The sequence below is a fragment of the Pinus tabuliformis genome, chromosome 2_1, assembly GCF_031772625.1.
Source record: "Pinus tabuliformis cultivar Carrire ecotype Pingquan chromosome 2_1, CPIR1, whole genome shotgun sequence".
In the NCBI taxonomy this organism is placed as follows: Eukaryota; Viridiplantae; Streptophyta; class Pinopsida; order Pinales; family Pinaceae; genus Pinus; species Pinus tabuliformis.
The window spans coordinates 163,297,560-163,369,648 of record NC_142299.1 but is presented as its reverse complement, the minus strand read 5'-3'; positions in this window follow the sequence as shown (position 1 = coordinate 163,369,648).

Genomic DNA, 72,089 nt, shown 5'->3' with positions numbered 1-72,089 from the left:
TCAAAGTTAGGAATATCACTAGGCAACTTATTCGGCATTGGCGGACAAAACAGAATATAGTTAATTGGATCGTTCGTAAGGCGCGACAAGTTAGGCAAGTCCAAAGTTGCAATGAATGGTAACTGACGATTAGGGTCCCTGAAACCCTGGGTCATGAGACCAGCCCCAGGAGGAGGATATCCAGGATAACTAGGAATTGGAATTGCATTTGGGATATTATATCCTCCCGAAAAACCAGGATTAACTGGACCGTACTGGGGTTGTTGAGGTTGTTGATATGTATATCCAGGGTACGGTTGATACTGATAGACTGGCTGTTGCACAGCAGGACCGAATTGGTACCGTCCCTGGTACGGTTGATAAGTGAATTGAGGTTGACTTGTGACAACCATACTTGGACCAGGTTGTCCTACAGGAATTTGAACCGAAGTCTGAATTGTGGATCCAGACTGAGGTAAAGATGTCTGAGGAGTTGATACAGGAATCGTAGAAACTGGAGCTATCGATACTCCAGAAGTAGGTGGGGTAGATTGAACATATGTTGCAGTAGTTGCAGCAGTCATTTGGGGTGGAGTACGAGGCGTACTAGGACCAAATTGAGAAACTACAGAAGGTGCAGAAGTTTGAATAGTAGACTGGACAGGTTGCCGAGGTGAACCTGAAACCAAAGGTTGTCCACATTGAGATGAAAACTGTACATTCGATTGCAAGATCTATTGTGTTTGAGATGGATCCCACACTAGGTTCATTCCGGGGTACAGACGCATAGCTGGTTGAGAATATTGAGGACCATAACCGGGTTGAGGGTAGGGTTGATAATTCAAAGGTACATTTCCAGCTCCTTGGACAAATTATTGATCGGAAGGTGGTTGGAAACCTTGGGTTGAGTACTGACCTTGAGGTTGATAACCTTGAGGCACATACTGATACTGGGGTTGACCTTGAGGTACATATTGATATTGAGGTTGACCTTGAGGTACATACTGAGTCTAGGGTTGACCTTGAGGAATGTATTGTCCCGTAGGTATGTACTGTCCTTGAGGTTGCCCCCCAGGCAGAAATTGGATACCTTGAGGTTGCCCCCCAGGCGATAATTGAGGACTTTGGGGCTGCCCCCCAGGCGGTAACTGGCCACCTTGAGGTTGCAGATTAGGAATAGTACCTGACATCATAAGAATATCTTCTACACTCAACATCTTAGTTTTGTTATTACCAGTTAATAACCCTTGTTCAATAGGTTGAGGAGATGCTCCCGAAAAAGTATCGGTAAGTGACTGATACCCAGAGGGAACAGAAGGACCACCGTATAAAAAGGTTTCTGGAGATTGAGAAAACATGGACGATTGTCTTGACATATTTAATGGAGGATAATAACCCCTAGGTGTCGGGTGAGAAGGAATGTGAGGTGGTGAAAAAGCTAGTCCCAGGTTTTCCAAAAAATTGGTCAATGAAAGATACCAAGCATCGCTCCTAGGTGGACTGTAAAAGATCGATTCATGCTCCCTAAGTTCTATAGCTGGTTGATTTTCAGGGATAGGGATACTTTCTTCCGGAGTAACAAGTTCTTCAATACCTATAAGTCCAGAAGGAAGATTTTGGGTAATGACCCTTTCTACCCTGGGTGAACCAGGACCACTAGAAGTTGGAGAGGCAAATCTTGATGTTGGAGTAGCAGCAAATTCAGTTTCAGGTTCAGATATTTCAGGTTCCTCAACTAAATCACTAGTAGATGAAAAACTACCAATAATTTCGGAAAATGAAATAGATTGCGGATTGTAATCTGTTACTAGAGCTTGATAATCAGGATGTACCACTAAAGAAGACTCTCCTTCTTCAGGTGATCCAACTTTACTGTCACTAGGACTTACAAGGACTCGAATCCCTTCAAGCTGGCTCGATGAAAACTCAGGATGTTCGCCCCGAAGTCTACGGGACTTCCTCGGTAATTCAGCCATGATTAAATATTTTAATTACTTCACACACAAACAAAGAAAAATCTCAATGAAAACCACCTAAAGCCTCTAAAGAACCAAACAATTTTGAATCACACACCTAAAGAATCTAGGAGATCAAACCACACACAAACAGTAACTTTTCGTACTGAAAACACTAGTTGGTGATGAAATCCAACGTCGCAGAATTCAATACAGAAATGGCGGTTGGAATAGTTACCCTGGCAACCTGCTTAATGAATAGACTGGCACAAGTTTCTCCACTAAACCGTCTCGAGTGAAGAGAACCCCCCAGAAAATCCAAGTGAGTCTAGTCAACTTCTGCTCCAGGTACAGTGGGATCTTCCCTCCACCGTCACCTTAGGAAAGAATCCTATAGAATATGGTCACTACCATTACCAACGGAAACAAATATACCTGGGGGAACAGTCTACGATCCAATACGCACGCAAGGGCAGAGTAACAAGCTCAATCCCCTTGAAGGCTCCTTGACATAATCCAAGGTTTACCAACAAGTGACCCCAGGCTCCCCGACAATGGTTAATCTGAGGTTTACCATTTTTAATACATGAATATCTTCTATCATTCCCAATGAAGAAGGATTGATTCCCACACTAGTTCAGATATGATCTCATGCTTCTCCTTTAAGAGGAGATTTCCCAGAGCATAGATGTAACAATTGGATTTTATCTCCTACCGCAAGATACAGCTACTTGTTTGTTTTACTATCTTGGAGAGTTAATTACTCCCTACTCCAAGATACTAGCCTAAGCTATGTTGGTGATATAGAGCCCTAGAAATAAAAAGATTACTAGATAGATTTTACTTTAAGCGTTATTTTTTATTGGTTGTTTCTTAAGTCAAAATGTGCGAAGATGAAACTTATGGTGTGAAGACTCGACTACAAATCACTAAAAAAATGCACTTAAGATGATAAGCAATCTTTTCCCTTCAATGAATTTCTAGCTAAGAAAGAGTTTGAGAATGCAAATATTTGTAAAAAAAAATCTTTCCTTAACAATCAAATCAAAAGAAGAGCTTTTTGTCTTTTCCAATACACTAAAAAACGAGACAACTAGTTATGCTCACAAAAATTTCCCTTTTCTTCCAAACACTCAAATACTACAAAAACAAACTTTTTCAAAAGAGATTTTTTTATTTTTATAAAACACTCAAAACTATGGAAAAATCTAATCTTGAGATCTATAAATTCTAAAACTATTTGAAGTAAAAGCTTACAAGATTTCTTTTCAAGGATGTTTTACTTAGCTATAAGCAAACTAAGGAGTAATTTTTCCAGAATCACAAATTAGTCAAAAAACAACCAATTTTTGTTTTCTTTTCTGAAAATGAAATCCAAAACTTTTAACACAAGTTATTTCGAAGTTCCACAAAGAGAAACACAAGATGGATTCCTCAACAAAGGCAGATTTTGCAAACGGTCAGACTCATAAGAAGGCCAGTAAAAACCAAGGTGATCTGAGGCTTCTAAGGCTTCTAAGCTCTGAGCTACTACAAGACCAAAATGAAAACCAAGCCCTACAGCCAAAGCTTCTAGGAATTTCACCTAAATCCCTAATGCTAATGGAATTAACCTAAGAAAAGTTCCTGACAAGTCACGTGCAGATCTGGGCAAAGGATAAAAACACCTAAACAACTCCTAATCTAACTGAAAGAGAAAATCTTAAGTTTTTCAAAATTTTGACAGGGTCCGCAGGCCTGCAGTCCACGCAGGTGCGGTACCGCTCTGTGTGTAAAGCAAAAGTGTGGATAGGTCTGCACTGTGTTACAAGCAGAGGGTGCAGTCCTCTCCCAAAAGTATGAAAAACAAAAAATAATTCAGGATTAACTAAACCTACCTAATCCCACACACATCAAGCCAAAAACAGAAACAAAAACACAGTTTCTCAAGTCAAAGTAAAAGCAAGGAAAAAATCAAAAATTCAATTCCCCAGTGGAGTCTCCATTTTGTCAGACGGATGAGTCGTTCTTGTGGACAAGACCGACCTCCCTAGTATCTAATGATATCTAGCGACAAGCAAACCAATCAACATCTATCTTTCTCTAAATATGCAATTTATAAATAAAGGCAAACAAGTGTTTTAGGCCTACCTTGGGTCCAATGCAAGTTTGTGGAAGCCTCGCTCCGTTGATCCAAATGAGCTCCCTTGTAGAGAATCTACAAACACAAACAAGCACACAAATTAAATAGCACCTGAAAAGCCAATATAATAAAGCATACTTATCATGATGATCAAGGAATTCATGAAACAAATCACATAAGACAATTTGTTGAGAAAAATGAATCTGATTGTATTAACTTAAATCAAAGAAGAACTTTATAACCTGTGCCTTGATGTTGTACAAGCTCCTTCCAGGGTCTAGCAAGAAGTCTCCTCTACTTTGACAAGTTTCACTCTCTTCCCAATGAAGCCAAAAGGTATGTGATCTCTCCTCTCAAGCTTAACTAGGAAGTCTCAATTCCAATAGCATTTACCCTGAAAAATGTTCAGCTCCTAACCTCCCTAGCAACCAGCCCAATGCCTTAATTTATAATGCAATTGAGGGAAGTTACTAGGTCCTCCTTCAAATGGATAAAGCCCTCCTTCAAAGGGATAAGCTCCTCTCATCAAGGGATTAGCTCCTTCACTTTTGGGATGCATGAACCACCTAGGAGCGAACCATCCACGTCAAGATTCCTTCTAGAATCATCTAGAATTAACCCAAAGTGAGCTTTTAAGAATAAACTTGGGCCTTTTTGACTTTCACAAGGGTCCGCACCCACTCCTTTAGAGACAGAGCGGGCAGGTCTGCAGGTAACATGAACAAGGGGTGCGGGACCGCAGGCAACAGTGAGAGAAAGTGCACAACTAGAGCTTTATTTATTTTGAAAGTCTTTCTCTCATTTTCAAAGATTGACATGAAGAGCTGAGGTTTGAGACTTGCTTAGGAGGACAGTATGAATGATGATAGACCCATACTGACTGCAAATAGTCATGGTGACAATATTTTGTGTAAAAATATCCGGTAAAGCAATGTTTGGAACACTAAAGCATACTGCGTGATTTGTGGTACCTCTCAAATACTTAAGAATACACTTCACTTCCATCTAATGTTATTTTCCTGGAATTTTCATGTACATGCTTACAACTCCCACTACATGTGTAATATCAGGCCTTGTGCAGCCCATTGAACACATTAAGCTTCCAACTGTTGATACATATGGAACTTTAGACATATGAGCCATTTCTTCCTGAGTCTTGGGACACGCCTCCTTACTTAATTTGAAATGGTTAGCCAAAGGTATACTAACTAGTTTTGTATTCTGCATATTAAACCTTTTCAACACCTTTTCTATGTACTCACTTTGAGACAATGTTAATTTGCGATTCTTCCTGTCTCTAGTTATTCTCATACCAAGGATTTTTTTTGCAGCACCCAAATCCTTCATTGCAAATGAGTTTGCCAATTTCCTTTTGAGCACATTTATTTCCTACATGTTAGAACCTGCAACAAGCATGTCATCTACATACAATAACAATATAATATAGCTGCCATCATTTTGCCTTTTGAGATAAACACAATGATTAGAGTGACGCCTAGTATAACCTTGTTCAGACATAAACCTGTCAAATTTTAGATACCACTGCCTTGGAACCTGTTTTAAGCCATACCAGCTCTTCTTCAACCTACACACTAGTTTCTCCTTCCCTTTTACCTCATATCCTTGTGGCTGCTACATATATATGTCTTTCTCAAAATCCCCATGGGGAAAGGTTGTCTTTACATCTAACTGCTAAAGATGCAAATCTTCAACTGCTACTAGACTTAAAATAGTTATGATTGAAGTCATTTTAACAATAGGAGAAAATATCTCATCAAAGTCTATACCCTTTTTCTGTGCAAACCCTTTCACCACAAGTCTAGCTTTATACCTTTTTCTACCTCCATCTTCTTCCTTTAGCCTATAAACCCATTTATTGTGCAATTTTGTTTTACTTGCAGGTAACCTGACTAAGTCCCAAGTCTAGTTATGTGCTAAGGAGTCCATCTCTTCTTTCATAGATTGCTCCCACTTCTTCCTAGTTTCTACCTACACTGCTTCTTCATAACATTCCGGTTCACCAGAATCAGTCAACAATACATAATATAATGAAGGAGAGTATCATTCAGGGGGTCTACTTATCCTGGTAGATCTTCTAACACCACTTTCAGGTGTTTGAGGTGCTTTTTGTTGTTGTGGTTGTTGTTCTAGCTGTTGATCATTATGATTTTCAGGCACCATCACTTTTTCTGTGATCTCTTCAAGCACTGTGTATTCTCTATTTTCGTTTTCTTGTTTCTTTTCCTGCAACTGATTCTTATACAAGACCTTTTCATTGAATATTACATCTCTGGTCCTAATGATTTTGTGATTTTCATAATCATATAAGCGATAACCAAAATCATTAACACCATATCCAATAAAGGTACATTTCTTTGATTTTGCCTCAAGCTTTGTCCTATTTTCTTTGTTAATGTGGACAAAAGCTTCACAACCAAAAGTCTTTAAAAATGAGTAGTTTACCTTTTTACCTGTCCATGCCTCCTCTGGAATACCACCATCCAAGGAACTTGAAGGCCCTCTGTTTATTAGATAAACAACAATATCTACAGCATCTGCCCAAAATTCTAAAGGCAATCCTGCATGCAATCTCATGCACCTTGCACACTCCATCATTGTCCTGTTCATCCTTTCTGACATACCATTTTCTTGTGGTGTTCCTGGAACTGTCTTCTCTCTGTGAATTCCATTCTCTGAACAGTACCTATCAAACTCTTTGCTGCAATATTTACCTCCATTATATGATCTGAGACACTTCAACCTTTTCCCTGCCTCATTTTCAACCAAAGCTTTCCACTTCTTGAAAGTATCAAATACATTAGATTTATTTCGAATACAATAAATCCAGGTTTTTCTGGTCGCGTCATAAAAAAAACTAACATAATAACGAGAGCCACCAAGAGATGATACCTGAGAAGGTCCCCATACATCTGTATGCACAAGCTCTAATTTTTCGCTCTTCTTTTCTTTCCCAACTCTAAGGAATCTGACTCTCTTCTGTTTTCCATAAACACAATTTTCACAGAATTTTAAATCAACATGCTTCAAACCTGGCAACAAATTTCTTGAGTGAAAAATCTGCATCCCCTTCTCACTCATGTGCCTGAGCCTATGATGCCACAATACCATATCTTCTCCTGTAGAGGTTAAAGCATTAACATAATTAGAAATACCATTGCATAAATACAATGTGCCAACATTTTCTCCTTTCGCTATTACCAGAGATCCTTTAGTGATCTTCCAAGTTTTATTTGTGAAAGTACTTACGAAACCTTCGCCTCCCAACTGCCCTTTTGAAATCATATTTTTCTTTAGATTTGGAACATGCCTTACATTCTTCAATAGCCACTGATTTCCATTTTGTTGCTTTATGAAAACTGTACCAATTCCAATTATTTTATAGGGTTTATCATCACCCAATCGAACCTGTCCAAAATTTCCTTGAACATAATCATGAAAATTTTTCCTATCAGGTGTGGCATGGAATGAGGCCCCTGAATCTACCACCCAAGCATCAATAATATTTTCTAATGAAAGAATCAAAGCATCTTGCAACACATCACCTGTTACATTCGCTTCATGATTAGCTTCTTGCTGTGCATCTCCTTATTTTCCTTTCCGAGACTTGCAGTCTTTCTTCAGGTGTCCTTTCTTCCCACATTTCCAGCACACTATCCCTAATCTAGACTTGGATCTACCTTTTCTTGACTTACTACAATATCCTGGGATCTTTCCTCTTTCCATTTTTCTTCCCTAGCCTCTGCAGTCAAAGCATTACCTAATGTCTCACCAGAGCTTTTCCGTCGTATTTCCTCGCTAAGGATTGCCCCAACAACATCATCAAACTTTAAATTACTAGATCCAGAGACAGAGTTACTAATGGCCATAACTAAGCCATTCCAACTTTCTGGTAATGAGCACAGAAATAATAGATCCCTAACTTCATCATCAAAATTTACCCCTTAAAAACTTAACTAACTTGTAACTGTATTGAAATCATTTAAATGGTCTGCAACAGATCCACCTTCTGAAATCTTCATATTAAATAAATGCTTCATAAGAAATACCTTATTTGAGGCCGAGGGTTTTTCATATAGTTTGGCCAATGCCGACATTAAACCTTGTGTTGTCGTTTCCTTTGAAATATTAAATGCTACCGACGCTGCTAGGCACAACTATATTGTTCCAAGTGCCTTCCTGTTGAGAATATCCCATTCTGTGTCTGTCACACTCATCGGCTTCTTTGTCTTTCTACTTAATGGTAGATACAGATTTCTCTGATACAGATAATCTTCCATCTACATCTTCCACAGCTGGTAGTTTTTGCCGTTGAATTTTCCGACCCTAAACCTACCATCTTCCGCCATTGCTCCCACTCGAACCAGGAACCCTTCTCTCCTGCGGGTTTATCAACCAAATAGACCTTCGGCTCTGATACCAGTTGTTAGAAAATTATATATTACAGAGCAATGGAACACGTAAAATATTGCAGAAATATAAACACAAAAAATGCATAAAACAAGAGAGACACTGATATACGTGGTTCACCCAGTTTGGGCTACGTCCACGAAGAAACAACCAGTACTTCTTTTATTATATTATCTAGCAAACTGAAGAGATACAACCTACAGTAGATCTGTTGTAACACCCTCTTCTCTCTCAATCTCCTCTCTCTTCCTCACTCAGAATACAGATACACATAAATGCAATATAATTCCCTCATATATAGTGAGGGGGTTGCATTCTAAGGAAAAAAACCCTAAATTAAATATAACTTCCACCATCATATCATCTGCCTAATGAATGGCCCAGATTGACTAGAAATTACTAGACTTTTACAAGGAAATTTTACATCTATTTTTAGCTTCGGGGGCGTTGCCCCGGAACCCGCGCCGGGGGACCGCTGGCCCCGGACCCCCCAGCCGAGGGGGATTTACCCCCCCGCGTGGAGGGGTGTACAGTATTCTTGGGGTATACATCCAGCTGAAACCTTTGAATACAGAATATAATCTGGCTCCACACCCAACATGTTGTCACACAACGTAGCGACAACCGATTTTGTCATCGCTCTACTTCTTCGTCTGAATCTGAAGTGCAGGTGCTTTCCTGCTCCCATGAGATCCTCCCATCTATAGTTAGATTCACCTAATGTTGGTCTTGCACAGTTATCTTGTAAATACAATTAAGATCATCATTGCTATCACCTTCGCGCACTGGTTCAGCATAGCGCACTCCTTCAGCTAGGTCCAGTGGGAGTACTACGCATAATGAGTTTTTCTCAAAGAGCATTTTGTGCTTCTTCAGGTTGACGACTCTATTCATCTTGGTGGCCCAATCTATTCCTAACAATGCGGGATAGGGATTGCTGTCATCGAAAACCTCTATTATTTCAAAATCCACCTGCACGCTCACACCCTCAATATCAACTGTTACCCCTTGCAACCTCCCAACGGGAAAAATCTTTTGTTAGTTCATCATTCATAATTGAATAGGGGACCATTATAATTTGGGCCTGCCCATGTGTTCCCATGTTTGCTTCAGTAATACATTCACGTCAGAACCCAGATCTAGGATTACCTAATCCATTTCCTACTCCCCAATCTGTGCAATCAACCTCATTTCCCTTCTAGTGCACAATGAATGCTTCCCCAATTTCCAGACTACGTGTGGTTCTCCTAACCCTGTGCACCTTGTGATCAGCTCCTGTAGTCCTTTAACTATCTTACTGTCACGCAGAAGTTTCATGCATGTCTCCAGAAAGGTAGTGAGCATTGAAGGATCCATTCTTGGCTCTGGTCGATCCTTACTACCTAAAGTGGAGGCCTCCATGAAGGTCTTCTTAGCTTCCATGAATGTCTCCTTTGCACATTCTAAGTCAAACTCGGGTTCCTTTGTAGGAGCCTTGCGAACCCACGTACTTTCTTCTGGATGCTTCCTCGTATCATCTCTCATGGCCGTACCACTTCTGAGCATCATGTTTACATTTGGGTCCCCTTCGCGTGGCTCAGACCTCATCATTTGTATATTCTAGGTCAGGGAAGGCTAGAATACCCCTTTTTCGCGCATCCTCATGATCAACGTAGGACAGTCTATAGTTTCATGATCAAACTGAGCATAATACGAACAAAATATACTCATCGGGTTGGTATAATCGTGGCCATAGTGCCTTGGTCCTCTGCAATTGTAACAAATTAATTATCTGTGGCCCCTTCCTGGTCCATCCCACCTCATCCTCTACCTCACCCTTGAAACCATCCTCGCATTTGGGTTGAGGGCTCGCATTTCTGTTTGCATCCTATAGGTAGGGGTGTGATCCATCATTAGCTCGTAACTACGGCAAGTGTGCTCATCATGGCCTACCGACCTATAGAAATTACAAAACAATTGCTCGGGTGTCTATGTATATTTCTGCAACAAATGACAATTATCCATCATGTGTTTCCCTCCTGTCTAATAGATCGCACACCATAATGTGGTTGCCACACTTGACCCTGCCTGTATTTCCAGTCTCAACAGCATTGGCCCTCCTCCTACCAAGTATTTCACGAAAACTAGATAGTGATCCTTGTCATGGCCCTGGCCATTGCATTTTATGCACCATACTTCCTTGCATGCCTCTGGCTATGGTGCCCTATCCTACTTCAAGCTCTTCATTTCCAAACAAATATTATATAGTTGCACATGGATTTGTTGAACTTCGAACCCAGGGTCTTGTATTGGGGTCTCATGCAATCTCATCACCATTTCCAATGCTTCAGCCTGGGTGGAAAGTTTCTGGTGTCAGATATGCTACAAACCATGTGCGTTGCTATCCATTTATCAACGTAATATTAGCTTCGTGAATCGTACTCTTTAGCCGTTGATCCAGATCCCAAGGAGTCTCGCCCAAGAGCATCACAATTTCCTTAAACCCGATGATTGATTGTGTTTCTAACTTTGGCCTGCTAAATTCCCCATTCAGCATGTTCTAGATCTCTGCTATCCCTATGTTTGGGTGGTTGTTAGAGTGCTTGATATACCATGTTAAAGCGCAATCCAGTAGCGCACTCACCAATGTAGCCTTCTTAATATTGTCATCTGTGACACCTTATGCTTCCCATACTACTCTTACCATGAACCAGAATTGGTTCGGATCTTCATTCCATACTCCTATAAATATTGGTAGTTTGATCATGCTCACCATACTGAACTGTGGAGGTCGTGGAGGTGGAGTGGGTGGAGATGGAGGTGAGGGAGGTGAAGCAGGTGACAGTGTGGGTGGAGGTGGTAACTGCAGAATGCACTACCTTATCAAATTGACCATGCTTCTTGAAGAGACCTTAGCGAACTCTTCCTCACTATTTTGCAAGGGTGAAATTAAGGGACTATTTTCTAATCCTTTGCTACTCTTGTATATCTTTCCACTCCACGTAGTCCCAAACATTAATGTATTCACATGAACCCTTTTTCACACACTAGCATCTTAATCCAAGTATTCAAAGACTTAATATACATACCTCGTGGTCCCTTGAGAAAGTGTCATTTTACCTCGTTGTAGCTCACAGTTGTGTCCACTACAAACTGAGTGATAAATCCCCCTATTATCCCGTCGAGCCAATGGTCCACAGCTCACGCGATCTTTTCTTCTGATGCCTCTAGTCTATGCACTGATTTCGGAGTCCACACTATTGGTTTGTCAAGCCTACACCTTCCCTGGCTGTCGCCTAACTTTGCGATCCACTCATACAGATCAGAAGGAAAGGATGTAAAGAAAATCTCATGTATTCCCATATACATGTAATGTTCCAACCACTTTTCTTTAGATACTTTCGGAGTTCCTTTCTCCTGTGTCATGAACTCGTGAATCTTCTTATCCAACCACTCTTCAATTTCCTTTTTTGTTGGGTTTTATTGGCACGACATCAGACATCTCTTATGTAGATCCCGGTCCCGGCAACAGAACCATTTTTTGGCTTAGTGGGGCCTGACCCTAGTTTAGAAGTGATTTAGCCAAGAAAATCCTGATACTACTTGCCCTATTGGCAACATTCCATGGAGCGCGGACTGAGGTCTCACCTAAAGTAGTATGGGAGGGTGCTAGAACAAGATTTCCACACCCTGGGGATGTCTGGTAGGAGGTGATTAGTACACGGTCTAACCTTTGCACTAACTTCACTACGTGCACCAACGGGCACCCCGCACCCTATCATACTATCTTCACATAGTTCTAGCCATAGTGCGACCCATGTTATTTACCCAAGTCTTCCTTAATTAGGCTCTATTCGTTGATTACTTAGATTACTTTCATATATAAGCATTCATACAAGTATTTATAAATTGCACGTAGTAAATAAATAGAGTAAAAGTAATGCATAACATCAAAATACGAATTCAAGAATAGATGCACAGAGTAAACTTCTCTTTATTAGATTTCAATCCCAAGTACGAACCCAAATTCGACTTGCGCACTTAGCTATAGGGGTCTGCGCACTCAGCTGCAGAGCCTCTTCCTACTACTATGACCCTATGCTTTAGATCCAACTCTAACCCTAAACCATGCCTTCGCTATTCTATCTCTCATTACCTATCTTTATACTTAGAGCCTCGCTCTATTTATACAATCCCATGGTCCATGGACCACGGGTAGGCTAACACAACTTTACATTAAACTACAATATTTGAGGGTGGAAAACCCTATGACTCATCCTAGACTTCACGCTCCGTGCCCACAGTTTGCAGAGTTTTACAACATATTTGACCAAAACTTGGGCTTTGAGCCTGAAAAACATGTTGCGGGGGATCCCATGCCCAACAATTGGTCCAAGCATATTAATATCTGGTATCATCCTCTTAGAGGTTGTGTATTGAGGTGGATCATGTTGTTAGATTACATTCCCATGGATGAGCAAGATGATGAAATTTTAACAAAGCCATTGTCAAGATGTAAATTCAAGTTTCATAGAGATAGGATCAGGGTAGTTAATAATATTGTTATTGTTGAGAGGGAGTGTTGAGAAATGGCCACAAGAAATTATAGTTTAATTTGTCCTTGAATTAAACAGTGAATTAAATTCGAATTCTATTCTCATAACAACTTAAAATAGTTAAATTAAGTTTATTAAACTTCCTTAACTTAGGAAATTTGAGTTGGAAGTATTTTGGAATTCATGTATATGTTCTCCCTACTTTGTAGGAGTCCAGTATGAGTTAATTGTGAGTTTTAAAATACAAGACTCAATTTCATGAGTCAATTCAGTTAAATTAGTTTTCAAACTGATTGAGAAAACTAATAGTGAGTTAACACTCAGTGGTGATGCTAATGAACTCCACCACTATGATCCAGGTGGATGTTGATGGACACCCTCCTATCCCACTTGGGCCCCCACAACTGTCTCTTTCATTTTTTCAATTTCCTTAATTCTAGCACAATTTACTATTTTTGGAATTTTTTTAGGTCGTGAACTTCCGGAGCTATTTTGAGGCCCTAAACAACGTTTCTTGGGAAATCCGGGAGCATCATGGGTCATTGACTAATATTTCTCACCGAAAATTTGTATTCCTTGAATAGAGCTTTCTAACGAGGTATTGTGCATGTCAAACAAAGATCGTATGCCAAAGTTACGACCCCGGGAAGTTGATATACCAATTTACCCAAATGGGGCCCATAGTTTGGCGCTTCATCTCCTAAGGTTAGGTTTTTGGATGTTTAGGGTTTTCCATTGTTTCAAAAGAATAAATAGGCCTTCAAGCCTCATTGTAAAAAAGTTCATAGGCATGTAGCTGCCACATCTCTTCTCAGAGATAAGCTTCCATCACTCGAGCTAGTTTTATTTCCATTTCTGTTTGTAAGCATATTTTAGTATTTGACATTATTGGAATGACGTATTATTTCTGATACATCTCTATATGTATGGTTATTCCTCTATTGCATTCCTATTTAAATCTGGATCAGTGGTATCAGAGCGGTCTGTTTTTTCTCTATTTTTCTTTGCATGTCCCCAACGAAGTCAGGATATAAGGAGTTAGGGCTTGAACTGGTCAAACCTTTGCAAAACCAACCTCACAAATTGTGACGGCCTCCCATGGAAGATGAAAATAAATATGAGGGGGTAGGAGATCCTATCAAAATCTTGCTCGAATAAGCCCTCGAGCGACAAAGGAACGCGATGATGGAAAACTTTGCCCAGAACCTTCAGCAGCTACCCAGGGGTGATGCATTTGCTTCCAGCAACTACACTAGAAATGCCACACCCTTTAAGGTATAAGTTAACTTTGAAATACCCATATTCGAGGGTTAGATAGATCTAGATGTCATAGATAATTCATTAAATATGCTAGAATAATATTTTTTTTCGTGATTTTTCCAGCCGGGAAAAGATTACTTTCGCTCTTCTCAATGCAGCCCCCCGCATCAAGGATAGGTGGGAAACCTACTATGAGCAGAAGGATGAAAGTACAAACTCACTGTTTTCAGCCTCTCCCATTTCAAATTCATTCTAGGATGCCATAAAGGAGCAGTACTACCTTTTTGGGAGCTACGAGGAGAAATACATAAAGTGGACCACGTTGCGGCGGGGAAACTGGGACCAAGATGTGTCGAAGTTTATGAATGTTTTTCATACCCTGTGCATGAATTTGGGCATCAAGGATTCTGAGAAACATTTGGTACTCAAGTACTGAGGTTGTCTACATAGATACATCCAAGAGAGATGGAGTTCCTGAACATCTCCTCGCTCAGCACGGTGTACTGATATGCTGTCAAGATCAAGCAGAATTTTAAACAAGAGAATCGATACTTAGATCCGCGAATGTGAAGCAAGGGAAAGGCTTCCCCAAACCTCAAAACCAAGGACAAAGCTAAGACGGTGTGACCCAAGACAACCTATCAAAGTCGCAAGAAAATAACAATGTCACAAAGTCATAGAAGGACATAGGAAAGTTGTGTGAGTTCCTTAAGAGCCCCACTTACAACACAAGTGACTGTCATACCAAGCAGTCTCTAGTGGCCGAGTTGAAGGCTTCAGAATTAGATGCACATTCTAACCCTGAGTCAAAACTCGACAAGACAAATGACAAAGGGAATCAGATCATTGATGTGGAGCCCAATGCCACTATTGCCACCACCAAGATCTAGAAGAATGAGCTCGAAGATCCAGAGGAGGGGGACCATCTTTTCCACTCACAGATGTGGGTGAAGGGTTCTCCGCTACAATTCATTATTGACACTGGGAGCCAAAATAACCTCTTTTCAAAAAACATCGTGAAGCAATTGAGCCTACTAACTACACCACACCTGTAGTCATACAGTATTGGGTGGCTTCATGAAGGACGAGATCTCCAAGTCCGCCAGTAGTGCCACCTTCCCTAGAGAATCAAGCCCTTCACAGATGACGTTTTGTGTGATGTTGCAGCTCTTTATGTTTGTGATGTATTATTAGGCCAACCATACTTGTGGAAGTGACATGATGTGTATGAATCGAGGCCTCAAACTATTATTATTTCTTTGGGTAATTCATTATACAAGATACCAAAGGTAGCCCCACCTATCGCCACCTCTTTGATCTTTGCTAAAAAATGCACTAAGATCATCTCTTGAACTAGGAAATTCATTTTCTTTCTGGTTCACTCTCAAAGTAAGGGGAGGATCATAGCCACATCTGAGACACTCGGGAAGGGTTCCTCCACGCAGCAGAAGTTGGTGGATACGGTCATGAAATAAGGCAGGAACATCTTTTCCTCACCCACAGGGGTGCCGTTGCATTGTTAGGTCAAGCATTCATTCGATCTGACTCCCAGACCACCTCTACCAAATGGTCTCATACATCAACGCTCCATTCTAGAAAATGCCAAGTACAAGTAGCGACATGATCAACATCAGGTGCCACACAAGTTTCAAGTGGGAAACAAAGTCTGGTTGCATCTGCAGAAAGAATGCCTTACAAGAGCCCATCGAAATCTCAGACCACTCCGATATGATCCGTAGAACATTACGAAGGCTGTGGGAAACAATTCTTTGGAGCAAAAAATTCCCCCATTCCTTTGCTTGCACCGACTATTCAAAGTGGACCGCCCTCCACCATGCTTAGCACCATGCTTCCACCATGCTTCCCACCATGCATCTCATGGAGGCACTCAACGTAATAAGGATCATTGCTTCCTAATGAGGGAGGAATGTGTTGGAATTATGACGCTGATTTGGCACTATGGAACAGGTGTTGTCCTTGATGGAAACTCACTCAGATGACAGATCATAGTCCAGATTCACAGATTGAAGAAAGAGAGTTATATGCAGGTTCCCCATTGACAAAGCCATGTATACATGCAGGTTAGTAGACCGAAAGGTGCGTATAGCGTACACACGCACTTTCATAGAAGGAAAGTCATGCACATGTTGGAAAACTAAGTTTTGGTCCATGGTATTTGGTCTAAGGTATCTGATCCGAAGTGTTGACCCCAGGTATTTGGTCCAAGGTATTGGTCCTAAGTGGTTTTGGTCCATGGTATTGAGTAAGGCCTAAGATTATAAAAGGAGGAGAAGATCATTAGCCAAAGGCACTCAAGTATTGAATATTTGATGAAGAGAAAGATCTAGAATACAGGTTATTAGGTTATGGTGCATAGATGGATCTAAATCAAGGATGAACCTTAGCACTTGATGAACGATAAGATCTATTGATGGGTCAAGCTCTTAAGGCTTGAAGTGAAGTATATTTGTGTGGTTTTTAATCTTCTATATGATTAACTGGTGCATGTTGTAGTCTGTAAATATGATGATCTGGGTATAACTAAAGTCTAGAATTGTTGTAAAGATTAAATGATCATTTCTAGATCTGTATGCAGGTTCACTTTGTCAAAGGCATGTATACACACTGGTTCTGCATATCAAAATAGTGTATAAATCTTAAATTTGATTTGTAGATCTGTATGCAGGTTCGCCTTGAGAAAAGTGTGTATGCACATAGGTTCGACACATTGAAGTAGCGTATACCTCATAAAACATGCTTTAGCTACTTCTATTTGCTGTTGCAGTGTTATGGGTTTTGGTTACTGTATTCTGGTTACAACATTCTGAAAAGTGATTGATTGATTCAGTTATGGTTGGTACAAAGGAGATTGGTTGATGTAGATATATTTGGTGTTTGAATGATGTTATTGATGGATCCAATCTGAAAATTTATGAAACATGGTCCCTGGAAGAAAAGAGAATATTGTAGCCTTTTGTAGGCCAACACCTACGTACTAGTAAACATATCAACTAGTACAAGAGCTAGGGGGTTGTAGCTCCCTTCCAAGAGAAGCTGGAGAATGAGAGAAGGTTGTAGCCTTCTACAGGTAGAAGCCTGCGTACTGGTATAAGACTACACCAGTACAAAAATTGTAAAAAGAAGTTTCTTACTTAAAATAAGATAGAAACGATTGTAGCAGGTGGTTTTCACCTACATGGGGTTTCCACCTAATATTTTGTGTTCATTTGTGTGATTGTTTGTTCAATTTTTACTACACTTGGTTACTATTTATATGGTTCTAATGCACTGATTAAAGATCAACATATGATGAATTCACTAAATCACAAGTTTGGAAGATATACACTAGTTGCCTTAAATACAGTTGCGTATACATGCAAGTTCTATTAACTAAAGTAGCATATATGAATCTGATTATGGAAATGAAATATCATTGACTTGCTAATACTAATTCACCCCCCCCCCCCTAGTATTATTTCCAACAATTGGTATTGGAGCAGGTACTTCAGAAGAAGCTTGATCACTTGAAGGAAGATCTATCATCATGAGTAACTACGAAAGAGAGGGACCCATTAGACCACCAATTTTTTATGGGAGAAGCTTCATTTATTGGAAGGTAAGAACCAAAGCCTATCTTTAATCTCTTGGAATAGATGTCTAGGAAATTTTGGAAGGAGGATATACATTTCCATCAGTAACTCCTTCAGATACATTATTGTGGAGTCTGTCACAATTAGAGTTTGTCAAATTTATGCAGCTCAAAACATCCAAAGAAATATGGGACAAGATCGTTCTAAGCTGTGAAGGAGACAATCAGGTAAAACGTGAAAGACTATAAACTTTCAGAATTCAATATGCAACTCCCAAAATGCATAATGATGAAAGTATAGTTAGTTACTTCTTACATATAGATGATATTTTTAATTGCATGAAGAACTTGGGTGAAGAGATAAAAGAAGTTACTTTAGTTGAAAAGGTTTTAAGATCCTTGTCTACTAATTTTGAATCAAAAGTATTTGCCATAGAAGAAAAGCGGGATCTTCAGACTATTAATATGACACAGCTGCATGGAATCTTAACTGCTTTTGAAATTACAAAAGGAGGTCCATCAGATATGAGAGAAGCCACATTCAAATCTTCAAGAAGAGAAGAACTCAATGAATCAAGACATATTTCAGAAGGAGAGGAAGAAGCAAACTTCGTCAAGAACCTTCAATGAGGTTCTGGAAGATTCAGAGCTAAACTACCTTTCAAATGTTTTTCTTGTGGAAGAGTCGGTCATTATGATGCCAAATGTCCTCATAAAGATAAGCTTGATAAAGGCAAGGAATCAGCAAAATGGAATAGAGAACAAAGTGTAAGTAAAAAGAGCTATTATACGCATGAAGATAGCGATGGTTTATCAAATAGTGATGAAGATGAAAATAGTAATGACTATAGACTTCTGATGGCTTTTGAAGATGATGATTTTGTGGATGCTTTAAATGAATATGACCTTTATGAAGAAATCTCTAAACTCAAAATTTGTTTATAAGAAAAGAATATGATTATAGATACTCTGACATTCCAACTTGCTTAAAGAGAAAAACACAATGAAAAACTAGAATGTGAAATTGTGGGTCTAAGAAAGGATATTGAGAAAACAAAAGCTCTCAATCTTAGATTTTCTAAAGGATCGGAAACCTTAAATGAAATTATCAAAGTAAAATATTCTCCTCTGATAAAGACAGGACTTGGATATACTGAAGAATCATCCCAAGCACAAAAGCTGTCAACCTCCACTAAAAGCTATCTTGATGCAGCAAAGAGCAGTGAATAGTTTGACAATCGACAGCAAAGGAATAAAGCAAATCACTAGGTAAATCAGGCTCACTTTACTTCAAGGATGAAAATAAGCTACAACCAACCTCAGGTAAATCATACTCAATCTGTTTCAAGAATGAATATCAATAGCAACTACAATCACTAGGTTAGTAGATTCGATAATCGCAAGAACTTCTTGAATGGCCAATGTTTTTCATGTCATAACTTTAAACACAAAGCTACTCAATGTGTTGCTTACAAGACCATCATGACTAGAGAAGCACAAAATCAAAGGAATGTTATGGGGATCATGAAACAGACCTACAACAACTTTTCTCTTCTTGAAAATGAAATAGAATGCTCTATCTGCAACAACTTCAGTCGTGAAGAATTTGAATGCAGGAGTAAATTTCGGCAAACATCTCAAAAGTAGCAAACTTGAATAAATCCCAAAATATGGATAAATAAAGAACCACAAAAATAAATATGTGGTATAGCCTTGTATGTAGAAGGACAATAAAATCAGTGGTACATCGACAATGGATGCTCGAAACACATGATAGATGATAAAGAAAAACTTCAGTCATATAATGCCTTAGAAAAGGAAAAGAAGGTCTCATTTGGAAATGAAACTCTTGCTATCATAAAAGGTAAAGGTTCTGTTCTCTTAAAAGAAAAATTTTAAGCTGGGAATGTTATGTATGTTGATGGTCTAAAGCATAACCTGTTGAGTGTCAATCAAATGTGTGATCAAGGAAATGAACTAGTATTTCGATCAAATGGATGTGTTCTTTGTGATCTTGATACAGGAGAAACCGTGATCAAAGGTATAAGAAATCCAAACAACTTATACATACTCAAGGGAGGACAACAACAGTGCTATCTAAGCAAAAATTATGAACATTGGCTATGGCATAGAAGATTGGGGCATCTAAGCTTCTCTCAAATAAGAAAAGCATGCAGATTCCAGGTTGTTAGTGATCTTCCTGATATCAACATCCCAGAAAATACAATATGCAAATCATGTCAATTTGGTAAGCAAACCAGAGTGCACTTCCTCGAAAAGAAAGGAACAACTAGTAAGCCTCTTGAACTTGTTCATACTGATTTATGTGGACCATCAAGGAAAAAGTCACCTCGTGGAGAGGAATACTTTATATTGTTCATTGATGATTTTTCTAGAATGTGTTGGATAGGGCTTCTAAAGCATAAAGATGAAGCATTTGAAAAAATAAAAGCTTTCAAAGCCTTGGTTGAAAATGAATCAGATCACAAAATCAAATGCCTCAGATATGATCGAAGAGGGGAATTCACCTCGAATGAATTCTTTGAGTTTTGTGAAGAACATGGAATAAAAGGGAAATTCTCCACTGCAAGAACTCCTCAGCAAAATGGAGTGGTAGAAATGATTAATAGAACTATTCAACAAATGGCTCGTGCTATGGTAGATGAGTCTGGAACTCCTGCAACCTTCTGGGGTGAAGCTGCATTCACTGCCATCACTATTCTCAACCAAGAAAATATTCGAGTAAACAGCACTCAAACTCCACATGAACTTTGGTATGGTAAGAATCCTACTGTAAAAGACTTCAAAGTTTTTGGAAGCAAATGTTACATCAAAGGGAATAATGAAAAACTTGGCAAGTTTGACCCAGAGCGGATGAAGGCATTCTCCTTGGTTACTCTTCCCGAAGTAAAGGATATAAGTTTTATAACAAAAGACTTGGGAAAATTATTGAAAGTATTGATGTTGTGGTTGATGAAGCATGCATAAATCCAAATCAGGTAAAAATCAAAGATTGTGGAGAAGATGAGGATTATCCTCCCACATTAAATCAGACTAATTCTGAAGAAGAAACCAATGAAGCACCAGAAAAACAAATAAGGGCAGAAGAAAAGACTCCATCCAGGTATGTTCAGAAAAATCATCCAGAGACTCAAATTTTGGGACAGAAAGAGGCAGGTGTGCAGACAAGAAGAACTATTACAGAAGCTTCAAGCTATCTAGCATTGCTTTCCTCCATTGAACCTAAAAATGTAAATGAAGCATGGAAAGATGAATTTTGGATCAAGGCCATGAGTGAAGAACTTGAGCAAATTGAAAAGAATAATACATGGGAATTAGTTCATAGACCTCATGATAAGAATATCATAGGAACCAAATGGATATTCAAAAACAAGCTGAATGAAAATGGAGAAGTTATTAGAAACAAGGGCAGACTTGTTTGTAAAGGATATGCTCAACAAGAAGGTATAGATTTTGAAGAAAAATTTTCACCTGTTGCTAGACTCAAATCCATAAGAATGTTCCTTGCTCTTTCTAGTTTTCATATATTCAAAGTATACCAAATGGATGTAAAATCTGCCTTTCTTAATGGAGACTTAGAAGAAGAAGTATATATTGAGCAACTAGATGAATTCATCCTCGGAAACGATGCAGAACTTGTATGCAGACTCAAAAAGGCTCTCTGTGGTCTAAAACAAGCTCCAAGGGCCTGGTATTACCGTCTTGACAAACACCTCCATCAACAAGGTTTTTCAAAAGGATCAGTTGATAACAATCTATATATGAGGATTAATAATAAAAAAATTCTAATACTTGTTGTGTATGTTGATGATATCATTTTTGGTAGTAATGAAGAAGCCATGACTCAGAATTTTGCTTCGGTAATGTAGCAAGAATTTGAAATGTCCCTGCTTGGTGAGCTTACAATTTTCTTGGTCTGCAAGTTCAACAAAATAAAGATGGTATTTTTTTGTCACAAACCAAATATCTCAAGCAGATCTTGGAAAAATATGGCATGGAAGATTCTAAACCAGTATGTACCCCAATGGTAGAAGGATGCAGTCTCAGCTCAAATGATGAATCAGTAGTAGTACATTAACCAACCTACAAATCATGATTGGTAGTCTGCTTTATCTAACAGTTACTTGACCAGACATCATGCATGCAGTGGGAATGGTTGGAAGATTCCAAGCAAATCCAAAGGAATCACACCTTCAGGCAGTGAAAAGGATTTTCAAATATCTTCAAGGAACACAAAATTTTGGTTTATGGTGTCCTAGAGGTACAGATATTACACTTCATGCTTATACAGATGCAGATTGGGTAGGAAGCGTTGATGACAGAAAAAGCACTAGTGGTGGTGCATTCTATATGGGTTCCAAATTAGTGTCGTGGTTCAGCAAGAAACAAAGTTCAATTGAATTATCTACAGCTAAAGCAGAATATGTGGTTGTTGCATCTTGCTGCACACAACTCCTTTGAATGATGCAAACATTGGAAGACATTTGGATCACATGTACTCCACCCATCTCCATTCTATGTGATAATACAAGTGCCATTAGTATTTCAAAGAATCCAGTCGTGCATTCCAAGACCAAGCACATACCCATAAAATATCATTTTCTACGTGAACAAGTGCTTGAACAAAAGTTCAAATTGGAGTATGTTCCCTCCAAAGAACAGGTTGTTGATATATTCACCAAACCACTGCCCATAGAGACATTTGAATATTTCAGACAGAAGCTGGGAGTAGTTGATGGATCACCCTGTTGTTAAAACTTATTTGTTTCATAGAAAAGTGGTTATACGCGAGTTTCATGAAGCATAGCCGTGTACATATGCCGGTTTCTGTGGATACATTCGCGTATATGTTGGTTTGAAGAAAAGCAGTGGGCCAAACTCAAGATAAAAGGAGTTTGATATGGGTCTAACAGTGATCATCTGGCACAGGTTCAGGGGAAGAATATACTTCTCTTAATGCATTTTTGGCATTATCTTAGAAGATCTTGGCACAAATTCACAGTTGTTTTTTATTCATGTGGCATAGGTTCAGGGGGAGATCATGGTTTCTGGTCTAGATTCTGATTTACAAATGCTGTTGATGATAGTTGTTGATGACTATCATGTTCTGGTTTCAGATATTTTGTCTCTATGTCATGTATATATTTTAATATCAAGATCATGAAACGACCTATCTTGTTACCCCACTATGCATGGGATGGATGATGTAATGTTCTTGTTTTAACATGTATAAACACTTGGTATATCCCCACTTGGTTGGGAGATGGATGGATGTATGAGTCATCGGTGATAGGAAGGTCATTTATGATGTATGTCTAAAGTCATGTTCTTATTTTAGAACATCCTTTTGTAGACCTTGCTTATATTCAGGGGGAGAAGCGAGCTCAATCAGCACACTTCAGCCTATTAGAGAAATCTGTATGAAATCAAGGGAAGCATAACCCTTTGCCCTTGATGACAAAGGGGGAGATTGATTTGGGGTTTCCATCAAGTCCAAAGGGGGAGATTGTTGGCATTATGACACAGATTTGGCACTATGACACAGGTGTTGTCCTTGATGGCAACTCACTCAGATGATAGATCATAGTCCAGACTCACAGATTGAAGAAAGAAAGGTATAGCATGTTCCCCATTGACAAAGCCACGTGTACAAGCAGGTTAGCAGACCAGAAGGTATGTATAGCGTACACACAAACTTTCACAAAAGGAAAGGCGCGTACATGTTGGAAAACTCAGTTTTGGTCCATGGGGTTTGGTTCAAGGTATCTGATCCGAAGTGTTGACCCCAGGTATTTGGTCCAAGGTATTGGTCCTAAGTGGTTTTGGTCCATGGTATTGAGTAAGGCCTAAGATTATAAAAGGAGGAGAAGATCATTAGGAAAAGGCACTCAAGTATTAAATATTTGATGAAGAGCAAGATCTAGAATACAGGTTATTAGGTTATGGTGCATAGCTGGATCTGAATCAAGGATGAACCTTAGTGCTTGGTGAAGGATAAGATCTATTGATGGGTCAAGATCTTAAGGCTTGAAGTGAAGTATCTTTCTGTGGTTTTTGATCTTTTATCTGATTAATTGGCACATGTTGTAGTCTGTAAATATGATTATCTGGGTATAACTAAAGTCTAGAATTGTTGTAAAGATTAAATCATCCTTTACAGATCTGTACATAGGTTCACTTTAGCAAAGGTGCGTATACATGTTGGTTTTGCATATCAAAACAACATATACATCTTCAAATTTTTTTGCAGATCTGTACGTAGGTTCACCTAGAGAAAAGTGCATATGCATGCAATTTCAACACATTGAAGTAGCGTATACCTCATAAAACATGCTTTAGCTACTTATGTTTGTTGTTGCAGTGTTCTAGGTTCTGATTACTATGTTTGGTTACTATATTCTAGTTACAACATTCTAAAAAGTGACTAATTGATTTAGATGTGGTTGGTGCAAAGGAGATTGGTTGATGAAAATATATTCGATGTTTGAATGATTTTATTGATGGATCCAGTTTGAAAATTTATGAAATGTGGTCCCTGGAAGAAAAGAGAAGGTTGTAGCCTTCTGTAGGCTGGCACCTATGTACTAGTAAACATATCAGCTAGTACAAGAGCTAGGGGGTTGTAGCTCCCTTCCAGGAGAAGATGGAGAACGAGAGAAGGTTGTAGCCTTCTGTAGGTAGAAGTCTACGTAGTGGTATAAGACTACACTAATACAAAAATTGTAAAAAGAAGTTTCTTATTAAAAAGAATATAGAGATGATTGCAGCAGGTGGTTTTCACCCACATTGGGTTTCCACCTTATATCTTGTGTTCATGTGTGTGATTGTCTGTTATGTTTACTGCACCTGGTTACTGTTGATATGGTTTTGATTCACTGATTAAAGATCAACATATGATGAATAAATTGAATCATAAATTTGCATGATATATGCTAGTTTCCTTAAATACAGTTGCGTATACACGCAAGTTCCATTAACTGAAGTAGCGCATATGAATCTGATTATGGAAATGAAATATCATTGACTTGCTAATACTGATTCACCTCCCCCTCTTAGTATTATTTCCAACAAAATGATCTAGGTGAATGTTGGTGGCCACTGGCCTATCCCACTTGGACCCCCACAACTGCCTCTTTCAGTTTTTTAGTTTCCTTAATGGTAGCACAATTTACTATATTTGGGAGTTTTTGGGTCGTGATCTTTCGGAGTCGTTTTGAGGCCCTAAATGACGTTTTTTTGGAAAACAAGGAGAAAAACAGGTATTTAGTTAATACATCTCACTCAAAAGTTGCAGTCCCCAATTAGAACTTTCTAACGAGGTATTGTGTGCATCAAACAGAGATCATATGCCAAAGTTACGACCCCGGGAAGTTGATGTACCAATTAACCCAAAATGGACCCATTGTTTGGTGCTTCATATCCTAGGGTTAGTTTTTTGGATGTTTAAAGTTTTCCATTGTTTCTCAACAAAAATGAGTGGTATCAGAAGAGCCTATTTTTTCTCTGTTTTTCTTGAAATGGTCGAAGCTTTGCAAGACCAGCCTTGTAAATCTTGATGGCCTCCCATGGCAGATGAAAAGAAATATGAGGGGGTAGGAGATCCTATCAAAACCTTGCTTGAATAAGTCGTCAAGCCACAAAGGAATGCAATGATGGAAAACTTTGCCAAGATCCTTCAGCAACTACCGAGGGGCGAAACATCTTCTTCTGGCATGAGGGGGCAGGAGATCCTATCGAAATCTTGCTTGAAGAAGTCGTTGAGCCACAAAGGAATGCAATGATGGAAAACTTTGCCAAGGTCCTTCAGCAGCTACCGAGGGGCGACGCATCTTCTTCCAGTTGCTACTCTAGAAATGCCACACCCTTTAAGGTACAAGTTCACTTTGAAATCCCCATATTCGAGGGTCAGATAGATGCAGGTGTCATAGATAAATGGCTAAATATGATAGAAGGATATTTTTCTATTCATGATTTTTCTAGTCGGGAAAAGATTACTTTCACTCTTCTCAAAGCAACCCCCCATGTCAAGGACTAGTGGGAAACCTACTGTGACTAGAAGGATGAAAGTACAAACTCACTATTTTTAGCCGCTCCCACTTGGAATTCCCAACATGCCATCAAGGAGCATTACTACCCTGTCAAGAGCTATGAGGACGAATACATAAAGTGGACCATGTTGTAGCAGGGAAGGTACCAAGATGTGTCGAAGTTTACCAATGTTTTTCATACCCTGCATATGAATTTGGGAATTAAGGATTCTAAAAAACATTTAATACTCAAGTATTGTTTCTACCCACATAGACACATCCAGGATGAGATGGTGTTCCTGAACATCTCCTCGCTCAGCATGGCATACCGATACACTGTTAAGATCGAGCAGAATTTTACATAGAAGAAGCGAGACTTTGGATCTGTGAATCTGAAACAAGGGAAAGGCTTCCCCAAATCGCAAAACCAAGGAAAAAGCTAAGACGGTGTGACCCAAGACAACCCATCGAAGCTGCAAGAAAAGAACAATGCCACAAAGTTAAAGAAGGACACAGGAAAGTGGTGTGAGTTTCGTAAGAGCCCCACTCACAACACAAGTGAGTGTCAAACCAAGTAGTTGTTGGTGGCTGAGATGAGGACTTCAGAATTAGATGCATTTTCCAACCTTGAGTCAGAACTAGACAAGAGGAATGAAAAAGGGAATCAAATCATTGGTGTGGAGCCTAGTGCCACTGTTGCCACTGACATGATCCAGAGGAATGAGACCGAAGATCCAAAGAGGGGGAGCCTCTTTTCAACTCACATATGTGGGTGAAGGGTTCATCACTGCAATTCATTGTTGACACTACGAGCCAAAAGAACCTCATTTCAGTAGAGGTCATGAAGCATTTGAGCCTACTGACTACACCACACCCGCAGCCGTACAATATCAGGTGGCTTCACAAAGGAAGAGATCTCTAAGTCTGCCAGCAATGCCACCTTCCCTACAGCATCAAACCCTTCACATATGAGGTATTGTGTGATGTTGCACCTCTTGATGTTTGTGATATATTATTAGGAAAACCATACTTGTGGAAGTGACATGTTGTGTATGATTCAAGGCCTCGCGTTGTTATTATTTCCTTGGGTAATTCATTATACAGGATACCAAAGGTAGCCCCACCTACCGCCACATCTTTGATCTCTGCTAAAAAATGCAGTAAGATCATCTCCCAGACTAGGAAATTCATTTTCTTTCTGGTTGAATCTCAAAGTAAGGGGAAGATCGTAGCCACATCCAAGGCCCCTGGGAAGAGTTCCTCCACATAGAAGAAGTAGGTGGATATGGTCATGAAAGAACGCGGGAACATCGTTTCCTCACCCATAGGGGTACCATTACATTATCAGGTCAAGCATGCATTCTATCTGAGTCCCAGAGAACCTCTACCCAACGGTCTTATATATCATTACTCCATTCTAGAAAATTCCAAGTACAACCAATGACATGATTAACATAAGGTGCCACACAAGTTTCAAGTGGGCGACAAAGTCTGGTTGCATCTATAGAAAGAACGCCTTACAAGAGCCCATCGGAATATCATACCACTCCGATATGGTTTGTACACCATTACCAAGGCTGTGGGAGACAATGCTTTGGGGCACAACATTCCCCCATTCCTTTGCTTGCACCAATTTTTCAATGTGGACCACCCTTGACCATGCTTCCCACCATTACTGGAGACATTAGAGATTGCAGAACAACTCACCAGGGAAAGTTCAACAAAAGATTTTGCATCTCATGGAGGCACTCAATGCAATGGGGACCATTACTTCCTAAGTGGGGAGGAATGATCCAGGTGGATGTTGGAGGCCACCCGCCTATCCCATTTTGACCCCCACAACTGTCTCTTTCATTTTTTCAGTTTCCTTAATTGTAGCACAATTTACTATTTTTTGAACTTTTTCATGTCGTGAACTTCTAGAGCCGTTTTGAGGCCCTAAATGACGTTTTTTGGGAAAACCAAAAGCAACATGGTTTGTTATACAATGTTTCTCACCCAAAAGTTTTAGTCCTCGAATATATATTTCTAGCAAGGTATTGTGCACGTCAAATGGAGATCGTATGCCAAAGTTAGGACCTCGGGAAGTTGATGTACAAATTTACCCAAATGGGGTAAACTATTTCTCAACAATAAATAGGCCTTCGAGCCCCATTGTAACATAGTTCAGAGGCATGTAGCTGCCACATCTCTTCTTAGAGATAAGATACCATCACTCTAGATATTTTTATTTTCATTTCAATTTGTAAGCATATTTCAGTATTTGATATTATTGGAATGAAGTATTATTTCTACTCCATCTCTATATTTATGGTTATTTTTGTATTTTATTGCGTTCCTAATAAAATCCAGATCAGTGGTATCACAGTGGTCTGCTTTTTCTCTATTTTTCTTTGCATGTCCGCAACGAGGATGGGATATAAGAAGTTAGGGCTTGAACTGGTCGAACCTTTTCAAGACCAGCCTCACAAATCCTGATGGCCTCCCATGGCAGATGAAAATAAAGACGAGGGGGTAGGATATCCTATCAAAATATTGCTTGAAGAAGCCCTAGAACCACAAAGGAACGTGATGATAGAAAAAAAAATCCAGATCGTTCAGCGGCTACCTAGGGGTGAAGCATTTGCTTCCATCAACTACTCTGGAAACGCCACACCCTTTAAGGTAGAAGTTAACATTGAAATCCCCATATTCGAGGGTCAAATAGATGCAGATGTTGTAGATAAATGGTTATATCTGCTAGAAGGATATTTTTTTGTTCATGATTTTTCCAGCCGGGAAAAGATTACTTTCGCTCTTCTCAAAGTAGCCCCCCATGTCAAGGACTAGTGGGAAACCTACTGTGAGCAAAAGGATGAAAGTACAAACTCACTTTTCTTGGTTGTTCCCACTTGGAATTCATTCCAGGACACCATCAAGGAGAAGTACTACCTTGTTAAGAGCTACGAGGACAAATACATAAAGTGGACCACGTTGCGGAAAGGAAGGGCCCAAGATGTGCTAGAGTTTACCAATGTTTTTCATACCCTATGCACGAAGTTGGGCATAAGGGATTCTGCGAAACATTTGGTATTCAAGTACCGTGACTGCCTACATAGATACATCCAGGATGAGATGGAGTTATTGAACATCTCCCTGCTTGGCACGACATACCGATACGCTGTAAATATCCAGCAGAAGTTTAAACAGAAGAAGCGAGGTTTGGATCCGCAAATCCAAAGTAAGGGAAAGGCTTCCCCAAACCGCAGAACGAAGGACAAAGCCAAGAAGTTTAACCCAAGACAACCTGTCAAAGCCACAATAAAATACAAATTCCATGAAGTCAAAGAAGGACACAAGAAAGTGGTGTGAGTTCCAAAAGAGCCCCACTCACAACACGAGTGCCGGACCAAGCAGTCGCTGCTGGCCAAGTTGAAGGCTTCAGAATCAAATGCATGTTCTGACCTTGAGTCAAAACCCGACAAGAGGAATGAAAAAGGGAAGAATATCAATGATGCCAAGCCCAAAGCCACTGTTGCCACCTCCAAGATCTAGAAGAATGATCTTGAATATCCATAGCACGGGGAACGTCATTTCCACTCATAGAGGTGGGTGAAGTGTTCGCTGTTGCAATTCATTATTGACACTAGGAGCCAAAAGAACCTCATTTCAGCAGAGGTCGTGAAGCTGTTGAGCCTACTAACTACACCACACCACCAGTCGTGCAGTATCGGGTGGCTTCACAAAGGATGAGATCTCCGAGTCCACAAGAAGTGTCACCTTCCCTATAGCATCAAGCCCTTCACAGATGAGGTATTGTGTGATGTTTCACCTCTTGATGATTGTGATGTATTATTAGGCCAACCATGCTTGTGGAAGTGACATGCTGTGTATGAGTCAAGGCCTTGTGTTGTTATTATTTCTTTGGGTAATTCATTATACAAGATACTAGAGGTGGCCCCACCTACTGTGACCTCTTTGATCTTTGCTAAAAAAGCAATAAGATCATCTCCTAGACTAGGAAATTCATTTCCTTTCTCATTCACTCTCAAATTAAGGGGAAGATCGTAGCCACATCCAGGGCCCCCGGGAAGGGTTCCTCCACGCAATAGCAGTAGGTGGATACGGTCATGAAAGAAAGCGGGGACATCTTCTGCTCACCCACAAGGGTAATGTTGCATTGTCAAGTCAAGCATTCATTTGATCTGACTCCTATAGCACCTCTACCCAATGGTCTGATATATCGCCGCTCCATTCTAGAAAATTCCAAGTACAAGTAGCGACATGATCAACATCAGGTTCCACACAAGTTTCAAGTGGGCGATAAAGTCTAGTTGCATCTACAAAAATAACGCCTTACAAGAGCCCATCGGAAGCTCAAACCACTCCAATATGATTCATACACCATTACCAAGGTTGTGGGAAACAATGCTTTGGAGCACAACATTTCCCCATTCCTTCGCTTGCACCGAGTGTTCAATGTGGACTTCCCTCAACCATGCTTCCCACCATTACTAGACATGTCAGGGATTGCAAAACAGCTTACTAGGGACCGAGTTTAGCAAAAGTTTTGGTATCTCATGGAGGCACTCAATGCAATGGGGACCATTGCTTCCTAACGAGGGAGGAATTATCGACGTCGATGTTGGAGGCCACCCACCTATCGCACTTGGACCCCAACAACTGTCTCTTTCATTTTTTCAGTTTCCTTAACTGTAGCACAATTTACTATTTTTGGATCTTTTTTGGGTCCTGGACTTCTGGAGCCATTTTGAGGCCCTAAATGACAAATTTTGGAAATCTGGGAGCAAAATGGGTCGTAGGATGATGTTTCTCACTCAAATTTTTTAGTCCTTGAATAGATATTTCTAACGAGGTATTGTGTGCATCAAATAGAGATTGTATGCCAAATTTACGACCCCGGGAAGTTGATTTACCAATTGACCCAAATGGGGCCCATAGTTTGGTGCTTCATCTCCTAGAGTTAGGTTTTTGGATGTTTAGGGTTTTCCATTGTTTCTCAAGAATAAATAGGATTTTGAGCCTCATTATAACATAGTTCAGAGGCATGTACCTGCCACATCTCTTCTCAGAGATAAGTGCCATCGCTCGAGCTAGTATTATTTCCATTTCTATTTGTAAGCATATTTTAGTATTTGATATTAATGGAATAAAGTATTATTTCTGCTGCATCTCTATATTTATGGTTATTTTGTACATTATTTTGTTCCTATTTAAATCTGTATTAGTGGTATTAGAGCGGTTTGTTTTTCTCTGTTTTTCTTTGCATGTCCCCAACGAGGTTGGGATATAAGGAGTTAGGGCTGGAACTGGTCAAACCTTTGCAAGACCAGCCTCACAAATCCTGACGACCTCCCATGGAAGATAAAAAGAAAGACAAGGGGGCAAGAGATCCTATCAAAATCCTGCTCGAAGAAGCCCTTGAGTGACAAAGGAACATGCTAATGGAAAAGTTTACCCAGATCCTTCAGTGGCTACCCAGGGGTGATGTATCTCCTTCTAGCAGCTACTCTAGAAACGCCACACCCTTTAAGGTACAAGTTAACCTTGAAATCCCCATATTCAAGGGTTAGATAGATGTAGATGCCATAGATAAATGGTTAAATATGCTAGAAAGATATTTTTATGTTCATGATTTTTCCAGCTGGGAAAAGATTAGTTTTTCTCTTCTCAAAGCAGCCCCCCACATCAAGGACTAGTGGGAAACCTACTGTGAGCAGAAGGATGAAAGTACAAACTCATAGTTTTCAGCTGCTCCCACTTGGAATTCGTTCCCCGATGCCATTAAGGAGCAATACTACCCTATCAGGAGCTATGAGTACAAATACATAAAGTGTACCACATTGCAGCAGGGAAGGGACCAAGATGTGCCAGAGTTTACCAATGTTTTTCGTACCCTGCGCACGAAGTTGGGCATCAAGGATTCTGAGAAACATTTGGTACTCAAGTATCACGATTGCATACATAGATACATCCATGATGAGTTGGAGTTCCTAAACATGTCCTCACTTGGCACGACGTACCGATACACTGTCAATATTGAGCAGAAGTTTAACCAGAAGAAGCGAGACTTTGGATCCATGAATCTGAGGCAAGGGTAAGGCTTCCACAAACCGTAGAACTAGGGATAAAGCCAAGATGGTGTGACCCAAGACAACCTATCGAAGCCACAAGAAAAGAACAACGTCACGAAGTCAGAGAAGGACACAGGAAAGTGGTGTGAGTTCCATAAGAGCCCCACTCACAACACAAGTGAGTGTCGGACCAAGCAGTCGCTGGTGGCTGAGTTGAAGGCTACAGGATCAGATGCATGTTCTAACCCTGAGTCAGAACCTGACAAGAGGAATGACAAAGGGAAGCAGATCATTGATGTGGAGCCAAGCACCACTATTGCCACAACCAAGATCTAGAAGAATGAGCCCGAAGATCCATAGGAGGGGGAGCGTCTTTTCCACTCATAGATGTGGGTGAAGGATTTGCCACTGCAATTCATTGTTGACACTAGGAGACAAAATAACCACATTTCAATAGAGGTCGTGAAGTGGTTGAGCCTACCAACTACACCACACCCATAGTCATATAGTATCAGGTGGCTTAACAAAGGAGGAGATCTCCGAGTCCACCAGTAGTGCCACCTTCACTACAACATCAAGCCCTTCACAAGTGAGGTATTGTGTGATGTTGTACCTCTTGATGCTTGTGATGTATTATTAGGCCAACCATACTTATGGAAGCGATATGGTGTGTATGAGTCGAGGCCTCGCGCTAATTATTATTTATTTGGGTAATTCATTATACAGGATACTGGAGGTAGCGCCACCTACCACTGCCTCTATGATCTCTGCTAAAAAATGCAACAAGATCATCTCCCAGACTAGGAAATTCATTTTCTTTCTAGCTCACTCTCAAAGTAAGGGAAAGATTGTAGCGACATCTAGGGACCCCAGGAAGGTTTCCTCCATGCAGCAGAAGTAGGTGGATACGGTCATGAAAGAAGGTAGGAACATCTTCTCCTCACACAAAGTGGTATCGTTGCACTGTTAGGTTAAGCATTCATTCAATTTGAATCCCAGAGCACCTCCACCCAATGGTCTAATATATCGCCACTCCATTCCATGAAATTGAAAGTACAAGTAGTGACATGTTCAACATCAGGTGCCACACAAGTTTTGAGTGGGTGATAAAGTCTAGTTTCATCTGCATAAAGAACGCCTTACAAGAGCCCATTAGAAGCTAAAACCACTCCGATATGGTTTGTACACCATTACCAAGGCTGTGTGAAACATTGCTTTGGACCACATCATTCCCCCATTCCTTCTCTTGCATCAAGTGTTCAATGTGGACTGCCCTCGACCATGCTTCCCACCATTACTAGACACATCAGAGATTGTAGAACAACTCACCAGGGACCAAGTTCAACATAAGCTTTTGCATCTCATGTAGGCACTCAATGCAATTGGGACCATTATTTCCTAAGGGCAGAGGAATTATCCAAGTGGATGATGGAGGCCACCTGCCTATCCCACTTGGACCCCCACAACTATATCTTTCATTTTTTCAGTTTGCTTATTTGTAGCATAATTTACTATTTTTGGAAGATTTTTAGGTCGTGAACTTTTGGAGCTGTTTTGAGGCCCTAAACGACGTTTTTTTGGAAAACTTGGAGAAACATGGGTAACTAACTCATCTTTCTCACCCAAAAGTTGTAGTCCTCAAATCAATCTTTCTAACGAGGTATTGTGCGCATCAAACAGAGATTGTATGCCATAGTGACGACCTGAGGAACTCGATGTACCAACTTACCCAAATGTGGCCCATAGTTTGGCGCTTCATCTCCTAGGGTTAGGTTTTTGGATGTTTATGGTTTTCCATTATTTCTCAAAAATAAATAGGTCTTCGAGCCTCATTGTAACATAGTTTAGAGGCATGTAGCTGCCACATATCTTCTCAGAGATAAGCTACCATCACTCAAGCTAGTTTTATTTCAATTTTTGTTTGTAAGCATATTTCAGTATTTGATATTAATGGAATGAAGTATTATTTCTACTGCATCTCTATATTTATGGTTTTTTATGCACTTTATTGCATTCCTGTTTAAATTTGGATCAGTGGTATTAGAGCGGTATTCTTTTTTTTTTTTTCTTTGCGTGTCCCCAACAAGGTTGGGATATAAGCAGTTAGGATTTGAACTGGTCGAACCTTTGCAAGAACAGCCTCGAAAATCTCGACGGCCTCCCATGGAAGATGAAAAGAAAGATGAGTGGGGCAGAGATCCTATCAAAATCTTGCTCGAAGAAGCCCTCGAGCAAAAAATGAATGCGATGATGGAAAACTTTGTACCGATCATTCAGCGACTACCCAGGGCCGACACATCTGCTTCCAACAGCTACTCTAGAAATGCCACACCCTTTAAGGTACAAGTTAACTTTCAAATCACCATATTCAAGGGTCATATAGATGTAGATGTCGTAGATAAATGGTTAAATATACTAGATTGGTATTTTTTGTTCATGATTTTTCCAGCCGGAAAAAGATTTCTTTCGCTTTTCTCAAAGCAGCCCCCCACGTCAAGGACTGGTGGGAAACCTACTACTATCAGAAGGATGAAAGTACAAACTCACTGTTCTTAGCTGCTTCCACTTGGAATTCATTCCGTGACGAGCAGTACTACCCTATCGGGAGCTACGAGGAAAAATAAATAAAGTGGACCACATTGCAGCAGGGAAGGGACCAAGATGTGTTAGAGTTTACCAATGTTTTTCATTCCCTACGCACAAAGTTGGGCGTCAAGGATTCTGAGAAACATTTGGTACTCAAGTACCACAACTACCTACATAGACACATCCATGATGAGGTGGAGCTTTGGAACATCTCCTCACTTGGCACAGCGTACCAATACACTATGAAGGTCATGTGGAAGTTTAAACACAAGAAGAGATACTTTGGATCCGCGAATCCGAAGCAAGGGAAAGGCTTCCCTAAATCACAGAATGAAGGAAAAATCCAAGATGGTGTGACCCAAGGCAACCCATCGAAGTTGCATGAAAAGAACAATGCCACAAAGTCAAAGAAGGATACAGGAAAGCGGTGTGAGCTCCATAAGAGCCCCACTCACAACACAAGTGATTGTTGGACCAAGTAGTCACTATTGGCCGAGTTGAGGGCTTTAGATTAGATGCATGTTCTAACCCTAAGTCAGAACCCAACAAGAGGAATGGCAAAGGGAATTATATCAATGATGAGGAGCCTAAAGCCACTATTGCCACTGCCAAGATCCAGAAGAATGATCCCAAATATCCATAGCAAGGGGAGCATCATTTCCACTCACAGATGTGGGTGAAGGGTTCGTCGATGCAATTCATTATTGACGTTGGGAGCCAAAATAACCTCATTTTAGTAGAGGTCATGATGTTGTTGAGCCTACTGACTACAGCACACCACCAGCTGTACAGTATCGGGTGGCTTCACAAAGGACGAGATCTCCGAGTCCGCAAGCAGTGTCTCCTTCCCTATAGCATCAAGCCCTTCACAGATGAGGTATTGTGTGATTTTGCACCTCTTTATGTTTTCGATGAATTATTGGGCTAGCCATACTTGTGGAAGTGACATGATGTTTATGATTCAAGGCCTCACGTTGTTATTATTTTTTTGGGTAATTTATTATACAGGATATCGGAGGTAGCCCCACCTACCGCCACCTCTTTGATCTCTGCTAAAAAATGCAGTAAGATCATCTCCCAGACTAGGAAATTCATTTTCTCTCTGGTTCACTCTCAAAGTAGGGGAAGATTGTAGCAACATCCAGGGCCCCCAGGAAGGGTTCCTCCATGCAGCAGAAGTAGGTGGATACAATCATGAAAGAAGGCAGGAACATCTTGTCCTCACCCACAGGGGTACCATTGCACTGTCAGGTCAAGCATTCATTTGATCTAACTCCCAGAGCATCGCTAACCAATAGTCTGATATATCGCCGCTCCATTCTAGAAAATGTGAAGTACAATCAACAACATGGTCAACATCAGGTTCCACACAAGTTTCAAGTGGGCGAAAAATCCTGGTTACATCTATAGAGAGCACGCCTTACAAGAGCCCATCGGAAGCTTAGACCACTCCGATATGATCTGTACACCATTACCAAGGTTGTGGGACACAATGCTTTGGAGCATAGCATTCCCCCATTCTTTTGCTTGCACTGAGTGTTCAATATGGACCACCCTCAACCATGCTTCCCACCATTATTGGACACATCAGAGATTGCAGAACAACTCACCAGGGACCAAGTTCAACAGAATTTTTCACATCGCATGAAGGAACTCATCGCAATGGGGACCATTGCTTCGTAAGGGGGAGGAATGATCTAGGTGGATGTTGGTGGCCACCCACCTATCCCACTTGGACCCCCACAACTGCCTCTTTCAGTTTTTCAATTTCCTTAATTGTAGCACAATTTACTATTTTTGGCAGTTTTTTGGGTCCTCAACTTCTGGAGCCATTTTGAGGCGCTAAATGACGTTTTTTTGGAAAACCGAGAGGAACATGTGCCAGAAAAGGATTTTGTTGACTCAAAATTTGTATTCCTTGAATAACTCTTTCAAACGAGGTATTGTGCGCGTCAAATGGAGATTGTATGCCAAAGTGACAACCCCAAGAAGTCGATGTGCCAATTTACTCAAATGGGGCCCATAGTTTGGCGCTTCATCTCCTAGGGTTAGGTTTTTTTATGTTTAGGGTTTTAAATTATCTCTCAAAAATAAATAGGCCTTTGAACCTCATTGTAACACAGTTTAGAGGCATGTAACTTCCACATCTCTTCTCAAGGATAAGCTACCATCGCTCAAGTTAGTTTTATTTCCATTTTTGTTTGTAAGCATATTTTAGTATTTGATATTAATGGAATGAAGTATTATTTCTACTGCATCTTTGTATTTATAGTTATTTCTGTACTTTATTGTGTTCCTCTTTAAATCCGGATCATAATGCTACTCTATTTAATTGAATATTTACTCTTCAAAAACTCATGCATGTCGATTCTGAGAAAAACCTAGTTGAGACTAGAGTGTAGGGACAATGTACTATATGTTTTAGATTTTTCTGAGTTGCACTGATAGTGCATGCATTCAGGAACTGATGCTTGAAGGATTGCGCTATTTTTATAGGCTTTATTTCCATTTAAATACAAGTTATCCTTCATAGGAATTACACATTGGAATAAAGACTTGGAGAGCTAGTAAAGAGGCTAAGATTTGGCCTTGAGCTTGCTTATGAGTTGGAGATTGAATTTTCTGAGTGTTGGAATTGTTATAGAGAAAACAAGCATTGTAATTTCATCTTGATTTTCTAGATCAATTCAAAACATATAGTGAGGTTTTGAATTGTTGCTTTCCCTAGATATTGGTCGTGTTATGTGTCTTTCATTCTCTTCTTCTATTGATTATTGTTTGCTTGATGTTTATGGGCTTCTACTGTAAAGAGTAGAAGTATATTCTTGTCTCTTGTTTTAGTAGATTACATGAGCTTGTGAATCTATAGGTAATTCTACTGAGGAGTGGAAGAAAAAAGAAGAAGAAGAAAGGTAGAGAATAGAAGAAGAATAAGCATCATGGAATCAAGCTGAGGAACAAGAGAAGAACTGGATACTAGGAGAAGAGAGAGAACAATTGCAATGCAAGGAGCTTCCTCAAGAAATTGAGGAGTTGATTGTGATCCATGACATGGAGATGGAACCAAAGATGTTGAACCAACATGTTGACCTGATTTCAACCACTCAATAGGTTACCATTTAGTCTCCCCCTCCTCCGATATTAGAGAAAGATCGAAGAGGGGAAGAGGAAACTGTTCCTCTAGATGAGGGTCTGGTCATGGAAATGTACAATATGAGTACACTCTGACTTACGACAAGCTTCCAAAGAAGACTGTACAAGCAAGGAAGAAACATTTTCCAGATGATCTCACATCTCCTGCATTCATTAGAGAAATGTTGATTGTGATAGACACTAGAAGGAATCCAAATTCCATTTCGTAACCAACTTGGCCTTCACATATGCTACCAAGTAAAACACATTGTATCTGGTGGCTGAGAACAAACAGTTAGAAAATAAATTTTGGGCTACAAGGAAAGAAGTTGAAAATCTTTGAACATAGGTCTAGAACACAGCTCATGCGCAAGTGTATCGAGAAGAACTTAATGCAGCCATACTTAGTGAAGTATCAACACTAGAAGAAACCATTGTTGAGCCTTTATTAAGAGTTTTTCACCATGCATAAAGTAGTTTTTCACTTACACAACATGAAACAGAAGTGTAAGGATAATTCCAAAGCCCTCAAGGATATCCATACAACCATCACTGTTGTGTATAAGTGGTCAATGCAATAGAAAGCGGCACCATATGAATTGGGGAAGAAAAAAAGTCAATAGTCAGAGTTGGAGAAGGAATAAGTTTGGATGATCATTCAGAGTAATAAACAACTCACCTCATTTATCACCAATATTAAGGCCTTATATGCACGATTGCACAACAATTCCGATTTCATAGTGAGATTTCACAATATCCCATCAGTTGACTCACTCACTGAAGCCAAACTCAGGAATCAGGTTAGGTAGGTTGAAGAATATTTGGAACGATTCAAACAGATTGCTACCAAGGAAGATACTAAAGTGAATATGTAGAACATGTAGAAGCACATTGGTGGCCCTGTACAGATCAATACCATGTTCCTCTTGCTCAAGAACAAAACTCAGACCGTTTCCAAATCTGTGTACCCAGATGCCATGGAGGCGAGAGTCCACTTCTAGTGTGATCCCATCGCATAGTTTGGGGAATTCATCGTGCAATAAAAATCTTGGAACCATCATGTGACTGAGAACCTACAAGTCAAATTTGTTGAGATGAAGTTTCCCTAAACTCAATCTTAACTTATTTTGTCTGATTAGGTTGTCTAGTTGGCTCTACCCAATTTTTTCCTATATTGGTATGGTTATATTGTAATATTCTTTTGTAATTAATTTGAAAGTGGAATTCAAAATGTCAAATTTTTAATGTAAATATTCATTCTCTAAATAAGTTGAAGAGTCATGAGAGAATTCCAAGAGTCACAAAAGCGAGATGAACAGTTACCCCTTTTAGCTTAGGATTAAGAGCTTGGGAGTTTTGTTGAGAGCCTTGGCATCTCTGCATCATAGAGGGAGTATATTTCTTTGGAGGAGAAGGTGTAGACTTCATGTTCCACTATTGGGACTAGTGGTTCATCAATGGTATATGTATTCTTGGAACTTTCACTTTAATAAAAGATCAAATCCAACATGTTTTCATGCATATGTTGTGAATATAGTAAGACTATTCTTGTTATGTTTGTGATGTATGTTGTTTCACTTACACTAATGCTTATGAACAATTTTGTTTGCACTAGAATGAATCATGTTGAATTTTGTGTTGTTGTATATTTCCATCATGGTTAACTTGTGAACTATTTTGCAGGCTAACTTGTGATGTCTTTTAGGCTCATGTGTTCCTGTTTGGGAAGTTTTAGTGTCTACGGATAAATGCTTAAATCCCTAGACTAGTAGGTAAGTCTAGAACAACAGTGCAAAGCATTCTCTACCTTTTCAATAACTAATAGATTAAATAAGATAGTAAAGAAGCCTACTTGTAGCCTTCGCTTACTCCTTATCTCCCTTGACCAATTCTATCACTCCTTTCTGTACTTAATCTTCTTGAAAATTACTTGCACACAGACAAAAGACAAAAACTGATCAAAGCATATGATAATGATCTATTGATTAAACATAGAATGGAATCAAGTTCATAATACACATATGAAAGCATCAATGAATAATACAAACATATGGAAAAATATTTGAACACTTTATTAGTGAAAGGAAGAGTTACAACCCAATTTGCTTCATTCAGTATTAGTCCTCAAGTTCAATCCCATCCTTTCCTCATAACAAGCAAGACATTTTGACATCATTACAATACTTGAAACCAACTCAAGTCTCATACTAACAGTATCTCCCTATAATTCAATGATTTCCAGCCCCTGATCACTTAGATGAGTGGTCTTTTTATAGGTGAATGAAGGAAGCTATGCCATAAATGGTGATAATGAATGCCCTCCCAAACTTAGGATTTAGTTCCATGGAGGAAGGGATAAAGGGATTTATGTTCCTTAACTCCCTCCCTCATCCAATTTTGAGACCAAAGGAGTGGATAGCATTAGGAAACTTCTAGAGGCATCATATGGATATGAATATTCCAAACCCTAATGTAGATTTCACTCAAATTCGCCCAGCGCACCTTGGTAGTGTACTATTGTAGTGCACCCTAGTAGTGTATTGGGCTGCACTACAGTGCACCTTGGTAGTGTATCTACCTGCGCTAATCCTCTTAGAGACTTTTTTTGGATGATTTTAGTCATATAACTTCTTGGGAAGCTAGGCATTCTAATGGTTGACTTATTTAGGGCATGTAACAACTGAATTAGGGTTTGATGGGCCCTAAAGCACTGATCTATAAGATGGGAGTGATGTGCCCAAATGGATCTGTAACAGTTGCTCCCTAAAGCATGAAGTCGAAAATATATATGTCGAGTAAAATGCTTTACCATGTGGAGAGGAGGTTTCGAAGTGGAAGGTGACTTGCATCAATTACAATACATATATCATGATAATTTGATTTTTTCTCATGAATAGGTGAGGGAAGGCATACCCATGCTCAGCATATAAACTTTCATTACATGTACATAAATCAAATAGTCGTCTACATATATAGACTCATGTTTCTACAGATATTGACCCATGATTAGGATGACCATCTCTGTAAAGTCATCATACAGATGATTTAGTATTATCCTAGAATCGTAGCCTGGATGGATGAAACTAGATCTGGGGTCTTCTATCTTGTCCAATCGTTTGCTCAAGTACAAGTCTAACCATGTGAATAGATGATCTGAAGTTGAACATGGGAAGACATCGTCTGATTACCAGCCAATGATGTAATTCATTAACAGATGCGAGAGGAATCACCGATAATGATGATGACCCTTAAGGTACTAAAGTACATTTCACATGGTGTGAATGAATGATTTGATGTCGAACACCATACAAAGTCTTTTGGTCGAAGGCCAGTCATGTCAACCTATCACCGGAAGCGAGAAACTTGCCATTGATGTATGAAAGCTTCAAGGTACTAAAGGGGTGTTTCTACTTCAAATTATTGGATAATGTGCTCATGTCGACAAGAAGCGACTCATCATAGGAGGGCCTTGATGTATCCCACATCAACAACATGAAACGAGGTAAATGATTTTAGAGATGAAAAATCAACTAATGACAAAAGGTTCAGGAATGGCAGTCATGAAAATGAAGGTTTATAGTATTGCAAAGGATGAAGTTTGAATTGAATGACTTCTCTTGAATATGTCGGCGACACTAAGATGAATTGGTAGCACTGACCCAAAACAAAGTAATGGATAGTATGATAGAACAATGGTGTGATAACCATCAAGCTGAATGACCCAACCCACATAGTCACGGTGATGAGGTGAAAGTGTCATGTTCAAGAGTGACTTTCTACCATAAAGTGTTTCCCCTTTTTCCAATTTTCCCCAGTCTTTTCTGACCAGTACCTCTTTATTTTTTATCAATATTGAGGAGGATAACATATGATTGTTGTATAATTTCACCCTTTGGGTGAATCCATCACTATTTGTTGTTTTAACAAGTCTAGCGAAGGTGAAACTCGATCTTTTCTAGATGGACAAGTTTGTCGCTATTTGATGTTTCTAACGAGTTCAAGGACAAAGATAACTCATTCCTTTTCATGTTTAGAAAGTTTGAAAAGAAACTAAAAGAAAACTCCGCAAGTTCTTTTTCGTAAATTAATCTCTCAAGTCCGAAAAAGCGTAAAATAATACAAGAGAGATATCGTTTCCAATCCTTTAACAAGTTGGAAAGAACAAGCGCTTGGAAATATTTTCATGTTTAGAGAGTCTAAAAAGAGCTTAAAGAAGACTCCATTTTGATGAATGAGTGGTGTCTACTAGTTCTGGTGATGTTGGAACTTCTCAAAACATGTTGATTTATGTGAAGAGGCTGGCTAATAAGACCACTCATTGCAACTGTTCCTCAAAAAGGGTAAAACAACAAGGTGAAAGTGTATGATTAGCCAAAGGGATGGTGGTGATGGGATGAAAACAACTAAGGCTCATCTGACGAAAGAGGCTAATATAATGGAAATCACAAGGGTTAAAATTGGAAATGCGTTCATCTTTACACAAGCTTGAACTATAGGGAACTATGCTTGGGTTCGGTGTCATGTTTACACAAGCTTGAAACGAAAAACTATGCTTGGATTCAGTTTAATTTTTATACAAGCTCGAAACAAAAAATTATGCTTGGATTCAGTTTCAAGTTTACACAAGCTTGAAACGAAAAACCATGCTTGGCTTCAGTTTCATTTTTATACAAGCTCGAAATGAAAAACTATGCTTGGATTCAGTTTCATTTTTACACAAGCTTGAAATGAAAAATTATGCTTGAGATTGGTTTACATGCCCCCAGCATGATGAAAGGGAGAGTCTCCTGTAACCAGATGGAAGTCATTGCAATGAAGCAGGACGGTTATCCAACACCTTTTTGGCTTCATCCAGATAGGGACAAAGGTGAATGGGGTGATTCCCTTCACATAAACTATAGGGAAACTTAACTTTACTAGGAGCCATATTTGGACTGGGAAATGAAAGCTGGTCAATGGTGACAACTCTGCCTTCATGCGGGAAACAAATCACTCGAAAGAGTGTTGAAACAATAACTCCCATGTCATAAACGTAGTCGTGCCCAAGAAGTAAATTGTAATATAAAGGGCCTGGGACTACCATCACATTTAGATAAACAATTTTTCCTCCCAAAGTAATACGTAACTGAGGGAGGATCCCTAATGGTTGACTAGTTCCTCTATTAAAAGCCAACAGATTCCGGGTAACCAGCACAAGTGGTGGCGAACCGAGCACTTGCCAAGCAGTTGAGGAAAGGATTCTCACTCATGCACCTTCATCTATAATGGTGCCAGATACAATCATATTACAAACTTGTATTATGATTTGGAAAGGCACATAAGAAGGAAAGCGGAATCCTACCAGTCGATTCTAATCAAAGGAAGTGACTAGACTACTTGGAGGGGGTACCATTGTTGGGCATGAAACCCCCCCATAGTAGGTTTAGGGGCTCAAAGCCCAAGTTTTGGTCAAGGATTTTGTAAGACTCTGTGAATTGTGGACACAGAGCACGAAGTAGAGGTCAAGTCATAGGGTTTTCTGCCCTAAAGTAATGTATGTAATGTAAAGTCATGTCGGATTGTATAAATAGAGTGAGGCTCTAAGTTGTAAAGATAGTAGGTGATAGAGAGAGTAGCATGGGAATGGTTCAAGCTTAGAGTAGGATTCTAAGTATCTGGGGTTGTAGTAGAAGGAAGAGGCTCTTCAGCTGAGTGCGTAGAGGCCTAGTAGAGTCCACAGCTAAGTGCGTGGACCCCTGCAGCTGAGTGCGCAGACCCCTGTAGTTGAGTGCACAAGGCGAGTTCGAGTTTGTAAGAAAGATTGAATATTAATAAAATAGAGGTTGATTCCTCTTTTTGTGTATTTTCCATGAATTATGTTATTTATGTTTGTATTCATTTATGTATTGTGCACACTGTTATGATTGTCGAATATGTTGGGTTGTGTTATATTCTTTCCATGACTAACCCACGTAGTTAACCTGGGGGTTAGAGGGGGGGCAGAGCCCCCCTTCGTTGTGCTGATTGTGTAGCAGGAGGGGTGGGGGAGTCACAGGGGGTTTGAGGCATACTCGTAACCCTAGTTTATTGGGTCCGGGGAAATGCCTCGGAAAATTTTGGTTTTGGACCCTATGTTAGTTTGGGCTAACCCACCTATGGTTTTATGCATGATTTTCGCACATGTTTTTTGGATGTGATGGTTTTTGGTCCATGGTATTGGATGCTTTGGCATGTATAAATATGTATTATAACATTGAAAGGAACATAATGAAAAATCAAGCTGGTAGTCCTGGTTTTGGGATCCAGGGAAAAATCTCTGTGTATATGTGTTTTATGTGTTATGCTCTTGCATTGCTTATTTTTTGTGTTTTATAATTTGCATGCAAGTCATTTTTGTACAGGGTTAAAACCTACATTTGGTATTAGAGTAGATTTGTCTTCAAGGGTATGCCTTTGTTGCTAAGGGGTTTCTCTCGGGCCTGTGGTAGACCCTGTTAAGTGGGAGATCTGCGAGATCGATTTTGGTGGTGAAAGAAGATGGCGAGCAGTGGAAAGATAGAGATCGAGAAATTTAATAGTCAGATTTTTGAGTTGTGGAAACTCAAGATGGAGGATTTGTTGGTGGATAAAGATCAGTGGATCGCAATAGATCTGGGTACTAAACCACGGGAGTGTCTGATAAAGAATGGAAGAAGTTGGATCAGAAGGCAAAGAGCACAATACGATTGTGTGTCTCAGATTCAGTATTGCTGAATGTATCAGGCGAGGGAAAAAACTGTGAATAAACTGTTCCTATGGAAAAAGCTATATAACTTGAGGATGAAAGATGGAGACTTGGTGATAGAGCATCTGAACACATTTAATATTGTGGTAAGTCAGTTAGAATCTGTTGATATTAAAATTTCAGATGAAGATAAGTGCATTAGTTCATTGTGTTCTCTACCAGATTTGTAGGATAGTTTGGTTATTGCAATAGGTAGCAATGAAACTGCCTTGCAGTTTGATGAAATAGTCTCATCCTTGCTAAAGGAGGAGATGAGCCAGAAAAATATGGAGAGCCAAAATGGTGATGCCTTGTTTGTACAAGGACGGTCCCATTATAGAAACAAAAATAAGTCATCGAGTGGGAAATCTAAATCTAGAGGGAGATCTAAATCTCCAGGAAAACCTATAAAGGTGGTGTGCTGGAAATGCGGAAAGGAAGGGCACTATAAAAGGGACTGTAAATCTAAATCTCCTCAAAAAGGAAAGGGATCTGATGATTCTCCTTCTACAGAGGCGAAAACTACCTTAGATGAAGGTGGGGATGTGTACTTGGCTTCTTCAAGTACACATGTAGATCATGACACATAGTTGATTGACTTAGGTGCATCCTTTCACTTCACTCCCCATAGAGAGTGGTTCTACGAGTATGAAAAACACAATGGTTGCGATGTCTTCTTACGGGATGATAGGAAGGCTAGAATTATTGATCGTAGAAAAGTAAAGTTGAAGTTACAAGGTGGAAGGGTTAGAACACTTCCAGGTGTTCTGCATATTCCTGCATTGGCCAGAAATCTCATTTCTATAAGCAAGCTGGATGATGCAGGTGTAAAAATAGTGTTTGAGAAGGATACCTACAAAATGGTTTGGGGAGCACTGGTATTGATGCAGGGAGTTCGAATTGAAACTCTGTACAAGCTGCAAGGTTGCACAATTATTGATGGGTACAACAGTTCTGTGGTTCCTGAAAGTGGAGTAGAAAATCTAGTGGTCTCTGGAGAGAAGACCATGTTGTGGCATCAAAGGCTTGGACATATTAGAGAGAATGGCCTTTGAATACTTCATGGTAAAGGTATGGTAGAAGGTATGAGTAATAGCTCTCTGGATTTTGATTTCTGTGAAAATTGTGTATATGGGAAGCAGAATTGGGTGAGTTTCCCCTCTGGTAGTAAGAGGACGAAACAAACATTAGAACTTGTGCATAGTGATGTGTTTGGACCCGTGAAGGTTCCATCAATAGGTAAGTCTGTGTACTATGTATCATTTATAGATGACTTCTCAAGGAATACATGGATATATTTCCTTAAGAAGTAATCTAAAGCCTTTGACAGGTTTAAACAATTTAAGGCTCTCGTGGAAAATCAGACAGAGAAGAAGATAAAGGTGTTAAGGACAGATAATGGTGGACAGTTTTGCAATAAGGAATTTGAAGAATTCTATAGGAAGTGTGCTATAGCATGACAAAAGACTACTTCATATACAGCTCAGCAAAATGGATTTGCAGAAAGAATGAATAAGATGTTGATGGAAATGGAAAGAATCATGCTTAGTGGTGCCGAGTTAGGATAGGAATTCTGGGCAGAGGCGGTGGATACTGCATGTTACCTAGTCAGCAGGTCACCTTCATCAGCATTGGAGGATAAGAGTCCACAAGAGGTATGGACTGGTAAGAAACCCTCTCTTTCACATCTGAGGGTATTTGGATGTAATTCATATGTACATGTTCCAAAGGAGAAACGAACCAAGTTGGATAGTAAATTTGAAAAGTGCATCTTTATTGGGTATAAGGATGGTTTAAAGGGTTATAAGCTTTGGGACCCAGTCACATGGAAGGTTGTGTATAGCTGAGATGTGGTGTTCAGAGAGGTAAAAGATGTTATTAAACATGAATTCCAATGAAACGAACCTGAGAAGATAGAGTTGGAGCTTAAGGAGGAAGAACCAAACTCTACAGTAGAGGAGGAATCAGAAGATGAAGAGACACAAACTCTAGGTGTGAGAAGATCAGTCTGAGAAACAAGGCAACCAGAAAGGTATAGTCCATTTGCTTTCCGTTCAAATTTTTCTTTATCTATTACTGACGATGATCCTAGAACTGTGAAGGAAACAATAGATTCAGAGGATGATAAACTCTGGAAAGAGGCCATGGTTGATGAAATGGCATCTTTGCACAAAAATGAGGGTTGGGATCTGGTGGAGTTGCCAGCTAGAAGGAAACCCATTGGCAACAAATGGGTGTTCAAGAAGAAGACAAATGTAGAAGGAAAGGTGGAGAAATAAAAAGCTTGGTTGGTAGCAAAAGGTTATTCCCAGGTGTCGGGAATTGATTTTGGTGATATTTTTTCTCATGTTGCCAAGGTAAATTCTATTAAATTACTTTTATCTATTGCTGCTACTTTTTATTTTGAGGTAGACCAGATGGATGTGAAGACAACATTTCTTCACAGGGATCTGGAAGAGGAAATATACATGAAGCAACCTGAAGGCTTTGCGGTGAAGGGTAAGAAAGAACTGGTATGCAATTTAAAGAAGTCTTTGTATGGGTTAAAACAGTACCCAAGGATGTGGTATCAGAAATTTGATACATTTATACAGGGACTTGGCTTCACCAGAAGCAAAGTAAGTAACTGTGTGTATTTCAAATTAATTGGTCACCGTGCTATTTATCTGGTCATGTATGTGGATGATATGTTGTTCGTTGGAAATGACAAAGAAATTATCCAAGATTTAAAGATCCAATTGTCCTCCAAATTCAACATGAAAGATATTGGTGCTGCAAACTATATTTTGGGCATGGAAATTTAAAGAGATCAGGCAAAGAGGAAGATCTGGTTAAACCAGAGGAAGTAAGTCGAGACAATACTGCAGAGGTTTAACATGTAGGATAGTAAACCAGTGAAGGTTCCTATTCTTGTAGGTGTGAGGTTATTTGCTGAACAGTGTCCTAAGACACAAGAAGAGGATGAGGACATGTCCCATGTTCCATATGCAAGTGTAGTCAGTAGTTTGATGTATGCAATGGTCTGTACTAGACCAGACATTGCACATGCAATGGGAGTATTGAGCGGGTTTATGTCAAAACTAGGGAAGGAGCACTGGACAACAGTGAAGTGGGTTTTCAAGTATTTGCGTGGAACTAGTGATTATGGTTTGTGCTACCAAGGAAGATCAGGATTGGACGTAATGTTGGATATTCATGGCTTTGTTGATGTAGATTGGGCTAGAGATATGGATGAGAGAAGATCTACAAGTGGGTATGTGTTTAACCTATTTGGAGGTGTAGTCAGTTGGATGAGTAAGAAACAATTTGTAGTGGCACTATTAACTATAGAGGAAGAATACATGGCAGCCACTCATGCAAGTAAGGAAGAAGTTTGGTTGCAGAGATTGTGTCCAAGTATGGGGTTAGTACAGGGAGCTATAAGGATAGATTGTGACAGCTAAAGTGCAATTTTCTTGGCAAAGAAGCCCGCATATCATTCAAAGACAAAGCACATTGATGTTCAGTATCACTTTGTGAGGGATATGTTAGAAGAGAAAAAGGTGTTGTTGGTAACGCTGGACACTTTGAAGAATATTGTAGATGCATTGAAAAAATCTATGAGCTCTGAGAAGCTCTCTTGGTGTAGAGAGACAATGAGCATTTCAGGGCTGGAAAAATTACTAAGCTCTCTTATGGTCCCCTGTGGAAAGAAAACAACAAGTGGGAGAATGTTGGGTTGTGTTATATTCTTTCCACGACTAGCTCGTGTAGTTAACTAGGGGGTTAGAGGGGGGGCGGAGCCCCCTTCGTTGCGTAGATTGTATAGTGGGGGGGTCACAAGGGGTTTGAGGCATACCTATAACCCCACTTTATGGGGTCCAGGGCAGTGCCCCAGAAAATTTTGGTTTTGGACCCTATGTTAGGTTGGGTGGACCCACCTATGGTTTTGTGCATGATTTTCGCATATGTTTTTTGGACACAATGGTTTTCGGTCCATGGTATTGGATGCTTTGGCATGTATAAATATGTATTATAAAATTAAAAGGAACATAATGAAAAATCAAGCTGGTAGTATCGGTTTTGGGATCCAGGGTAAAATCTCTGTGTATATGTGTTTTATGTGTTATGCTCTCGCATTGTTTATTTTTTTTGTTTTAGAATTCGCATGCAGGTAATTGCTATACAGTGCTAAAAACTATAGAATATGATGTAATAACCATAAATATTACACATACAAGTTAAGTAATTGGTTAATTAGCAAGGATATTGGGTATTATACGGGTCGCACCCCGAGTAGGGCTACGCGGAAGCTGCACCGCAAGTCATAAAGGGATCACAAGTGTGCGTAGTGACAGGTCAGACCGTGGACCTCCATAAGTCCATCAAACATTCCAAGGGTGTGTGAACTTGGTTCTAGCACCCTCCGACACTACTTGGGGTGAGACCTCAGTCCGCGCTTCTTAGACTGTTGCTGAAAGGTCTAGTAGTACCAGGATTTTCTTTGCTAAATCACCTATGAACCTGGGTCAAGCCCATACAAGCCAACAAATGGTTCCGTTGCCGGGACCAGGATCTGCATAAAGGATGTCTGATGTCGTGCCACTGGAACCTTACAAAGAAATAAATTGAAGAGTGGTTGGACAAGAAGAATCACAAGTTCGCAGCACAGGAAAACATAAATTCGCGAGTATCTAAGGAATAGTGGTTGGATCGCTACTTGTACACTAAAGTCCACAAAATTTTCTTTCCATCATTTCCATCTGAGTTGTATGAGTGGATTGAAAATCTAATAGACAGTAAGGGAAGGTGTAGGCTTGACAAACCAATAGTGTGGACTCTGGAACTAGTGCGTAGACTAGAAGCCTCGGAAGAGAAGATAGCACGAGCTGTGGACCACTGGATCGATCGAATAATAGGAGGATTTATCACTGAGTTTATAGTAGACACGATCATCAACTACAGTGAGGCAGAGCAACCTTTTCTCAAGGGACCGCGAGGTAAATATGTTAAATCTTTGAACACTTGGATTAAGATGCTATTGTGTCAAAAGCAAGCTGTGCGAATAAATTTATGTTTGGGACTATGCGGACCAGAAATATATACAGAAGCGGAAGTAGTGAAGAATTAGAAAATAGTCCCTTAATTTCACCCTTGTGGGAGAGCAAGGATGAGCTCGTGAAGGTTTCTCCAAGAAGTGCAGTCAGTTTGATAAGGCAACGAATTCTGTGTTTAGCACCTCCACCCACACCGCCACCTGGTTCACCCCTCTCACCTCCATCCCCACCCACTCCACCTCTGCCACCACCACAGTTCAGTATGGCAAGTGCGATCAAACTACCGGTGTTCTGAGGAACAGGAAATGAAGATCCAAACCAATTCTAGTTCGTGGTGAGAGTAGTATGGGAAGCATAGGGCATCGTGGATGATAATATTAAAAATGCTACTTTGGTGAGCACGTTGCAGAAATGTGCATTAACGTGGTATATCAAGCATTCTAATGACCACCCGAACATAGGAATTGAAAAAATCTAGACCGCGCTGAATAGGGAATTTGGCAGGCCAAAATTAGAGATACAATCAATCTTCGGGTTTAAGGAGATCACGATGCTCCCAGGCAAGACCCCCTGTGATCTGGACCAAAGGCTAAAGAGTACGATCTATGAAGCCAATATGATGTTGACAGATGCACAACATCGCGCATGGTTTGTGGCCTCACTTACGCCACACTTAAGGATGGCATTGTCATAGCAAAAACTTTCCACCCAGACCAAAGCATTGGAGATGGAAATGAGATTGCATGAGCCCCCTATACAAGACTCTGGGTTGGGAGTCCAACAAATCCACACACAACTACAAAATCTATGTCTAGAAATGCAGAGTTTGAAATAGGATAGGGCACCTCGGCCGGATGCGCATGAGGAAGTATAGTGCATAAAATGTAAGGGTCAGGGCCACGACAAGATCACTGTCCAGTGTTCGCAAACTACTTGGTAGGAGGAGGGCCAATGCCATTAAGACCAGAGGCATAGGCGAGGTCGAGCATGGCATTTGCATTATGGTGTGTAATTTGCCAGATAGGAGGAAAACATACCACAGATAACTGTCATCTGTTGCAGAAGCATACGTAGATGTCCCAGTAATTGTTTTGTAATTTCTATAGGTCAGTAGGTCATGGCGAACTCACCTCTTGAAGCTATGAATTAATGATGGATCAAACTCCTACCTAGAGGGTGTAGATCGAAATGCGAGCCTTAGACCCAAATGTAGGGATGGCACGCTGGGGTTCAAGGGCACAGTCAAGGTCGGGGTGGAATGGGGCCAGGAAGGGGTCGCAGACAGATAATTTGTTACAATTGCGGAGGGCCAGTGCATTATGCCCACGATTGTATGAATCCGACTAGAATATCATGTTGGTATTGTAATCAGTTTGATCATGAGGTAAGAGATTTCCCGTCACTGATAGAGAAGATGCACGAAAAGGGGGTGCTCTAGCCCCCTCCGACCCAGAATTTACAAATGATGAGGTCTGAATTGCATGAAGAAGACCCAAATGTAAACATTATGCTCAGGAGTGGTATAACCACGAGCGATGATAATGGGAAGCAGCTAGAAGGCAGTGCATGGGTTCACAAGTCTCCTACAAAGGAACTCAAGTTTGACTTAGAACACACAAAGGAGACATTCATGGAAGCGAAGAAGAGCTTCATGGAGGCCTCCACTTCAGGTAGTAAGGATAAACTAGAACTAGGGATGGATCCTTCAATGCTCACTACCTTAATGGAGAAATGCGAGAAATTGTTGTGCAATAACAAGGCAGTCAAAGGGCTACAGGAACTTATCACTAGGTGCATGGGGTCAGGAGAACCGCACTTTGTCCAGAAACTTGGAAATCATGCATTGTGCACAGGAAGGGAAATGAGTTTGACTGCGCAAATAGGTGAGTATGAAATGGATCAGGTAATCCTGGATTTGGGTTCAGAAGTGAATGTACTACCAAAGAAAACATGGGAACACATGGGCAGACCCATGTTACAATGGTCCCTTATTCACTTACAAATGGCGAACCAACATAAGATTTTGCCCATGGGAAGATTACAAGGGGTGACAGTTGATATTGAAGGCACGAGCGCACAAGCGGATTTTGAAGTGATAGAGATTGTTGTCATGCGTTACTAGGAATAGACTGGGCTACTGATATGAACAGAGTCATAAATCTGAAGAAGCGCAAAATGATCTTTGAGAAAAATTCACTACGCGTAGTAGTACCGTTGGATCCAGCCGAAGGAGTGCAATACACTGAACCGGTGCGTGACGATGATAGTGATGATGTTCTCAACTGTATCTACAAGATAACTACACAAGGAGAGGATTGGGTGAATCCAACTGCAAATGGAAGGATTTCATGGGAGCATGAAAGCTCCTGCACTTCAGATTCAGGCGGAGAGATAGAGCGATGGTAGAATCGGCTGCACGAAGTAACAACACTAAACTACAACGTGATGATCAGGTCATTGTGTTGTGTAACAACAGAGGAAAGGGATCTGTCAACATACGATGGATTGTCAGCAATGGATGAATTTCTAAGAAAATTTGAAAGTGCAGTACCAGAATAGCATCGGTTCGATGCGCTGAAGTGGGAAATGTAAGAAACACCCGCACGATGGTGGGGTACGCATCAAGTAATTTTTGAAGACTGGCATGGATGCAGAAGGATGATGTGCCTATGTTTTGGAAAACCCTAGCTTCAAATGAAAGCCAATAAGAGGGGGCATAACAACTTGCGCACCCACCTTTCTCGATGGATACAAACATATGTTGTACAGTCTACACAAGCGCACACCACCCCCAGCCTAGAGAATCGGAACAAACCACAATAGCAGGGAGGGTGATGCATGTTACCAATTCTCCATGACAAGGAATTCGATAGTTTGTGCGGAGTATTGAACAAGGTTCACTAGGTGAGATGAACTGATTGGGCCCTACACATGCCAGCGGTTCTGTTATCACCCCAAAATTTTTGTTTCTAAACTTTGGAAAGTTTGCCTTGTTTCTAGTCATAGTATTATAATAGGTTTTGAGTCATCTCATCTCAATAATGTCATTCTCTTTTCCGAATAAAGTTTGACAGCCTCATTCCATGTCCTAGAAGCCTCACCATGTGTTTAGAAGTCATATCTCACATCATTTTGAAGAAAATTAGAAATTAGCTACGAATCCATGTTTTCATAGCACAAACAGTGTAAAAAGCCTATTTTGCACTGTGAAATCATTGAACTAGGAGTTTTTGTAGTGCACTATGAAACCACTGGAAAACCCTATTTCAGCATAAAAGACTCCGTTTTCTGCTTTTACTAGTCAACTTCCAGAAGGCTTTCTGAGCAGCTGAGAACTCAATTTTGAAACCTGAAAGAGGTTTTTCTTCGTAACATACTAAAATACAAAAACCTCTTTCAGTTTCTTCAAATTTGTTATGAGCTGGGAGAAATTTATGGTTACACTTGCGCTACGAAACAGTTGAAAGCCAATCAACAATGTAAACTTTGAAACAGGAACTGATATTGTTACTCGTTTCGTAGAGATAGCAAAAAGTTGACCCGATTTTGAAAAGGGGTGATGCAGCACACACATATTTTTTTAGAGCATAGTTTTTTACACTTTAAATAACCGATACGATTACCCATTTCATAAGGGTAGTAAAAATGTGACCCGATTTTCAAAAGTGGTTAAGCAGAATACACTTCTTTTTGTTGGGAGCATATTTTTGACATTTTAAATTTTCTTATGTATCAAATATAAATATTTGTTTTTAAATATTAGTGATTTTCATGCTGATTTTGAAATGTGTAGATGCAATGTGTTGATGCAACATACCTTTTTTTAGAGGACTTATTTTTCACACTTTAAAATTTATTATCTCCAATTTTTTTTTAAATTATGATTACTTAACGAATTTTCAAGTTGTTTTATTTTTCTTTTTTTAAATGTTGATTAGTTAAAAAAAACAAATATAAAAATATATATTAAAAAAGACAAACAAAAAAAATAAAAAAAGTTAAAAAAAAATTATCTCATAAACCATAAAAGAATTTGGAAAAAAAAACAAAATTAATATATATATATATATATAAAGTTAAGTGAAAAAAAAAAACATTAAAAATAAATTAGGAAAAAAATCAAAAAATTAAAAACAAACTAGATTAAACAAAAATAGAGAATTAAACCCAAAAAAAAATTAAAAACTAGTAAAATTAATATTAAAAACATTTAAAAAAACTAAAAATACAAAATAAACTGAAATTACTATAAAACAAACTAAAAAAATTGAAAATTTTAATAATATATGTCTTTTTACATTAAAAACAAAAAAAAAAAATTTTAAAAACATTTTAACGTATAAAAAACTGTGTTTTTGATTAAAAGAAAATAAAAATTGTTTTTTATAAATTTTTTATTGTTAATTTAAAAACAATTAAATAAAAACCTAAAAAAAAATTTCCTAAACAAATTTTTGTGTTTTTTATTTAAAAAAAAATATATTAAAAATTTCAAAGATTTTTTTTTTTATTTTCAATTTGTTTCTAAAATTTTTTGCTTTTATATTTAAAAATTAAAAAAAAATTAATGCATCCCTCTGCCCACGGCCGCGCCCCCACCGGGCGACAGGTGGGCGGTTGTCTGATTCCGGGAATCGGACAGCCGCCCGCCCGCCGCCTGGTGGGGGCGCAGCCGTGGGTGGAGGGGCCGCGCCCCCACTGGGTGGCGGACAGGCGGCTGGCCGTGGGCGGAGGGGTGCATTAATTTTTTTTTTTTAATATAAAAACAAAAATTTTTAAAAACAAATTGAAAATTAAAAAAAAAAAAATATTGAAAATTTTTTAATAATTATTTTTTTAAAATAAAAAACACAAAAATTTGTTTAGAAAAAAAAAATAAAAATAAATTTTTAATGTTTTTATTTAATTGTTTTTAAATTAACAATGAAAAATTTATTAAAAACAATTTTTTTCTTTTTCTTTTTTTAAATCAAAAACAAAGTTTTTTATACGTTAAAATGTTTTTTAATTTTTTTTTTTTTAATGTAAAAAGACATATATTATTAAAATTTTCATATTTTTTTTAGTTTTTTTCTAGTAATTTCAGTTTATTTTTGTTTTTTTTTTAAATGTTTTTAATATTAATTTTACTAGTTTTTAATTTGTTTTTGGGTTAATTCTCTATTTTTGTTTAATCTAGTTTGTTTTTAAATTTTTATTTTTATTTTTTCCTAGTTTTCTTTAATGATTTTTTTATTTTTCTATTTTTAGTTACTTAACTTTATATATATATATATATATATATATATATATATTTTGTTTTTTTTTCACATTTTTTTATGGTTTACATGTTTGTCTTTCTTTGCCATTTTTTTCAAATATGTTTTTTTTTATTATTTATTTGTTTATAATTTGTAAAAAAAAATTTACATTTTTATGAATTTTTTTTTTTTTTTTCTTTTATTTTATGTTTTGTTTTTAGTATATATTTTAATTTATGTTTTGCTATTTTTTTTTTTTACTTTTTTTTGTTGTGTTGTTTCATTGTTTTAATTTTAATTTTATTTCTTATTTTTTTTTTATGTTTTCATTATTTGTTTGAAATTTTAATGTTTTTCGGGGCCATGATAAAATATTTTATGCCATTATTTCAAAATGTTCAAATTTTACCCTTGAAATTTTTTTTGTTATCCCAGCATCAACACTGTTCATTTTGAGGGTATTTTTTGCACAAAATTTAGATTTGAAAAAAAAAATGTTATTTGAACATCAACACTTCGCTTTGAGGGTGTTTTTTGGACAATTTTTGCATAAAAAATTGGTTTTCACCACCATTTTTAAAACATGTTGAAAATTTACCCTAGAAAAAAAAAGGTGTTATTCGAGCACCCGCGCTTTTTGTTTTTAGCACTGTTTTTTATGCTTTTACAGGGTTTTTTGGTCAGAGTTCCCGTTTTGAGTTTATAGCTCTCGTTTCAAAGTTTACATTGTTAAGCTTTGTCTTCTGGTTTTAGCAATCTTTTTCAAAGATAGTTTCTAGTCACAAGAAAAGGTATTTTGGAATTCTGAAGGAGGTTTGTCTTCATAAACTCTCCAGCTAGAATAACCTATCTCACTTTCTTCATAAGTGTTATCAGTTGGGATATACTAAGGTTTCTTTGAAACCTTAATTTTAGAGAACATATTTTTCTTGTTTTGCATGTGTTTTTCAAGGATAGATTATGGACAGCTAGAGAAGTGTTTTGAAAAACCAAGAGACATTTTTGTTCTAGACAGCATGGACTACAGAAACCTCCTTCAATTTTGTAAAATATGTCATGGATGTGAAGATAAAGGCTTTGTCCCACGTGCCAATTTTCAAGGATCCTAAACCTAAAAACAGGGAAACATGTACCCTAATTTCTAGGGTTTATCATCATCAATAAGGTGACAACGTGGGAGGCTTCATCAAATTCAACCTCATGAGGTTGCAACTGTCAAAGAGTGCATTCAATGTTTAGTTAAGGTGGTTTAGTCATAACAAGGAGTTGTACTCCTAATTGTATTAGGACTTTAGGACTATTAGTTAGCTATCAAATGCATTTAAAAGTTTGTTTTATGGTTAGAATAGGTGTCACTCATAGAAAATTTGAATTCTCATGATGAGGGATGAGGGAATACATGTTGTAAATGCTATATATAGAGCAAGAGGTCGAATTAGCAAAGGGTTGGAGACTTTTTGGCTTAGTTTCTGCTCTATGTGCAAACTGTGTATATTTTTAACCTACTATAGAGTTTCTACTTAGACAACTCAAGATTCATGAAGAGTTCTTGTATGTTCTTGTTTTGATGGCATCTTCCAGTACTTACTTGCAGTGGTATGAATACATGTTACTTAGAACTCATCAATGATGCTCTAACTTCCTTCATGTATTTATAAATTGTGTTTCCTTGCATTGTATATTTGTTTTGTTGATGTATAAAAACTCTCTATGCCCTGACTTTCATGTTAAGCTAATCTTGCTGTCGTACTGAAACATACTTTGACTTCATAGCCCAATGGTACCTAGCCTTCATCTTTCAACCTATAAACCCATAAAATCACAAACCATAGAGTTAGCCATCTATCCATATCTTTAATCAATATCATTAACCCTTTGAGAGAGCCCTCTTAGGCTGAGGAGGCTAAGCCTTAGCTAAAAGATTGGTTTGAAATAGTTACACTGAGATAGTCTGATCAACAGCCTATCAAGGTCCTATTTTGGTGATAAACTTTTGGTGCGTCTACCGGGATTTTGAAGATTATTCATTCCCAAAGTCAAGAAAGCTGAACTTCTGAAGGTAGCAAGAGCTCAGAAAGTTTTCGAGGCTGCAATCTACCTTGGTGACTCCACACATCAAATAAAAAATTGGAAGGTGAATCCACTGCTAGAAGATCAGTAGCTTGATGAAGTTTCAAGATGAGTTCCATTGCAAGAATTAAGGCCAGGTATGCTCCTATGAATCTGTCTCATATCCATGGTTTTCCAAATCCTATGCCAAACGTTGATTTCTTAGATGATCTTCCAATATTCAAAGATGAAAAAAAGACAATGCTGCTCTTCATTTGGTTAGGTTCCATATGCATGTATGCAGTCTTAAGCTTCAGTCCCCTGAAGATTGTCTCATGAAGATGTTTATGACCACTTTAGAAGGAAAAGCATGGTCTTGGTATAAAAGCTTGGAAAATGGTTCATTATATTCTCTTGCTGATTTCCATGATGTATTCTATGACATGTATAAAGAGTGTCATCCCTCCTTATTATTGGTCAAAGATTCTTTTAAACATTCTAAGATTTTTATTCAATATTTGGAGGATTTTTATGATGATGATGAATTCATGGATGAAGAAATTTTAGAGGCTCTTGATAACAATACATTTCAACACCAAGAAGAAAGGATAACATCCCATGAAATGCAGCATGAAAATCAGCAGGGGTTTACTTATGAAAATCATATTACATCCTCTGAGATTGATGTAGAGATGTAGCAGACTTGTTAGCCTTTGGATCATAATGAAGATGAAAATAACTGCAAACACCAAGAAGAAATACTGGAAGAAATTTTTTATAACCCTTAGGCAGAGGAAAAGGTTGATCATTTATGTAATTCCTTGCAGCAGATTACTTCAAAGAATTATCATAATAGTGAGGAAAATTACATTGTCTATGGGAATCATGCAGAAAGTCAATTGGATAGCATATCAAAGGAATTTTGTGTGGCTGAGAATCAGTTGTCTGAAGATATAGAATGTTATGAGAATCATCAAACTAATCATGTCTTTTTTGACCCTATAGTTGATTACATGGAAAAGATTTGTTGTTCAGATTTCCAGTTATATTTCTATCTTGAAGACCAGTTACATCTCATTCTGCCTTGGTTATTTCAATATCTGATTTATTTTTGCTTCAAGCACAGTCAAGAGATTCAAGTGTCAGATCAGATAGATGATTGGCTTCATTGGAAGTTTCATGTTCCTTGAGCTACAAGTGGATATTGCAGCTAACAGGGTAGGTAGGAATGTGCAAATAAGCTCAGGGTAGGTTGACTGAGCATCTGTTTCAGTAGGTGTAGTTTGAATTCTTCTTACATAAATCATTAAAGTCTTGAGGAGAAAATTGGGCAGAAGTTTAGATTTTTATTCTAGAGGATGGATAGCGGCACTGGAGCTATAGGTTCTTAGTGTACCACAAGGGCAGACTATCCCTAGTGGAGCCACTGTTATCACCCCAAAATTTTTGTTTCTAAAGTTTGGAAATTTTGCCTTGTTTCTAGTCATAGTATTATAATAGGTTTTGATTCATCTCATCTCAATAGTGTCATTCTCTTTTCCAAATAAAGTTTGACAGCCTCATTCCATGTCCTAGAAGCCTCACCATGTGTTTAGAAGTCATATATCACATCATTTTGAAGAAATTTTGAAATTAACTACGAATCCACATTTTCGTAGTGTAGATAGTGTAGAAAACCTATATTTCACTACGAAATAACTGAACTAGGATTTTTCATAGCATGCTATGAAACCACTAAAAAAGCCTGTTTCAGCATAAAAGACTCTGTTTTCTGCTTTTACTAGTCAAATTGCAGAAGGCTTCCTGAGCAGTTGAGAACTAAATTTTGAAAACTGAAAGAATATTTCCTTCTTAACATAATGAAATACAAAAACCTCTTTCTGTTTCTTCAAATTCGTTATTAGGTGGGAAAAATTTATGGTTAAACCTTTGCTACGAAACTGCTGAAAGCCAAACTTTGTCTTATGGTTTTAGTAGTCTTTTTCAAAGATAGTTTCAGGTCAAAGGAAAATGTATTTTAGAATTGTAAAGGAGGTTTGTCTTCATAAAATCACTAGCTACAATAACCTATCCCAATTTTTTCATAAGTGTTATCAGTTGGGAGATACTAAGGTTTCTTTGAAACCCTAATTTCATAGAACAGATTTTTCTTGTTTTACACGTGTTTTTCACGGACAAATTTTGGACAACTAGAGAAGTGTTATAAAAAACCAAGAGAGGTTTTTGTTCTAGACATCATGGACTACAAAAAAATCATTCAGTTTCATAAAATATTTCATGGATGAGAAGATAAAGGCTCTGTCCCACGTGCCAATTTTCAAGGATCTTAAACCTAAAAACAGGGAAACATGTTCCCTAATTTCTAGAGTTTATTGTAGAAATTTTGAATAATAAACACTTTTTCACAGAGATTATCCCGATTATACACTATTGTGGAATACGCGCACAATACATAATCTCCTCTACGTTGATCATCAATTTAGCAGCATCAAAAACAATGAAACATCAATCACATGCACACATTAACAGAGTATGTAACCCCGGGAAAGCTTACAGCCGAAAACCCCACACTATCTGTATATTATAATGATTGAGAACATGTAAAAATACATAGTATAATACTCCTCACAAGTATTCAGTACTATCTCCACATGTTACACCCAAAACTAGCTCAAATCTGATCAAGTCACAGGTTCAAATCTCCTTCGCTGCTTTGCCTGCCTCCACTGCACAATCCTGCAAGAGAATCACGTGAGCACAAGCTACAATTTCCTTGATATTGGCCCATACTACGCAATCCTCATTGGCATAACTCAATCCCATGCATGTGAGAAATCTCATGCACAACTGATAGTCATAACTCACCCTTTCACTTACCTCCAACACCTGTCTCTGATGAACTGTCCATGCACTGAGTTATTTAGATGTATTCTTTAGTTTCTTTATGAGTTAATAATTAGTGAATTAATTAATATTTAATTCATACAACTCATCACTAGTGTATTCTTTAGTTAGACTAAATACTACTAGTTCAGCTAAGTCAAACTGAACACAACTCCATCAACTCCACATCCAACTCCACAGAACTCACATACATGAGTTCTAACCGAAGTCCTCCATGCAATAGCTCAACTAACACATAAGAAACCATGTGATTCCTATTGTCAGCTGCATGTGCCACATCCATAGCTCGAACTGAAGTGCTCCAAGAGAATAAGGTAATGTTTTGAGTCCAAATATTACTAAGGGCTAATAATATTTGACTGTTTCTATGTTTAACCTAGCGGTCTAAAAATACACTCTGATCACTCCGCTGTGAACCAAAAATAGAAGTCCATCTATTTTTCCCAACATGACCAATCATCCATAAAAAGCATGCTGCAACTCATAGACCATGATCCATATGTCTAAAAATAAACATAGTCTAAAAATAGACTTTGCGCCAAAAATAGCTTGCGGGCCCACTTAGTGAAGGCGACTCCTTTCCACTAAGCTCCATCATCTTGTTGCATTTTCAACACTCCCTCTGAATAAGATATGGATTATCTGCAACCCCTATCCTGCAGCTCGTTCTGCATGCAACACATTTGCCCGATCCACTTGCTCCAACAACACTTGGAACAAAAACACTCCCAACTGACCACTCTGTTGGGCTAGGAACATACTCTGATGCTGAAGCTCTACCTGCTACTGACAAGTGCTCCCTCTCTGAAATCTATGCTACTACAACATCTCCATGCATCTTGCACCATTGCACACTTCTCTGTGCCACCTAGTACTGTGCAAAACACTTGTGCCTCTCGCATTGTTGCAACCTACTAGTTATGCGCTATCTTGGGATTCCCTACACTGTCGCTCTCTCTACCGCTCCATCCGCATCTGTCTCTACCCAATCAGTCAGTTCTTGCTACTCCGCATCAGGGCTCCCATATCAAGGTCTCATCCAAGAGGCTGGGTACCTCAAGGATCTCGCCCCTCCTCCTTGGGACGATCAATCCACATCACCCCACCTCCTACCTAGAGGAATGGCTGCATGCGATCCCTCTGCCCACCTCACTCGAATTTTCCCCCTACTGCAGGTCTCTGAATGAGTAGATGTCTCTATTCAATCTCCTCTCAACTTTCCTTATTGTGGCTGCTCCATAACCTCTTGAAGCTGCTGCACCAATCGTGGCTCCTCCACAATCGTCTGAGACTTCTTCTAGCTCTGCATGTTGAGATGTAATATAAGCTCCCTCTCAACCACCAAGTCTCCATTAGTTGCCTCACTGCTCAAGGCTTTGCAAGCATCTTGAACCTCAAGAGCATACAGGTTCTTGACCCGTGAACCAATCTGCTTCACCTGCCTAGTGATGATGTGTCTAAGGAAAACCTTTCCTTTACTGAAGAATACATCACAGCCTCTGTCTTCCAGCATCGCGATCGACACCGAGTTTCTCTTCAATCCTGGTACATACTTGACATCGGTCAAGGTAAGGCGAGCTCCATGCTCCCTTTGAAAAATAACCATGCCTACACCTAAGACACTATACTTCTCATCATTACCCATCGCTATGAGTATCTGGAGATCTTTCTCCTCCAAAGTACTGAATGAACTCTTGTCATCGGTCATGTGGAAAGAAGCTCCACTGTCAAGAAACCAACCACTTCTCACCATGGATGAAAGCATTAATGCGAAGAGTGTGAAATCCAACTCAAACTGTGAAGCAAGTGCCTCACCTTCAGATCCTTCCCCGGATCCCTTCTTGGACTTCTTTGGGCAATTAGTAGCATAATGGCCCAACTCATAACAACGAAAGCATCTCACCTTCGACTTGTCAACCTTCTTCCCATCATTAGAAGAATTGGATTCAGAAAGAGAAACCTTCTCCTTCCCCTTATTCACCTTACTCGCTAAGGCACAGTTCTCCTCATCATGCATGCATGAAGAACTGTCTCTGGTGCTTCGTCTGATCTCCTCCTGCACAAGATCCGACCAAAGTCTCTCCCATCCTGGCCTGACCATTGACAGAGTCCTGATAGGAATTCCAAATCTTCGGAAGACCAAGGAGAGCCAAGCTCACCAAGTTCTCATCATCAACAGTCACCCCCACACTTCCCAGCTCATCCCTGCATTGGGTGAACTTTGTGAGATACTGGGGCATACTGTCTCCATTCTCACACTTGATGTTTCTGAGTTTTATCCTCGAGCGCCATTCCACCAGCTCAAAACTCAACCGCTTCTGATCTAAAATTCGTGAGAACAAAGTATTTATCGTATAGAGATCGACTGTATGGGCATTCACCGGATATCTCACCATCCAAAAAAAGGATGAATCCATAGGCTACCTGACTCGATTACAGACTCTACCTGAAGAAATAAGATGTAAACACTTTCTGCATAATAGATCTAATGATCAACAGCTCTGATACCATGTAGAAATTTTGAATAATAAACACTTATTCATAGAGATTATCCCTATTATACACTATTGCGGAATACATGCACAATACATAATCTCCTCTACATTGATTATCAATTTAGCAACATCAGAAACAAGGAAACATCAATCGCATGCACACATTAACACAGTATGTAACCCGGGGAAAGCTTACAGCTGAAAACCCCGCACTATATGTATATTATAATGATTGATAACATGTAACAATACATAGTACAATACTCCTCACAAGTACTCAGTACTATCTCCACCTGTTACACACAAAACTTGCTCAGATCTGACCAAGTCACAGGTTCAAATATCCTTCGCTACTTTGCCTGCCTCCACTGCACAATCTTGCAAGAGAATCACGTGAGCACAAGCTACAATTTCCTTGATATTGGCCCACACTGCGCAATCCTCGTTCGCATAACTCAATCCCATGCATGTGCAAAATCTCATGCACAACTGATAGTCATAACTCACCCTTTCACTTACCTCTAACACCTGTCTCTGTTGAACTGTCCATGCACTGAGTTAACTGATGTATTCTTTAGTTTCTTTATGAGTTAATAATAGTGAATTAATTAATATTTAATTCACACAACTCATCACTAGTGTATTTTTTAGTTATACTAAATACAACTAGTTCAGCTGAGTCAAACTGAACACAACTCCATCAACTCCACATCCAACTCCACAGAACTCACATGCATGAGTTCTAACTGAAGTCCTCCATGCAATAGCTCAACTAACACATAAGAAACCACGTGATTCCTTTTTTCAGTTGCATGTGCCACATCCATAGCTCGAACTGAAGTGCTCCAAGAGAATAAGATAATGTTTTGAGTCCAAATATTACTAAGGGCTAATAATATTTGATTGTTTCTATTTTTAGCATGGCAGTCTAAAAATAGACTTCGATCACTTTGTTGTGAACCAAAAACAGAAGTCCATATATTTTTCCCAACATGACCAATCATCCATAAACAACATCCTACAACTCATAGACCATGATCCATATGTCTAAAAATAGACTTTGTTCCAAAAATAGCCTGCAGGCCCACTTATTGAAGGCGACTCCTTTCCACTAAGCTCCATTATCTTGTTGCATTGTATCTTTGTTGTGTTGATGTATAAAAACACTCTATGCCCTAACTTTCATGTTAAGCTAATCATGTTGTGGTACTAAAACATACTTTGACTCCATAGCCCAATGTTAGCTAGCCTTCATCTTTCAACCTATAAACCTATAAAATCACAAACCATAGAGTTAGACATCTATCCATATCTTTAATAAATATCATTAACCCTTTGAGAGAGCCCTCTCAGGCTAAGAAGGATAAGCCTTAGCTAAAAGATTGGTTCGAAATAGTTACACTGAGATAGTTTGATCAACAGCCTATCAGGGTCCTATTTTGGTGATAATAGGTTTGATGGGCCTATAGGAACATGCGCAAAAACTTGAGCAAAGAGATGATTCCAAAGATGTAGAACCGAGTTGCAACCATAATTTCGGAAGAAAGGAATCCACACGTAAGAGCTCCCATAGTTGGGACAGTGCATGAAGAACAGGATGAAGGAATCACATGGCTACATAAGGATGAACATATAAGGATTTAGGAAGCCATTCAGTGAGGGAACCTTAGACTTCATGAACCGGAAGAAGATCGGGTACGATTGAAGAAGAAAAGCATGTTGATAGACGGTGAGATCAAAAGACTGGAAAACAAGGGCACGCAAGCATGTCTTGTCGATAAACCAAGGATGACAAGACAAGATACAAATAGCCATACCACTGCACTCGAAGATTGTCGCCAAGAATTTATGACTCTACTACCATGGCTACGACCACACCTTACCAACCATAGTAACCGGGGGAGAGCACCACATAAGGTAGAACGCGTGGCACTGACTATCGAAAGGGTAAGTGAGGAGTGTCCACAGACTAGACTAGAAGGAAAATTGAAGTCTCACACAAATGCTGTGAGCACCTGACTAGTGGTAAGGAGCACAGTCTCATCGCTCCATACAATTGAAGGAGAGTGCGAGACTCTAAATGAGTCTGTTGGGGAACTGCCTAGTGAAGGAGGTGCATGCAGAATCAACATGGTACAAGGTTTGCGCCTACGTGTAGGGGGCTATGTTACCACACAAGTAAATTGGGAAGTAACTGTTGGCGTCACTGTTCATGATGAGATTTCCAATTTAAGGCGAAAAGGAGTCGGCGGCGGGAAAATAAGACACAAATTAAGAGCTAGATTTGGGACGATCTACTGCCAAGAATGCATTAATGACTCAGGAGTGGGGGGAATGGTAAAATTCAAATTCAAAACACGCTATAAAACTCCTAAGGTTAGCCATGAGACAACACTCATTTGGTTGAGATTTGAGCTATTACGAAGAGCACAGAGTATTGAGCGCCAAGCGGTGTTTGAGCCCCCAAATTTGCGAACAACCACAAATAGTTCGAACAAGATGACAACTACCAGGAGAGGTGTCAATTTTATAGAGAGTACCGCTGAGGAAGCCACATAGAGCCCTACGATGATAGTGGGGGATGTGCTGGAAATTCCAAAATCTTCTCCGATGCCGAGGCCCAAGAAGGATAAATAGGCAGCGGGACTAGTCTGCATATTCCCATGAAATCCTTGGTTTGGTAAACTTTCCATTGAAGAAAAGGGCAAGGCTATCAACCTTGAGATAGAGGTGGATGAAGAAATGGAAGACGACATCCAGCCAGTGTGGGATAAAGCAAAACTGCCTGAGTACGTTCCTCCATGGAAAGGGAAAGCTAAAGTACCCAAGGATTTGGATGCCACTAAGAGCGCACTCCAAACCTTGCTCCTCCTAGATGGAATTTTTTTTGAAGGCTCGGTCCTGGGCTACATGCCCACGATGAAATTTGAAGATTGGGACCTTGCAAATAGCAAAAAGTTCCCACATTTAGAGACTAAGAACCTCATGAAACAGAGTAAGGAGGGGTCAGTTACAATGATAGAGCCGTAGAAATGGTTGTGCGGTCTGGAGAAGGTTGAGCTACTCCACCTACTATGGATTCCACACTTTCGCCGTGCACCGATCACGATCTTTGTCATCAAGTGGCTGCTTTGCCTGGTGCACAATGGGTATTGTGGCTGGAGGAGCCTATTCCCATCATGGTGAAGCTTATCCATAGGATTTCCCGGCTTCCCTATAAGGGACAGGACCCCGTGAAGATAGCCAGCAAAAGTAGAGATTTGGTGCTCGCAGAGGCCATGAAGAAGAAGAATAAATTGGAAAATGAGAAGAGAAGTTACATAATCAATATCATTAAAGATAAAGCGGTGCACATCACCACCCAATTCCTGGCCAAGAAGTTGATGAGAAAATGCTGAGGAGATGAGGTACTAGTGCCAGTCGTTGCACTGGCAGAACAATGTGCAGAGGGGGTCCAATTCAACTGGGCCAAATTCCTCTGTGAAGAATTCCTCACCAACTACAAGGAAGCTCAAGAGCATGGCAAGATCTTCCACTATGTGTGGTTTCTCTTGTCCATTTTACTGGTGACAGGGGAACTGCCTAAGGACAGTCAGTTCCCTCATCTTGAACAGGACTTGCTAGAGGCAACAAAATGTGTGTAGCTCTGGGCTACGAAGGATGACATGTGGATTCGCAAGACTAAAACCTTTTGGGTGATTATGGAGGAGAGCATCTGGATGTGGATTAATAGGAGGTTGCACCTATCCACCACAGTGTACAACAATCTGCGGAGCTTTGCAGACTTCAAGGCGGATATGTACAATGTGTATATCAAGGCGGGTAAGGATTCGACATAGGACTGTACCAAGCTTCCTTTCATCGCAATTGATGATGCCATATTCTCCGTGCTCGAATCATGGCCTCCCCAGTGGTGTGCCCTGGATCTAGCAGAAAGGGATAGAACAGTAGCACAAAAGCAGAAGGAGGCAACCAAGTTGTGTGTCACAAAGTTGGCCCAGTATAAGCACAACGAACAAGTGGCCGGGAAGGTAAGGGCCACCCACAAATCAGCAAAGGTAGCTGCAGAACAGGCAAAGTCTGCTGAAAGAGTAGCAACAACAAAAGCAACAGGGACCACTACGACGCAGAAGGAAGGGGGCAGAACGTATCCACAAAACAGTGACCAGATATAGCAGAAGGTGCAGACCTGAGCACGACATCCACCCAACTGAAATGGCCGCATGTCATGGAGTGGTAAGGTCCATGAAAGAAGGCCAAGGCTTCCAAACTGGACATCGATCCAATTAAATTGATAGAGGGTGACATCCATGACATCGAAGACAGAGTTCGCAAGGTCACCTGGGAAGCACTCCAGGAAGCTATGACAGAGCAACAGAATGTGTTGGGGGCCCTCAAGATTAGCTGCAGGAACTTCAAGTATGGCCCCCACAAGAAGGAATAGTAGCCACCTACGGTGCCGCAAGTACATCAACAGTGGAGCAGCTGCTGCGTTCAAAAATGGCCAACACCATAGTGTTTCCAGAAGGAGCACTAACAGTGGAATGTGAGGAGGATAGAGCCACGATTGGCAGGATCAAGGGACTTGGCCTAAACTTGGCTGCCCTTCCGAGGGATATATTATATTAGCTGCAGGACGGAGTGATAGCATAACTACGCGCTAGGAAGGATGTGCAGTATAGATGCTCAATGAACAGAGAATCAACATTGAGTAGCTTAGTCTACAGTGCGATGAAGTGCTTGCGCAGAATCAACAGTTGGAGCAAATGGTATAGGAAGCATGTCGCCGCATTTTAGAGCTAGAAATCATGACAGACCTACCAGTTGGAGTGCATATCCACAAATCAGCCAGAGGATTCCGCGAGGTAAAGGAGGAAGAAAAGAGGGTATATCTGGACCTAAACCTTCATATTGCCAAGCTGTGATTAAAGGCGTAATCCTCTACACCCCCGGAAGTTAGGGAACAATGCGTGGGCGCTATTCAAAAAGGGTTGGAGGACATAAGCCAGGCAGTACAGAACTACACTGCTATGTTGGAAGAATTCTTCACGGTCCTCACTTCATTACAAGAGGACCCCAACATACAGTGCCTGGAAAAGCAGGTGTGGGAACTTCAAGTGTAGTATGATAGTGTGCATGGAATGGCACAGATAGTTGTCCTGACCCAATGGCTTGCGAAGCTACAACAAGCAAAGGCGTTGAAGGAACAGGTGGATACCGCATGGCAGAAAGAGGTCATCCTTAAAGCGCATGTCCAACCTTGGATTGATGAGGCTTTCCTCATAACTATAGACAACCATAGAAATGGGAGAATTAACCCCTTGAGTTACGAGAACTAGAATATTTTCCTCCTGTCTTCATGGAATAGGAGGACCACCCCCAAGCTCAATAGAATTTGAAGAAACAAAAAGAACCTGAGTGGTATCATATTCACTCTCTTCAAGAAAGGTATGATTTACTGAAGGTGAAATCAGTTCAATTGTTACCTCGACTTGTTGATTTGGTTCAGGTATAGACTCATAGGATTCACTTTCAAAGAGAGTGGTTTCGACCGACGGTTGATTTTGGTTAGTCAATTCATCAACTAGTGAAGGATTTAGGAAGAGTTTCTTGTAACTAGATGGAAGTTGTTGTAGTGAAGCAGGATGGTTATCCAACAATTTTTTGGCTTCATCTAGATAAGTACAAAGGTGAATGAGGTGATTCCCTTCACATAACCTACATGGAAACTTAACTCTACCCTTCTTTCCATGAACTTTACTACCACTAGTTGATGGTGTGTCACCAACATGATCTTGAGAACTTGATGACACAGGATGATGTGAATGGGAAGACCATTCTTCTAAGATCCAAGGAATATCAGGACAATTTCGAAGAAGATGGTCTCCCACACAAAGTTCGCATGGATATCAAACTTTGTGAGGCTTAATGGATGGTTTATCATTAGATGTTGCATTCAAAGCAATGGTTACTTGGTTGCCCCTATGCTGAATCTGCTTCTTCATCTTCTTCTTCCCTTTCTTCTTCTTCTTATCCACCTGGTTACTAGTACCAATACTTTCACCAAGCGAAGAGGAAGAAGGGGAGGAAGAAACAACTGAGGAAGAAGGAAAAGGGTCAACTTTAGGATCAACTGGAGGTTGATTTGTCATGTTGGAGGTATACTCTATTGTCGAGAAATCATGACATTTTGAACCAATGAGGTTCAAAAAAACCATACTTTCAAGCCAATGGTAAATCCCGGTAGGGATAATGTAGCTATATATGGAGCACCAATATTTTCGAAAGGAGGAAAAGGACTAGGATTCCCATCGAAAGGAATTCCTTGGTCGGTGGACTCCGAATTTGTCACCATATGTTTCAACCTAAGATCAACTAAGTAATGAGCATGGAGGATGTTATTTGTGGTCAATTAATTTTATTGTAATCAAAGTAGCATAACAAAACAAAAGAGGGATAACCTAGGAAATAGGTTTACCAAGCAACTTTGAACTGCAAAGTACCTCCGGGCAAACTAAGAAGTATGGGCAGACAGTCTCCCTGAATGCTGTGTTCGGTATATCACAATGTAGAAGGTGGCCAACTCGGTTAATTAAGGATGGATAGTAACCTAAGGTTGTCCTCCCATATATATGCAAAGGTACCTGGATGCCCAGTCGGTATAAGTATTGTCTAACGCAAAACTGCATAGTGAGAGCATTCCCATATACTTTACATACCGTAAAACTGCCCTATATACCCGAAGGTACGTGGACGAGATACTATATACTCACATACATGGAATGAGGTATCACACTCGGGACATATTGCAGACAAGTTAGTGACAGCTGCTTTGTTTTACGACACCGGAACACATCTCTAGCCTAGACCTCTAAATTTTTTTCGTTAGGTGACAATGCTCCATTAGGTAAATTCAAATAAATTTTAAGTTGATCTTCTTTAGAATTTTCCTTTCAAGTTTCACCACATGATGTATGTTTGCTATTCCTAAAATGAGACTAATATGATAAGCATTCTTTCCATTCAATTTAACAATGAAAATCCTTACCTAGTAGGGAGCAAATAGCACAATCTAAATGCAAATTCCCTACACTATTCCTCTCATCACACACAAACTTTTTCAATGCAACATGCATGTATTTCTTTTTGATTTCCCTTAATGTGAATGAACAAAAAGGAAAACTAATGCACAATCGATCAATAAACTCTTTTCATAAAAATGACAATTTTGCGACAATTTCTTTTCAAGGAAAGGAAGACTTTACGACACTTTCATTTTCAAAGAAATGAGGAATTATGACACTTTAAATGAAAAAACTAATCATATGCACACATCAATCAATCGAACTTTCATGAATGAATACTTTACGACAATTCAATTTTCGAAGGAAAAAAACAATTTTATGACACTTTGTTTCGACAAAGATCAATCAACCAAAACATTAACTTTTGACTATAGATTGTTCATTGAAAGAATCAATGAAAAATATAAACATATGGAAAAAGCTTTGAACACTTTATTAGTAAAAGAAAGAGTTACAACCCAATTTACTTGATTCAGTATCACTCCTCCAATTCAATCCCATCCTCTCCTCATAACAAGCAAGACATTTCGACATCATTACAATACTTGAAACCAACTCAAGTCTCATACTAACAACATCTCCCTATAATTCAATGGTTTCCAACCCCTAATCACTTAGATGAGTGGTCTTTTTATAGGTGAATGAAGGAAGTTATGCCATAAATGGTGATAATGAATGCCCTCCCAAACTTAGGTTTTAGTTCCATGGAGGAAGGGATATTAAAGGGATTGATGTTCCTTAACAACATCCCTCATCAAATTTCGATTGGATATCCTTAGGAAAATTCTAGAGGCATCCTATGGATAAGAATATTCCAAACCCTAATGCAGATTTCGCTCAAATTCACCTAGCACACCCTGGTAGTATACTAGGTTGCACTGCAGTGCACCTTGGTAGTGTATTATGCTGCACTGCAACTCACCTTGGTAGTGTATCTACCTGCCCTAATCCTCTTAGAGACAATTCTTGGATGATTTTAGTGATAGAAATTCTTAGGAAGCTAGGCATTCTGATGGTTGAATTCTATACGGCATGTAACAACTAAATTAGGGTTTGATGAACCCTAAAGCATTGATCTATAAGATGGGAGTGATGTGCCAAAATGGATCTATAACAGTTCCATTCAAGCTACGTACTATTACAGGCTTATAAGGGGCTCACTCATTTTCCCCTTTTTCTGTTATAACCTTTCATACATCGCACTTGAACTTCCACAGAGTCACAACTTTGTTTCCCAAAGTCATAGATACACCACTCTTATAGACATTTTTGTGCCTTACAGCATGAAGCATGAAATGACCATAATCTAAGGGATCCAAAGTCCCTAAACATGTTGTTCCTACCCCTAGAGGAACAAGGTCAGCAAACCACAACACTGAATAAAAGTTCTCCACCTGAAAACACTCAAAAACAAGGCAATTCTGGATCATGTCAACTGCTCCACTGAGCATCTACGCTGAATGTCAACTGCTCCACTGTCTACCTACGCTGAATGTCAACTGCAAAGAAGGCTACCTGCGCTGGGCGAATTGGGACATGTGGCACAGTCATTCCTCAAGGTGTCAATGCCCAGGAAGCTTCCAAAATGACACTTGGATCAGGGAATTCAACTGGTGATGATTAAGAGAGTCTAGATCTCCAAGTGGAAGCAAGAACCTCCAAGTGGACTCAAGAACTGAAGAATAACTGAAGTGAGAGAGGACACTAGTCAGCTTCATGCCAGCCTCAAGCTGACTCATCCTTTCTCCAAAACTCCTATACATATATCTCTCTCATGAGGTCTAAGGAGGCTGGAATCTGGTGAATGTAAAGAATTGTTGTTGGTTTGAGTTTAGAACTATTGGGTGATTTGCTTTGAAGGAGGTGAAGAGGAGATTTCTTTCTGCTGGGAAGGTGATGCTGGATTGGGCCTCTTATGGTTGTATCACTTCCTGAACTTTACTTCTTCCATTAATAAAGCATTTGAGGTTCTTCTATATGCATGTGTCTCAATGATGTATTGTTATTCTTCTGTATTTGATTTATTCTAATCCTTGAATCAATTATGAATGTATGCTTCTTGTAGTTTCCCTCTCTTGCCATTTTGCAGGATCTTGGTGTAGCTGGGCCAGTGAAAGAGCAAGGAGCTGGGAGCAAGCAACAAGGAGAGAAGATTGGAGCAACCATTCACTTCAAGATATCGGAGTAGGATTATTGAAGGACCCCACACTGATGGGAACTTTCGCGCTACCACCTCCTATTTATATGGGAAATGTACCGTTTGTAGCAACCTGCAACATGATATCTTCCACGAAGGTCGCAAAAGACAATGTCAACATGGATCATGCAGTTGTTTTGCCCCCAAGCCCTTTAGAAATATTGTAGCAATCAATGTTTCAAGCATGGGAGGCGAACCCAAATCAACGCTCGTCAATCGTTTGGGTAGATAGGTCTAGAGAATATGGAACCCCATTAGATCCTTGGTCGAAAGTACATGGGACTGACGAAGGAATCTTACAATCAATGTTGATTGAGGGGGCACCATGGAATGATCACCACCATCGTTCCCTTCTTCCAGAATATGAAGAAGATACTCAAAGTGACCTTTATCGCCCTTCAGTTTTTGAATTCCTAACAAACACTATAAATACGGTGGATTCCGAGCGAAACTTATCCAATATTGAAGAGACTATAGCCATAAATATCTCGACTAAAGCAGATGTTGTAGAGAATATTTATGTACCAAATAGGCCGAGGCGATGCCTACATTGGATAACACTGGTGAAACAGCTGCCCTTTTCTTTTTCAATCATGTAGTCGCCAGGTTCGGCGTACCACAGGCTATAGTGAC